General features: G+C 35.3%; 2 long non-coding RNA genes across 2 annotated transcripts; both read left to right on the top strand.

The window, feature by feature from the left end:
* Positions 1-15731: 15731 nt before the first annotated feature.
* LOC132054761 (uncharacterized) lies at positions 15732-16637 on the top strand. The gene is made up of 2 exons (XR_009414362.1): positions 15732-15779; positions 16210-16637. It is a non-coding gene; the product is annotated as an uncharacterized LOC132054761 (long non-coding RNA).
* Positions 16638-33347: 16710 nt separating this feature from the next.
* LOC132054760 (uncharacterized) lies at positions 33348-34391 on the top strand. The gene is made up of 2 exons (XR_009414361.1): positions 33348-34292; positions 34362-34391. It is a non-coding gene; the product is annotated as an uncharacterized LOC132054760 (long non-coding RNA).
* Positions 34392-64876: the final 30485 nt, after the last annotated feature.

Raw genomic sequence — 64876 nt, 5'->3', positions numbered from 1 at the left:
TGGGGTCCTCCCCTATGCTCAAGGGGCTGAAGGGCTAGGAAAGCCGGATGAGCACTTAGCCCGTTAAGAAACAGTCCGTAATAGTTAGGATGGAAATGTACCAAGCATGGCTTCGGATTCAGACTACCCTTAGGAGGGTGAAAAAGGCCAAGACAAGCCAGGCCTCGACATCAACCGCTGGAAGAGGACCTTGCTGATTTACTGCTTTATATTAAGCCCCTTGTCGGCTTCATCATCTTTGTAATCCATGCGGGGAAGGTATTTTTATTATTAACTAATGATGATTTTTTGGGTGGTTCATCTTCACAAATGGCACTTGCATGCTTCAATCGTTTAGGAGAGCCTTGATAAAAAAGGTCCAGGAACGCGAGTAGTATAAATATCTGCCAAAATTATATGAATGTGTGCTACGTGCCTCACATGCCTACTTGCTATTTTGTGCTATCGTGTATTAAGGCTTGAGTATATTTGATCCGTTGAACTAAAATCACTTACCAAAAGAAAAACCAAAAACTTAAAACTTATCCAAATTTATCTCCATTAAAAGGTTGACTTACCATGGAAAACCAAGGAGAACAAGAGACGCGGACTCTGGGAGAGACAGCAGAAATGTGTAGAGACAAGGTACTACAAAAATATAGAAGCACCTCTAAGAGATAGGGAGGAAAATTGAAGAAGTGGACCGATTGTTGGAGATGGTTGGGAACTCAAGAATGCCTACGGAATATCAGAAGAAGTAAGAGAGTTAGTATTGAACTATATACCTCTAGAGAAGAGGGCCCATAACTCCTACGGAATGTCCTCAGGAGGAAGAGTAAAGCCTGAGTTAGTATCAGACTATAGTACCACTCTAGGAAGAAGAGCCCAACAGGGAGGCACTGAACCACTAGGAGGGGAACCTGAAGAGGAGGGTCCCCAGAATATGGAGGAAGAAGATTTGGAGCCTATTGACATAGAAGTTGAGGGAGAAAAAGGACCATTTGGAATGTTTCCTGAGTTTAGTGAAGAGGAAAATGATGTCAATGAGGAGTCTGATTATTATGCCCCGACCAATGAGGGATCTGACTTCTATACGCCCTCACCCATATTGGTGGCAACATCTACCATGGCAGAGAATTGGACCCTTGGGAGCTGGGTGAATGACCTTAAAGTCCGCCCTCCCCATTCGAGGGCTCCGGCCCGTCAGTATATGAGAAGATGGCCCTTTCCCGCACCACTAGGGCTAGGGGAGTTGGTGTATGCATACAGGTTCCACCGGCTCCCCGTGCTTGGGGTTGAGAAAAAAATTTATGGAATGATAGGATCAGATTTGGAGCCTACTAGTTCATGATCCTATTAGAGGGAGTTGACGTAGATGCGGCGGTATGATTTAGAAATGATCCGTTTGGATATGTTCAACCCTAGCTAGTTTGAAGAAGATTAGACCCTAGTGAAGAGGGGCCCAAAATTTCTGTCAATGAGGAGCCATGAGGCATGACATGGAAGAGTGCCACACATTCAAGCTCGAGCTTGAACATAAGATCAATACAGGAGAGATTCTGGTCATCTTAACACTGCAGTACTGAGAAGGAAGGAGAATGAGAGAGAGCGAGTTCGAAAGGAAAGCGACTAGCGGGAAAAATTTTTTGGGTAGATAATAGGTGTCCCCATTTTTGCACATAGATGGTTACCCCCTTTCCCCCATAAATGCTGTAAGGAACTACGCCGACCTGACGTCCCTATGGAAGGATACGCGGGAAGCCCTAGTGGGGCCTAGGGATGTCTTTAACTAGGTTAAGTTTAAATGATATTTAGATATATATATATATATCCTTGTTTTGTAAAACGAACTAGGATAGGGCCTAATTTCCCTTGGGATACGTAGGTCATTTATGTAAGACTTCATACATAATATAAATTACAATCCCTCCCTCCATTTATTTAACCCTATGGCGGGAGGGTTTGCCAAAGTGACAAAGCTTGGACCAAGATCCCACTCAAAAGCCCATACACATCCGAGCCTTTGGGACGGAGCTTATTCAAGCTTAATACATGACCTTATTTGCTATGTGCGCTTTAAATATCAATATGTGATATCTTGCTTTTCACTTTTGTCACACCCCGACTTTACTAGGGTGTGATGGGCACCCGACCCCATGTTCGGAGCCGAGCGAACCCGCTGACTCTCATTACATTTGTAAACTCGTGAATCAATTAGGAATAAGATACATGGTATACTCTCCATTTTTTTTTTTTCATAAATAAAGACTATCATGTATGGGGCCCGTGACATAAAACATAATAACATATTAGATCGTCCGTCTACAAAGCTGACACTCTATACCCACGACTCTGTCTGCAAAGTCTCTAACTCCGAACAAATCATCATGGCACATATACTCTGACTCGGCAGCACTCCAGGACAAGTGGAGGCCTACCAACCCCGCTGGACATCTTCTATGCTAGCCTCAGCTCATCTGGGTTCACCTGCGCGGCATGAAACGCAGCCCCCGAAGAAGAGGGGTCAGTACGAGCAATGTACTGAGTATGCAAGGCATGGATGATAACATAGAAAGAGACGTAATCATGTGCAACAACAGTATGGAGATGTAGAGCATATCATGTGAGAGAGTATCCCGTACATATGAGACATATCACACCGTGCTTATGGAACATGTCATGTAAAGTCAGAATGATCGTATGGAACATATTATGTAAAGTCAGAACCGGTACATAGATCATATAATATAAAGTCAGAACTCGTGCATATGAGTGCCCCGAGGGCGGATGCCATGCATGCTTATCTGGTCATATGGTGTCATGGCGCCGAACAAGCGGCCGCCCACATCAATACTCCGCCGCCCATAATCTCGCGTCGGGCATCCCGCGTCCGGATGATACAACACTGTGTGGCAATGAAACAAGTATCCCTTCCCATTTCCCCCATGTATACATGTATCCCATCCCCCAACCCATGTACATATACGTATGGCATGCATGAGAGCCCAAAGAAAGTCATGTATTCATCTGAGGGACGTAAGGTCGAAACCCCCGATCACATTATGGAATAATCATGGTCGTCATGTCTCACCTTGGAGGAACGATAATCATAAGGCGAGACTATCAACGGAGAATAACATTAAGAAAACGTAGAACATGTCATATTGTATCGTATCATGTCATAGCACATCGTGTCATATCATAGCATATCGTGTCATGTCATAGCATATCGTATCATAGACATTTTCTCATATTTAGCATCATCTTTGTCATTGTAAAATCGGAGTCGTCGTTCTAGATATAGAAACTTCCAAAAGAATTGTAAAACTTAGATTTGGAGAAGAATAAAAATTTTGGAAAACATTTAGGAACTTTTATGAAGAAAATCATGCTTTTTGGAATCGAGGGATTAATTAAAACAACTATTATTTAGTAGTCGGAATGATGTCCAAAAGTTTCATCGTAATACGAAATAAACCAAATGGAGCCGTAGGAGGAAATTAAGGAATAGTGGCCCACCTCGAGTCAAATGAGGCGGCGTACACAATTTACGTATAATACGTTACATGGCATGACTTATGAGAGTTTTAGGGTAAACGGATTCTATTCGTACAAGTTCTAGGTGTTTAGACAATTCTTTCAACTATTCATAAGCATTTAATTCAATTCTACCAATAGTAGTCAAGTTCAAGCTAGATTTCTAGAATTAGAGTGGTCCCCGAGACACGTATTCAAGCCTATTACATCTAAGACATGCCAAAGGAAGACGAGTGAAGCCTTACATACCTTTTTCCGCTTCTTACGCTCCTCCAAATTCAAGTTCCAAGTTCGCCAGAATCTACAATTTGGTCACATTTACCAAAACTTAATTAGAGCATTTAGAAGTTGAATCCTTAAAGTAACACTTGCCTACTTGGAACTTCAGCCCCGTAAATACTCCATCCCGCCAAGTTCAACTTGGCCAATTTCAATCAACAACAACCCGGAATTCAACCCCGCCAAACCATCCACAATAATGCCAATAATCAACAATCATAATAACAATATCAATACTCAATTCACAACATGTTCAAGACATTCCAACCCAAATCTTCCAAATGCCATAAGAACACCAACAATACATTTATATCATAAACTATATCAACACTTCCATACGCTAACAACATCATTTTCATCAACTCAAGCGACTATATTAAAATCACATTATGTTCTAAATCAGCCCACAACAATTACGACTTCCATTTGAGTCATCAAACCTTCATTTTCATCACATAATCTACAACAATCAATAACCAAAATACTATATAAAATGAGTTCATTATATTCTACCACAAACAGCCCATACTCTCGGCTACAACATCAACATCCTTATTTCATGCATTTCATTTATTTCAATACATTACAACATGTTCCAACGTCCATAACACAACAATCCAAACATGCTAAATAAAGTAGTTCTTCACTCCCTATATACATCACATACACACGGTCACTACTTCCACACCACAACTTCATGAATTTTTATTCACTTCCGCACTCCACAACATATACAAACCATGCACAACACATATAAAGTAAGATTGAACCATACCTTTTTTTTTCCTCTCCCTTTCTCCACTCGGCTAGAGTTGCTCTTTGCAAGACGAATGATTTTCTTCTTCCAACAACTACTCCACGTCGACGAGGACCTTCCAATTAGTAGGAAGGCATGAAGAGAATTATTTTTCATGATCAACTCCCATGGGCTGTGTTCAAACATTACGTCAATGGCTTTCCTCCTTCTTTTCTCCATCTTTCTTGAAATTTCCAAGTGGTAGAGATGATGAATTGTGCCTTGTTTGTCATCACACACATATATATATTTATTCATGGCACATGGCTGATCATGTGCAGCCCCTTGGACGTTTTTCCCCTTTTTTTTTTTTTCTTTTCTCCACTTTTCTTCAATTTTCTAGAAATTTCATTAAGTCCTAAAAGATGAATAAGTCTTGCATGGTCCTCTAATATCCACATATATTTACATAAGTCCCTTACAAATACATGGTGTACACATGTGCCATTCCATGGCATGAAAATATTGGCCAACACGTGGGTGGGACCCACTCATAGCCACACGGCCACATTGGCCATTCTTGGCTACTTCATGAAATATTTTTTTCCAACTTTTAGCCCTTAATTTCTCCTTATTCCAAATTTATCCTTAACGCTCCACACCAATAGAAATGAATACGCAACTTATGCATTCTAGAAAAAAAATTATAACCTTGTCCTTAACTTCCCGCCATTAACTCGGAATATTCAAATGTACAAAATGCGAGGTGTAACAACTTTATGTCAAGTAACTAACACTGTCTACTGTTGAGTTATTCTTGTCTTATAGAACGAGGCCGATTAGCATAGTACTGAATACTGGCATACTTTATAAGATCCAGAGACAAAGGCAAAGAGAAGATGACTGGTACTCCCGAGAACGGAACTGAACTCGCTCTCCGTGACGGAGATGCCCAGGAAGATGTGATTGCGACGTTATTAACCGCCATTACGGCTCTATAAGAAAAAGTAGCCCGAAATGAGGCAATGAATATGGGCAAGGACGCCTCGACTAAGCTCCACTAAGCTCACCAATACTTGATCACTTCTCGATATACCCGCCAGGAGCCATCCCACCTCCACTAAGATCCACCAACCTGAATCATATTGGAAATTCTTACCGCACTCCTCCTCTAGAAAAATACACCCAAGTCCCAAGGACCACCCACTCAGTTCCTTCTTACCAGGTTCCTCATCCTGTTGGTCTGACAGGCCAGTTACGTGCTCTAGCTCCACCAACTGGGCAAACCGCCACTGCCCCGCACAACTTTACCGCCCACCAGGTCTCATTCTTCACTCCCAACATCCCCAGCGAATGCTCTTGGAGGCACAAGGAACTAGACCATGATGAAGAAATGGAAAGGGCCTGGAGAGCCGAACAGGATAAGCGGGAAAGAGATATGGAGAAAAAGATGGAGGAATTACTGGAGAAGTCCAACAGGTCTGCAAGAAAGGCTACGGGATTAAGTTATGACGATCTATGCATGCATCCAGATCTGGAACTACCGGAAGGATTCAAAATCCCAAAATTTGATATGTTCAATGGAGCAAGGAATCCTAAGGCACACCTCCGATCCTACTGTGACCAATTGGTTGGCGTAAAGAAAAATGAGCTTCTGATCATGCGACTATTCAGTCGTAGCCTGATTGGAGAAGCTGCTGAATGATTCGCAACTCAAGATATGCGCCAGTGGCACACCTGGGAGGACATGGCAGAATCCTTAATGGAACGGTTTCGCTTCAACGTCGAAACAGTGCCAGACCATTATTATCTTGAAAAGGTCAAACAGAAATCAACGAAAAACTACAGGGAATTTGCCAGCAGGTGAAGGGCCGAGGCAACCCGTGTGCAGCCTCTAATGTCTGAAGGAGAGCTAGTCTCTGTGTTCATCAGGTCCCAAGAACCTGATTTCTACAATAGTGTTGTACATAGCCGGAAGACCGTTCGCTGAATTAGTCAAAATGGGAGAGGCTATAGAAGATGGCTTCCTATCCGGAAAGATAGTTAGCGTCTTCCATAAAGCATCTGGAAAAGCTGCTGCAGGAATCTTTCTTAAGAAGAAAGAGGACGTGGTAAGTGTATCCCACACTCCAAATCCGAGCCCAAAAGAACCACAATCCACCCACATAGCTGCACCTCTCATAAATTATCCAACACCTGTGTACTACGCACAACCAAACTTTACCACCACTGTACCAGCTCACATGGCTCCGCCTAGTGTCTGTGTGTCCGCTCCTACTTACCAAGCACCACGCAATAGAATTATCGCCCAAATAACCCACCACGAGCATATCAACCACCCAAAACTACCAAAATCAACCGCCACCCGTAGCATACAATACTCTATGTCTTGCTTTCAAAAGGAGGCCAGTAAAGGAATTTACCACGATCCTCGAGCCTAGGGCTCGACTCTTCAAAAAGTTATTAGCCGTAGGCTTTATTCAGAAAGTCCTACCAAAACCAGCACAGCCGGGAAATAGATTTTACTGGACGGATCAGACCTGTGCCTATCATTCAGCAGAAAATGGGCACAGCACATAAGACTGTATAAATCTCAAGCACAAAATCCAAGATCTGATTGACAAGAGAGAAATCATCTTGGAAACTGCAGCTCCCAATGTGAACACAAATTTGTTGCCTAACCATGGAAACAACAGAGTCCACATGATTGAAAATAATGAGGACTGGGAAACTTGTAGAGAATTAATCAAGAGCGGTCGAATCCTTGGAGCACACGGTGGCCTCCCTCACACTCCAGGAGCGTCCAAATTTTGCAGTTCTGGTACTAGCACCGGGAGCCACGACAATGACATTAAGATTCAAAGCCTTGACTCCAGCACCTATGGTGGCTCAAGTGGCGCAACAAATCACTCCCGCAAAGCGAATCACTGCACAAGCAGCCATGGCCCAAGGCATGACATGTTCAAGGAGATGTTACACTCCTGAGGAGTTAGCTCAGAATGCTACAAGAAAGGAAAACACCAAAAAGGCAATAAGAAGAGAAGAGCGCGAGGATTTACGGCGGTGCATGCAGCCTAAAGATTACTCCGTTGTTGAACATTTGAAGAAAACACCTGCACAAATATTAGTGTTGTCATTGCTAGCCAGCTCCCCATCATGCAAGCAAGCTCTCATAAGAGTATTGAACGAAGCACACATACCTGCTGGTACAAGCAGCGAAGACCTGGCTGGACTGGTAGCCCATAGCATCGGAGAACACAAGATCTACTTCTCCAAAGAGGATTTGCCAGCAGAAGGGACCGCTCACAACAGAGCCCTTAACATCACCATAGAATGTCACGGTAAAACAATAGGGAGGGTGTTGGTAGACAATGGATCAGGCCTCAATATTTGCCCTGTCGCCACATTGACCCAGCTCGGCTGCGATGTAGGCAAGATTCACCAAAGTGGAACGAACGTCAGAGGGTTTGACGGATCTCTAAGTGATTCCCTTGGAGAGATAGACCTACAGATCCAGGTTGGACCTGCATTCTTCACAACAGAGTTTCAGGTCATGGCAATCACTGTCAGCTATAATAAGCTCTTATGAAGACCCTGGATACACTCCGCGGGTGCAATCCCGTCAACTCTGCATCAAGCCATAAAATTTGAATGGCAAGGACGGGAAATTATCGTGGCAGCTGAGAAGGATATTCAGAAGTATGCTTACAACATCGTTCTTATAATCGAAGGGAGCCCTCACTCGCCAAACTTTCATGTAATGGAATACGTTGGGGCCACTCATGTGGAAGAAGAGGTTTAGTAGGCCCATGCCGGCGATCTAGAATGATTGCCTCCCGCCGTCTTTGAAGAACTACTTGAAAACGAGGCAAAGGTCTAGGAAAAGACCTCGGAGGGATAACGAACTATGTCCCCGATCCCAAAATAAAATTACCACTTTGATGCAGGAGTATACTCACCCGCGAAGACAAGCTCGCAAGGACGATAAAGAGAGCCCAAAAAGGAACTTACCTCGTCCAATTTCGAGTCTGTACCACGGTCATTCCCCCCGAAAGATGTCGATCTTTGGACGAAGAAGAAATGGATGGGAATCTCATGTCGTTATTCCAAGAACAGGGATGCTATGCGGTTATTGAAGAAAACCAGGAGACACCCAGCGTATGCAATCTGAGGCTAGGGGAGCGCCTGAATAATTGGACATCCACCCCCTCTTGGCTCCTCAGTAGAGAGACGAATTTTCCTTAAAACCTTTTTGCTAAAAGCGGTAACCTCGGCTGAGGCCCGAATGGTCACCTTTTTCTAAATTACTTTGTAATATTTAAAAAAATGAAAATGGTCAGACGTTGTTCCGAACCAGGACCAGAGTTGTAGCCAATTGCTTTTGAATTAATGAAAAGCCTCGATTTACATGAAACTGCTATCTTTATCAGATATTAATGATAATGAAGATTTTTCTAACTAAATACACATAGAAGGTAGTAATAAACCTAACTTTACTCTGCCTCGCCTTTTCAATAGTAACCATAATAAAACAACCGAAAGTGTCATGACGTGTCGTGAAATGAGCGAGGAAAACGGACAACAGGAATACGAGGAGTACGATGAATCAATAATGATGCCAAAGGGACTGGTAGAAGAATTGGAAGAACTGGAAGAAAAGAAAAAACCAAATATGGATGAAACTGAGGTAATCTACCTCGGTGACGGAGATGATGTCAAGGAGATGCGAATTAGTGCCCATTTGGGAGCTTCATAGAAAGAAGAGCTCGTAGCTCTATTAAGGGAATATGTGGATGTCTTCGCCTAGTCATACGCAGATATGCCAGGTTTCAGCACTGAAATCGTAGCTCACATATTTCCTATTATGGAAGGCTTCACCCAAGTTAAGCAAAAGACCCGGATATTTAAGTCTAACGTGAGTATCAGGATAAAGAACGAAGTGGAGAAACGAATCTAGTTCGGAATAGTGGAAGTTTCATCCTACCCCACTTGGGTGGCCAACATAGTGCCAGTACCTAAAAAGCATGGGAAGATTTGAATCTGTATGGACTACTGAGATCTCAACCGGGCCAGTCCAAAAGACAACTTCCCACTTCCAAACATTCACATCCTGATAGACAACTGGGCCAAGCATGAGCTGCAGTCATTCGTGGATTGTTTCGCCGAATACCACCAGATACTCATGAGCGAAGAGGATGCCGAAAAGACAGCCTTCATCACCCCCTGGGGGGTCTAACACTACAGGGTAATGTCGTTCGGCCACAAAAATACCGGCGCCACGTACATGAGAGCTATGACTACCCTGTTCCATGATATGATGCATCGATAGATTGAGGTCTATGTGGATGATGTCATCATAAAATCAAGGGAAAGTTCGGAGCATACTGTGCATTTGCATAAGTTCTTCGATAGACTTCGCAAGTTCAATTTAAAGTTGAACCCTGCAAAGTGCGCGTTTGGAGTGAGTGCAGGTAAGTTGCTGGGATTGTGCTCTAAATGCTCAGTAACTACAATAATTTTAGTAATTACTGTGAAACCCTAGTTTATTCATATATAAGTACACTTACGGTGTATTACTAAGAAATACACGAGAGCTAGAACACTCGAAATTTTCACGCTCTCATCTCTCTACCGCATATTAGTAGGGTTTAGACTATGGTAAAGGAGTTTGCTCCGACTTACCGTAACAACAACCATCTACGGTCATTCCAGTCGAGGTTCATTCCAGCTTTCACTTTCGCTACAAAAAAGAACCTATTAGTTTTCGTTTTATGATTTAAAATGTATCTATTTCGTATTGATAAACATGTTATGTCTTCCTTCATTGGTATTAGGCATGTTTTTTGGTTCGAAAAAATATACAATAGTTCTAATTTTCTATTTTTACTATATGGGACTACACTGGGTATGTTGTTGTTGTTTTGTTTAGTTCTAATTTTCTAATTTTATATATATATATATATATAAAAAATTATGTCCTGTGTAGTTGGAAATTGTGAATCAGTTTTATGCGATTTGAAGTAGGTTTTAAAATCGATTGAGCATTTATTTGGATAACTTTTTAGGTCGGTATTTCTCAAATCTAATTATAAAAGAAAAAAAAGTTGAACCGCTTTGTTGCGCCTCGAACCACTTTGCGGCCACGGTCAAACGGAGGTGGAAACCGCATGGTGATTGCACTTGGTTACTATCTCGGACATGGTGGCCGAAGCCAAAATCTTTCACGAGAGTGCCACCAGTGAAGCTACAATTGTTGTAAAAGAAAATATGAAGCTTAGTGCTTCAATGGTGGCAACAATGAAGGAAGAGGAAGAAGACATGAAGGAACACATAGCATGTTAAATAATACGAAATAGATATTGCTTAATTCGTAAATGAGAACTTACATGTTCTTCGTATAGCGCAGGACTGGAATGAATACCGACTGGAATTACCAATCTGTGGTGGTTGTCACAGTATATCAGAGCAACCCCCTAATTCACAATATAAACCCTAATGATATGCGGCAGAGAAAAAGCATTGAGAGTCCTATCTCTTGTATATTTCTTAGTCCTAGACAGTAGGTGTACTTAGATGGAATAAATTTAGGGTATCACCGTAATTATTAAAATTACTGTATTTACCCTAGTGAGCCTTGAGAGCATCCCTTATGGTTGGACTCTATTTCCAGCATCTCCCACTCACCCATAATGGGAGTGCTCATCTAATATGAGATACATATTCTCATCTCCACAATTATTTTTACAGGGAAGTAGATTGTGTGACCAACATACTGTGAGAGCTAAGTGCTATACATCTGTTAGGACTATATAGTCTCTCTAGTGCAAACCTAGAAGTAAATCATAAAGCATGCGCCACCCTAAATCATATGAATCATATTTTGATATAATCTCCAAATATCTTACATCAATAAATCTTGTATTCACAATCATAGCTCATAAATTATAGCTGGTGCACCAGTGAACACAAATTAATGAGATGCCATCAATGATTTTTTCTTCTCACGATCCTCTTAACATTAGCTTAACTGCCTCTAGATATTCTCTGCTAGATTGAATCTGGTACATGGTCTTTTGGAAACACATTAAGATAGCTAACATCAACCTAAGTCTCAAGTATCGGAGCTTTCTTGGTCTCATACATCAATAAGTTAAGAATTGACTTATGTTAACTAAATTGGTTGACATTAGCACACATGGTATGAAACATGTGCTACAACATTTTCTCCTTTTATAGGGAGCGTTTTTCTTTATCTCATAAAGCATGATGCTGTACAGATAATACTTAGACACCATAAGTATCTAAATTTGAGCTCCTTGATCTGTAATACAATTTTAATTCAGATCTGGCTCACCAAGTAAACTAGCTGAACGTTTTTCACTTTAGCGACCTTGTGTCATTGTTTATGTGAAGATCTGATTTTAAGCTGATGGCTCTCAAATGATCCTTATGTTAATTTTGCTTAAAATTCTATTTCATCTCCTTTAATCACTAAGATAAGGAGGCGGTTGCCTGTGTGAGAAGGCCAACCTCTTGTGTACTCGACATATTTATCACAAACAAACAAATAAAGAATGTACATGACATTCAACAATAAAAATACGTGTATATGTAAATCAACTATATTCATAATTAGACACCATCAATTTAGTGAGCATGGAAAATAAAAAACAAGGAAAAAAAAAAAAAGGATCTGCAATTTCACCACGCATTTGGGAATGATTGATACCGTTATTTTCTTTTGAACATCTATGTATTCAAATTCTTCAGGAGGATATGCTGTATCAATGCAATTCCTTGAGCTTGATTTTTTCTACGGGCGTGATTATAAGGTCCTTAACATATAATGTGATTACACATGCAGGAAATGTGAAGATTGATTTTGAAAAATGTTTTTCCCCTCATGCAATGATGCCGAACTAGAGACAGGTTTTTTAAATTGACTATCCATACTTGTCATTGATAAATTACTGATTACACTGTAAATTCAGGGGTCATTTGGTTTGCCATTAGCGTAAAGGTGACTTAGATAATTTGAAACTTGAAGTTATCAAAAAAAGATTATAAACTTGAAGAGATTAACACGGAATAGTCTGAAGTATAGTCCCCTTAAAGTGGTATACTGGCATTTGGCTCACAAAGTTATGGCCATTTAAAAAGAATATCAAGATATCTATTCTATTAAAGTTCATTAAAAAATAGCAGGAGTAAAGGATGTGAGTTTTTATACTTTTCAGAACAAAAAGAAATGACTTCCGAAGAAGAAGGAATAGGGGAATTACAGCAATAGTTACGGTGTAAAAGAGTTTATTATTTAAAAAAAGGAGTTACTGTGTAACAGAGTACTAGAAGGGGGTTGAGGATTTATTCAAAACATTGGGAGGGTTGTAGCACCTGCTCGGTGATGGTGAAAAGGAAAGAATAAGAAGAAAGGAGGAAAGACGAAATGAAAAGAAGAGAAACAGAGTAATTGAGGAAGAATGTCTTGGGGCGAGGAGGTTCCATGGTGGCTGCGAAGAGCAAGCAGAACAAGACAAGGGAGGAAATTTAAAATAAAAGGAAAAGAGTGACTAGTTTTTCACTTCAAAAGTTTTTAAACAGACAGATGGATAGAAGTTAATGAAATGGAGATTGATGTTTGAATACCACAAAAGCTAGTCAGATGGGAAAGATTTCTAAAATAAAATGTAAAAGGATACTTGGGTTAATTTATTCATTATGATCTTTATATGGACAGACTAGGGTAGTTAGTATGGGTGTTCATGGTTCGATTTGGGTCGGTTATTGATTAAAACTATAACCAAACCAATTTAGTCGGTTTTTAAATGTCTAAAATCATAACCAAATCAAATAAAATAATAACCACCGATTTGGTTATTGTCGGTTTGGTTCGATTTTTTGGTTTATGATAGGCAGTAGCGAGAACATCGGTAAAATATTAAAAAGTTGAAAAAGACATGTCTTTTTTTTTTTTTTTTGTTCAAACGATAACTTTTATTTATAGTTTAAGGTGGAACATACATCATAGAAACATTTTCACTATTAGTGATAGTGTAGTACTCAAGTTACCCAAAGTTGCTAAACTATTACATATAGAGCTAAAAACTAACTTAGTAGTGGCTGCACCATTTTTGTCATCTTAATACACATACCTGGAAATAAAGTAGAGCATAGGAGCTTTTAGTTGTTGTTACAAACATACATATTAATTAAACATAAAGACTACCTAAAACTAAAATTAAAATATATGAAATAAAAAAACTTTGTGTAATGATCCCAAACTTTGAGGTAGTACTTGCATTTTGCCCTAAATTCTCCCATTTTATTAAAAAAAAACTTTGTGTAATGATCCCAAACTTCAGATGTTTTTCTATCATTATCCCCAAGGCTAGGGTCTCGACTATAAGGAGTTGTTCTTTTCTGCTTTTTAGGAAGATTACCCACGGAAGAAGTATTAGAGCGTTACCATGTGCTTGAGTTACAACAAATGCTAATGTTACTGAAGTATCTTCTATAGGAACCTCCAAATCTACAACCTCTGTCCTTTTCATATGAAAAATATTAAAAGTTTAGGACTCATTCAGATAAGAAAAAATAAAGGTATAAATTCGAAAAAAAAAGAAGAAGAAACAACCTAAAATTGAATGGCGGACAAAGAAAGGTTAAAAAATTTAAGTTAAAGACATTAGACTCTAACGTGAGCTTCTGTTAGTAGGTTTGCACTTAACACTTAAAGAGTTAAAAGACTTAAAGACATGAGCTTGGACATATTCTTAAAACCATGGGCCTTAAACAATCATGTGAAATAACTAGACCAAAAATCAAATTAATGATTAAAAGGTATAAAATATTTATAATTATTTATGAAAAACTAATATTATACATATAATTAATTATAAAATTTATGTATATAATTTATCGGTTTGGTTCGGTTATTTTTTAATAGAACCATAACCAAACCAAATATTATCGGTTTTTAAAATTTAAAACCAAACCAAACCAAATGTCGATTTTTTTATTCGGTTTGGTTAAATTTTCGATTTGGTTTTGGTTTTAACCAAAACCGTGAACAACCCTAGTAGTTAGGATGTTAGATTGTATTGTAAGTTTTCTATATTTTGTATTTGGTCAAGAAATACGGGGAAGGATTGACAACTGTGATTAATGTTAGCATCAAGAGTAGTTTTTGCCTAGTGATTGACATTCTCTTTATCCTAATATAATTTTATTTATTGAAGAAGCTGTGTGGAAGTATTACTATAAAGAAAATTATACATGAGTTTACTTTTTTTAGTTAACGATGGAGGTGAAGGTGGGCTTTCAAGCAACCACCCAATAGTAACAAGGAAGGCTATTGCAGTCCATTAATTTCAATTTTAATACCTGTATAATTTGATGCTAATATCACCTATCAAGCAACCTGTAAATGTTGAACGGATAAAAGGGGGGGAGTGTGTTTTAGTGCTTCTCAATGAGTAACATCACACGCTTTTGCAGATTGCGAAGTATTTTAGGCAATTGATTCCAGATATTAAAGTAAGTAATATGCGTCTTGCGGTTCTTAATTCACGTTGTTCTTGATGAATTAGTGCTAATTTCCTCATAATGCATGCAGAAAGGTACTATTACCAAAGATATCACAAAAGCAGTGAAAGATGCTAACCGAGGCGTACCTTTCAAAAAAAACAAAACTGCAATTGTGCATGTAGGAATTGGGAAGGTACACTTGCCTCCTCCTCACTTGCCTCCTCCTCTTATTCATGCAGAGATTTTTAAGCGTCCCTAGGGTTGTGTTTGGTATGACGGAATTTGTTTGGTTGCACTAAATATCTTGGAGAACGTTTTCCTCAAAATAGGAGAAAATGGAGGAAAATCTTTTCCTTAAAAATTTGAGGGAAAAGATTTTCTGGATCAATAAAAACACACCAATGCATCCCCAACCCACCTGGGGCTAAAACCCCCTGCCTACCCTCTCTTCCCTCCTATTTAGATTCATTTAGTTATCAGAAAAGTATGCAAAATTGTACTCCCTAAGTTATAAGGTATGAAAGTAAAGAAAAGGAATGTGACTTTCTGGCTGACCAAAAAACTTCTTTTTCTGTGTATGCGGAAGAATGCAACTTATCAGATCCAACTTCGGTGGTAGCAACTTCTTTGTCATCTCCATTTGTTGGTAACAATTTGCTTTTTCTGTAATGCAGGCTCAAAATATGCTGGTTATGTGAATACAGTCCATCTGTGCAGCACGGTAAGCTCCCAGACTTACATTCTTAGTAAAAGCTGGTGCCTTCATAGGAATCTTTCGAAGTACATATATAAACTGAAAAGTAAAAATCTGAGGTATTGGACAAGAACCTTTCAAATGTGGCTCTTGATAGATCCTCAAACACGATGTTTTGAGGGAGTTCCTGCTTTGCCTTTATGAATATCTTGATGTCGGTGTTCAAGCACTTTAATCATTGCGTTACATGAGTAAAGTATGGCTTGCAAAGGTCCCTCAATGGAGTTCACTATTTTGGTAGCCGTTTGCCATTTTCATATATGGGGTGTGCATTGCATTGTTGATATGCTTGAATATGTCTATCCTTTTGGTGCCTTATGTTCGTTTCATGTTTAGAATTTCTGGCATAATTCAGTGATCAAGATTCTAATTGCATAATGATTCTTGAAATTTGCAGATGGGTCCATCATTCCCGGTCCATCATTCCCTGTTACAATACAGTCGTTATCGATTGCAGCGGATCGCCATGCAAGGAAATATGTTCAATGATAGTATCTCATTAGATCCAAATTTAACTTGATACTCCCTTAGTAGATCCAATTTTAACTTGGTATTTTGTTGTACTCTTTTGTTTAGATTTCTTGATTTTCTCCATTTTAGAGAGGGAGATTTTTCCAAGTTAGTTTATTTCTGCCCTTGACTGTAATTATCTTTACCCTCTCTTCTTCAAACCAACTAACTCTAAAACTCAAGTTGTCTCACATTTTTGTTTTTGTCACAGAAATAAGCAAGTCTTCTGCTTTATGTGATAATGACTTGGTTTTTCGTGAATCCTAGTTTTGGTCATTTTCTACGCCCTCTGTTTATATCAAATCAATGAATGCACGGCATGTGTTTTTGCACACACATTTATCACTTAACCATTGTTAAGTTGTGCATTTTAAACTAAGGTTACTTGATCGATTTAGTGCAAACGTTTGGTGCTGGTAAGTTTTACAGTATGATTGTATAGGTACTGTGAAATGTACATGTACTATTCACTGTTGAAGACATTAAACAGTGACTGAAAATTTTGGAAAGCTAACATCCCTTTAAAAAGGTGTTTATTTGTAAATGTGGTTGCAGTTCTTTTTTTCGAATGAAATATCAAATAGGGTATGTTCTCTCTGTTCCCTTGAAATCCCATTCGACTAACTAGCATAACAGAGTTGAACAGTTGGTAAGAAAAAACTTGGTCCAATTATTAATAAGAACCCAATTAAAGATCGTATGGATTACTGAACTGGAAAAGCTATGGGCAAGGTTACCTCTATCATGGGTTGCCTATCAATTGTTGTATTCCTTCACCCCCACCTTAAAGAAAAAGAAATGTACGTCTCCTTTATGTCTGGTTGGGGGAGTTGAAGTTATCTTCCGGTCTGTCCACCTATTCGACTGTAAAAAACATAATACAATAACACATTCAGTTAAGTGCAAAAAAAATATAACGCAATGCAAATTGTAGGTATGTTTTGCCAGAAAAAAACCCGATATGGTTTAGTTAGTTGTTTGGTCATGAAAATCAAATATTTTTCACTTTATTTGGAATTTTGAAGTTGGAGTTGTGTTTGGCTATAGATTTTGCAAAGAATGTTTTGTTATTTGAATGTACTGAAAGTGAAAAACTTTTCCCAAAAAAATGAAAATTTCTCATGGCCAAATGGGTTTGATTGCTAGTAAAATGAGCGACGATTCTCCAACTGTTTTTACGTAACGATAAAAAAAGAAAGATATATTGTAGGAGTGTACATGGACCTAGTTGGTTTGGGTTTTTCAAATACCAAACCAAACCAATTGTGTCGGGTTTTTAAATCGATAAATCAAACCAAACCAATAAAAGCCAGGTTTTTCGACCTGGGCTTTTCAGTTTTCTCGGGGTTTTTTTTTCCAAAATTTTTTCATACAAAATATAACTTTTACTTCAAATATTTCTTTAGTCCTAGTAAGATACAACTATATAATTAAGGTGTTTCTTAAGAAAAGAACAAAAACGTGAAATGAGTGATGACATTGTAATAAAATATTCAATAAAAAAGATAATGAAATAGCATAAAATAAATTTAGTTAATCAATAAGATATAATGAAGATGATCATCCCCTAAAAAAATGAGCATCACCTAAACATACTAAATTATGCTAAAATAAGTGTGGCTAATAAGTATTAATTACAGGATAAAAAGAAATATTAAGTTATGTATTTTCATTGTTTGAACTAACAATGCAAAACTAAATAATAGATATCCAACATTATTATCATTCTTAGTGTTTGGCTTGAATTACTTTTGTTAGCATTAATATTGACTTGGTTTTGACTTTATTTGAGTTACTAACATCTATAAGCTATAAATCTTATTGGAACATTCAAAATTTTAAGTCCAAACTTGAAATAATATGTTAAAAGACAAATGTCACGACCCATTTTAGCCTAGGTGATGGGGCACCTACCATTCCCACCTCGGTAGGCGAACCCTTAGCTCAACGTTCACAATCAATAAATATAATAAAATAGCGGAAGAAATAAATGACGTAAGTCTCACAATTAATATAATATAGATAAGTGCGGAAGTAAATGAATCCACCCCAGTATCTGGTCTGGTCATACAAGAGCATCTATTTCCGAGTACTAAGGTCTTAATAATAATACATAAATTTCTCAAAGCATGTCTTGGAAGAAAAGTAAGACATAAGCAATAGAAGAGTCTTCGGGGTCAGCGGACGCCATGCTCACCCTGGAAAACTCAAGTAGAAGCCGAGGAGTCGATTAGCCACAACTCAGAAAGGTAGATCCGGCCTGATACTCTGCATTCATAAAAGAATGCAAAGAAGTGCGGAACAAGACAAACAACGATGCGGTAGGCATCATAGGCCTACCAAGCATAATTAACACAATTCAGAAAACAACGCAGATAAACAAGTAAACCAATCACGCATGGAACAATATAATCGTAATCGAGTATCCATCAACACCTGTGTAAGTATCTAACACCAATATAATAAGTCTGAGTATATCTAATCCTGGAACAATCAACACAATAGAATCAACACCACAATCGTCACAATACAATCATCACGACATCTCACTCAAGTCATAACGCAATGCAATAATGGCATGAATGTGATGCCATGCCATGCTATGCAAATGAGATGTACACATGCACTCCGGATAGAAATATCGACGTCTTGGCAGCACAACCCAGTGCGACTCGCGAAGTCTGAGTGCCACCTGTCCCGGATCTTTGCCAAACAGACAGACGGGACTCTGGCTAATTGCTCACAGAGGGAGTCTCACCGGCACCACTCTGAGGGACCCGCGGAGCCCATGCACTACAATCGAATCCGGGATAACATCGGAATCGGCCATGCAACAACGATGCCCGAATATAGCCATCGGACATCGGCCTCCTCACAATCACTCAAAAGAGTTGTCAAATATCAATGTCATAAATCAACGATTCCTGAATTCAACCTCGGACATCGGCCTCCTCACAATCACTCAAGTAAAAGAGTTTATCAACTGTCAGTTTCATATAAACAACGATTCCGGAATGGATCTTCGGACATCGGCCTTTTTCAAATCACTCAAGTAAAAGAGTTTATCAAATATCAGTTTCAGTCAATCAACGATATCAGATCATCACCGGATATCGGCCATGCATGATAATTATGAGACAATGCGTGCAATGCATATGTCAATCATCAACAAGCAAGCTCAATATCACAAGTACCTCAACGGGGTACGCCGACAATGCATCACATCACAATACCAACAGTGGGTATGCCAACATATATAATCAAGTACCAACAGCGGATACGCCAATAATATATCAATAATCTCAAGTACCAACAACGGGTACGCCAATAATATATCAAGTACAAATACCACCAACGGGTATGTCAACCCTATCCAAATCAGGACAACAAGCGACCTTCGTTATCTACCAACTAAACATGGCATCAAGCCAACACAATTAAACAATCAAACACGCATAACAGGGTGGCTAGTCTCAACACACATCAGGGCCCAACCTAAGTCAATGTCCATCCCAACTTCACACCCGAAGGTTCACATGCTGTCTCCGACATCATAATCTAAATATGTGATTCACTATACTAAGTCTCACCAAAGGTAAACCATAACCTACCTGAACTGCCGAACTCCAACACCAACAAGTCACTCTATCGCCTTGCACCTTCTCTGAAGCTCAGAACCAAAGTAGTCTAAGCATAATCGAATTCTAAGTTAGAAATCATGAATAATGATACTAATATTGCTATGATATCAATTAGGTCCATTTTAACCCTTGAAATTGGGGGAGACGGGCCCATAATGGCTAAACGGGAAATTCACGGGTAGAATACCAAATTGAATCCTAGGTAATCATAACCCCATCATTAATTGTTGATTTAGCTCAAGAATTATCCCCGAATCGATTCTAGTAAAAAACCCCCAAATTGGGTATGAATTCAACCTTAAAAGTGAAAGGTATATGATTACTAACCTTAGATTCATCACATTTTAACATTGACATCATCAATTTATCAAGTATACACTTAGAGAAAAATCTCCCAAAACCTTCCTTCAAATTCCATTTCTAAGGGATTGAAAAGGGAAGGGGAAAGTCTAAGATGATTGTGATTAAAGAGAAGTAAAGAATTAGACAAGGTTTTACCGCCAAGATTTCCTTCAATTTATCTCCAAGAACAGCCTTCCCAAGCCCCAAATTCGAGATATGAAATAATGAGGGTCTAAGACTCATTTAAGACTTATTAAATGCACGATCCGCCGTCACCGTCGTAGTGGTAATCGGGATCGGTCCAAAGGCGCGCCGCCCCGGCGGCCACCCGATCGCTTCGGCCGGTCAAGCCAAAGTGGGCCGGCACCGCTTCGCCGGGGCTACCGCCCAATCGTGCCGATGCGCTGCCAAAGCGGGCACCAGACACCAGAAACTTGGCCCAATATTTTTCTTTTGATCTGATTTTTTGACTAACTCCCGAGGCCATCTGCTCACATACCAGATACCTAGTCTCACATAAAAATGGCTCGAAATTCCTAACGGAGGTCTCGTTGACCGAGTCAACTACCGATGCCTTAATTCCCATTTCCCATCCAATGTCCCGAAATCCATCCGAATGCATTGGGAACCAAATCAAACGCACACACAAGTTCTAAACGACTATCCGGACCTCTCAGAATTGACGAAATTTTGAAAAAGGTTCGTTTGCCCAAAAGTCAACTTCGGGTCAACCACTTTCACTTTTAAGCCTATATTTTCACCAAAGTTACCCGAATCCAATCTAGACACCACGGGAAGCGTGTCAACAGTCCCCTTAGGTCAAAAGGAAGCTAATCAACGCTCGGGAGCGGGCGAAAGTGCCAAAATAACTATAATGACCAAATGGGTCGTTACATCAGATACCAATTAGACCGTTGCTTGTTCCCGAGCAAGTAAAGAAGGAAAATAGGTAAATACCTGAATCAGTGAACAACTGGGGATATCGGCTACGCATGTCGGATCCAGTCTCCCAAGTAGCCTCTTCCACAGGGCGGTGCTTCCATTGCACCTTCACAGAAGCAATCTCTTTAGACCTCAATTTTCGAACCTGCCTATCTCGGATTGTGTTAGGATCCTTCTCATAAGTCAAATTCTCATCAAGCAACATAGAATCCCAACAGACAATATAGGTACCATCGGCGTGGTATTTCTTCAGCATCGAGACATGAAAAATCGGATGGACTCCCGCCAAGCCTGGCGGCAATGCTAACTCATAAACTACATCGCCTACACAATCCACTATCTCAAACGGGCCAATGTATCTGGGCCTTAACTTGCCCCTCTTACCAAACCTCATAACACCCTTCATGGGTGAAACCTTCAATAGAACCTGATCACCCATAGCAAACTTCAAATCCCGAACCTTCCGGTCCGCATACATCTTCTGCCAGCTCTGAGCCGCCACAAGTCTGGCCTAAATAACTCTCACTCTCTCAAGGGACTCTCTCAATAGATTCGTGCTCCCGGGTAGAGCCTCGAATCCATCGAACTAACCAATCGGAGATCTACACCTCCTACCATATAAGGCCTAAAAAGGCGCCATACCAATACTTGAATGATAACTATTGGTGTACGCAAACTCTACCAAGGGCAAGTGCTGATCCCAATGACCGCCAAAGTCAATAACACACGCCCTCAACGTGTCCTCGAGCACCTGAATGGTCCACTAGGATTGGCCATCGGTCTGGGGACGGAAAGCTGTATTAAAGTCCAATCGGGTACCCAACTATTCATGAAATACTCTCCAGAATCGGGAAGTGAAGATAGCACCCCGATCAGATACAACAGAAATAGGGATCCCATGTAATCTCAAAATATCTCGAATATACATCTTGGCTAACTTCTCCACGGTATAAGAACCCTGAACCAGGACAAAGTGAGCAGACTTAGTCAATCGATCCACTATCACCCAAATAGAATCAAACTTGCAAGGGTCTTCGGAAGACCTGTGACAAAGTCCATGGTAATCCTCTCCCACTTCCACTCGGGAATGGGCATCCTCTGAAACACTTCACGGGGTCGCTGGTGCTCATACTTTACTTGTGACAATTCCCACACTTAGCCATAAAATCAACTATATCCCTCTTCATACGGCACCACCAATAGCGCTGTCTCAAGTCACGATACACCTTAGTCACTTTCGGATGAATGGAATAGCGAGAGCTGTGGGCCTCAGATAAGATCAACTGAATCAAATCACCAACAAGAGGAACGCATACGCATCCCCTAATCCTCAGAATGCCCTCAGAATCAATCACAGCCTCCTTGGCCAGAGTCTGAACCTCCATGGCCAACGGTCTGAACCTCCATGGCCAACGGCAGGGCTACCGCCCCAGCGGTGTTGATGCCGCCAAAGCGGGCACCAAACACCAGAAACTTGGCCCAATATTTTCTTTCGATCTGATTTTTTGACTAACTCCCGAGGCCATCTGCTCATATACTAGATACTTAGTCTCACATAAAAACGCGCTACGAACTCGTCTGTGGCCTCGAAATTCCTAACGGAGGTCTCATTGACCGAGTCAACTACCGATGCCTTAATTCCCATTTCCTATCCAATGTCTCGAAATGCATCCGAATGCATTGGGAACCGAATCAAATGCACACACAAGTATTAAACAACTATCCGGACCTCTCGGAATTGACGGAATTTCGAAAAAGGTTCATTTGCTCAAAAGTCAACTTCGGGTCAACCACTTTCACTTTTAAGCCGATATTTTCACCAAAGTTACCCGAATCCAGTCTAGACACCTCGAGAAGCGTGTCAGCGGTCCCTTCGGGTCAAAAGGAAGCTATTTAACGCTCGGGAGCAGGCGAAAGTGCCAAAAGAACTATAACGACCAAACGGGTCGTTACAACAAAAATTATGAAAAAACTTAAGAAATATTAATAAATTACATTATAAGTAAATCTTTTATGTATAAAATGTTTTAAAAATTTATATACATGTAATGTCGGGTTGTTATAGTGTTTTTGACCCTTTTGCCTCCGTCGACCCTTTCCTGAGCCCTATTAGTATGATTTTGACCCGTGAGGATGGGTGGCACGGTTGCCGAGTTCATCGGGTGAGTTTTAGTGAGACTTTTGAGAATCTGAGTCTTTAAGCGAAAAATGTTTGACCCAAAGTTGATTTTTAGGTAAACAGACTTTTTTCGAAATTTCGTCGATTCTAAGAGGTCCGGATGGTCGTTTGTGACCTGGTGGGATGTTCGGTTTGGTTCCCAAGGCACTTAGGAGTGTTTTGGGCTGTTGGGACTAATTACCCATTGATTAGATGATAGAAATCAGTAAATCTCCCAATAAAACTCAATTAGATCCAAAAAAAAATTATAATAATCATCCTAGGGTTTATGACCCCATCTTCCCAGCTAGTTGATGAAACTACCACGGAATCTAAACTTAAGCCATAGACAAACATAAAAGATGGTATAAAGAACTTACCCCAAGAAGAATCACCCACAAGCTTCCACAAATCGCCCCAAAATCTCCTCTAAGTTTCAACTTTGTGAATGGAAAAGAAATGGTTCGAATTTGGGAAATATCACGACCCAAAATCACTTAGTCGTGCGGGCACCTACCATTTCCTACCTTGGTAGGCGAACCCTTCCCTTACCTAACATGCAATCTATCAATCCGGAAGAACAATGGAATAATAATAAATCTCAATATCAATTAAAAGAGAATAAGTGTGAAATACATCTTCTACCTAAGGCATCTGGTCTAAGTCAGCCCAAGAGCCACTAATAAACACATATGTCTGAATATATAACAAGAACTATCTGAATGTTGCCATACAAGGTTCATAATATCAAAAGGAATACTGTCTGGAAATAGATTACAAGTATACGAATGATATGAACAGACCATATCAAATCAGACGTGAAGAGCCATATGATGATGCAGAATAAAATGCAATGTTGTGCAATGCAATGCACTGGCCAAATACCTCAAACCTGTACACATATGCTAAAGGCATTGTTCGCTCAATAGTCATGACCCATAGGGGACCCGCGAAGTTCATGTACCCCTCGCTCCTGAATATACCTCGGATCACGAGTCCACTCGCTCCGGAACAAATCCGGATCACGAGTTCACAAATAGGCCACATCCTCACCCCTTGTCAAATATATATATATATATATATATATATATATATATATATATATATATATATATATATATATATATATATATATATATATATATATATCACAAGATAGGCCACATCCTCACCCCATGTTAGATGTGCCTTATATACATATATTGTATGCAAGATGAGTATTCAAAATATGGTTCAAGTCAAAAGTAAGCATGATAAATCAATGAAATCAAATGCCAATGAAAGTACGGGTCACTTAGATAAATCAGCTCAACCATGGAATGAATCATACAACCATCTCAATCAACATAACGAGTCTATGACACCCTTTACTTAAAAATATAACAAGTACACCTCATAACTAAGTCTTGTGTCACCAAAGTGCTCTATTTTCTCATGTATCATCATTAATACCAAGTCACTATTCAATGTCAATATACATGTGAAATGAGAATGTATGCCATGCATGATATCATCATAATTATACAACCCGATTCAGGCCTAATCTCATTATCCTTTCTTTCTCCGATGATAAATGACACAACAAGAGAGAAATGAGTGCAACATGTATCACAACACAACAATTAAGGCAACAAGACTAATCACAATAACAGGGCAACAAGCCACAATCAACCAACCTGATAGAATCCCATCTCAAATCACCACAGTATGAATACAAATACACCATCACAATGCGTAAATAATGGCGACAAACCCACATAGTCAGAAGTCATAGCAACCTAGGTAATATCCAACCAGACATCATGTCCGAAGACCTAATCATGCTTTCTCCCATCAATTCTACACAATATATATGTTTCGCTAATCAAAGTCTAACTAAGGTAAGCCATAACCTACCTCAAAAGCAGAACAAGAGCCACGAACTACTCCACACGAGCCTTCTATTTCCAAAGCGCCTCAGAACGATGGTAGTCTAGTAAATAACACCGCAAGTAAGTAAATAACCACGACAACCAACTAATCGAATGAGAAATTAATTCGGGAAAGGTTACTCAAAATACCCCTAATGAGTCACGAGGAAAAAAACGGGAAATTAAGGATGAAATTACTTTACCCATAGTCCCAACAATCATAATCCTTAAATTCATGGGTTTCTAATCACATTAGACCCTTCAATTTCATCAATTAGTAAAAACCCCCAAATTTGGGTGAAACCCTAAGTCTCATAATTAGATTCTTGGACTATCAAGCAATTCAGCCCTAGAATGTATTAATCTACACTTCTAGATGATATAAACAGTAAGCTAATCAACAATAATCAATTTATACCGAGGATTTCATGATTAGGAGCCTAGATCTCAACACCCACCTTTGTTTGGCTTTAGCTATACTTGAAGCTAATGACTTTGCTTAATTTAATCAGTTATTTATCTTTTTCTATGTTAGTTGGAGACTCTTCGTTCTTCTGTTCCTATCTATATTCCCTTCTATCTCGAACTTTTTCATGGCCCTTCAAATATTCGAAAAGAAAAAGAAAACAAGAAAAAAGAAAAAAAGGTTTCACTTTATACGTTAATTAATGATGTTGGATAGTTATCATAGACCAATTCTGATTAGAAGTTTCTGGGTGTCTACATTGATCTTAAGTTAATACTATAATAATAACGAACTAGGTTTACCGTCAAATATTTATAGTTGTTTAATACGTTTTTAATAAATACATAAAATTTTGACAAAAACTCTTGAGTTCAAAAACTCGGCACAAATGAAGACATGCCTTCAACATCACCCATGATAAAATTGGTGTTTGAGGAGCAAACATTCCAAACTTCTACTTCGTTGTGACTATAAATTTTACTGTTGGACCATAAATTTTACTATATGATAGTTGTCAAATCCACCATCCACAAACTTTTGCTCAAGCTATGTAGTAATACAATTTTAAAATATAGTATTTATTTATTTATTTTAAATTCACACTGCTAGTGGCACTCTGCATTTATTTCTCTAGGGCATGTTTGGAAAGCCACCCAGGTAATTGGAATTGAGTGTAATTACACAGTTTGGCCTGTTTGTTTGACCAGGTAATTACACAGTTAGGTGGGAATTGGGTGTAATTGAGAGGGTGTAATTACACTCTCCATTCTCTCAAGAAAGTGAGAATTGGGTGTAATTACACACCCTGTAATTCTGAGTTACCTTTTCGTTTATTTCTTTTTTGATTTTATTTTAATTTTAATTTCTTTCTTTTTTAATTTATTTTTATTTCTATTATTTAATTTATTTTTTATTTTATTTTAATTTCTTTTCTAATTTATTTTTTATGTCTATTATTTAATGTCTTTTCTATTTTTACTTTTTAATTATTTTTATTTTTTATAAATATATTTTTCTTTTTATAGTATATTATTTCATTTCCTTTCTTCTCATTCCCAACTTTACTTCTCGTGGTTCCATGTAATTGCTCGTATTTTTTTTATTTTTTTATTTTATCATTTAGCATAACCGTGTTAATATTCTAATTTTTGAAACTACATCTCTTAATATTAGAAAGAATGAGTCATTAACAAACTTGGCATATAATGAGTGACGTTATTAAAGTAAAATTTCGTTGTGAATGAGGTTATAGACTTACATTTTCCCTTTCTTTTGTATGATAGGAGTATTTACTTATGTTACGTTGAAACTTACTTATGTAAAGTAGGAATTTGACATAAGAATATTATGTTAAATTTTTTTTTCTTTTGGATTTTGAATTTGGGTTATATTTTCGATTTTAAAAATATTTGCTTTAGTACTATTGACTTGTTATTTCACATTACATGCTGTTTATTTTTCACTTACAGTTGATAGAATTATTGTCAAACATTTGAATAATGTTATGGCATTATATTTATAAATATTCTTTTTTTTGTCAAACATCCAATCTCATGATGTTCTCACAAAAAAGATATGCTTTTAAGTTTTATAATCAATTAAAATATTATTAATTTGAAATTATATATCAATTATTTGTTATAATATTAGTTACAAATATATGATTATTAATTAACATATTTTCAAGAAACAATGTATTATTAAATAAATAATTTAATATCATTTATAAAGGCACATATTTTTTAAATATTAATTTTAAATTTTGTATAATTAAATATTAATTTTAAATTTTGTATAATCAAATTTTATTTTTAAATTAAACTAACTGTGTAATTACACTATGACAAACAAACAGGTCATTATAATTACAATATTATGTAATTACTAGACTGTGTAATTACTAGGGTAGTAATTACACCAATTCCAATTACCACGTGGCTTTCCAAACAGGCTCCTAAAGAATTCAAATTTGCCTTCAGTGTTGAGTTGAAAACGGTGTCAAAAGATATAAATCAGCAACTACAACTTTTAAAAGAAACTCTAACATGCGGTATATTTATTTGTATAGTTATAGTAATTAAGTCATTTTTTGTTGCACGTACTTCTATTATATATAAGTGCCAAAGGAGGAGCAACATAGCATTAAGAAATTGTACATAGAGCATTTCATGTTGTACACATCTATTTCTATTATATTATGTTATATCTAAATTTCTAATAATAATAATAAATATATATAAGTGTGAAGAGAGGATTAACATAGCAATACAAATTTGTACCACAAGCTATTATAAATTTTACATTTTAACCAACTACTTTTTTATCCCAAGTGGACATATGTCATAGTAATGAATATTTATCTCTTCCCATGTATACATGTACGTATTTCAAATTTAATTCTCCGACACATTTATTTCCTCCGTGCACTTATACTTGTTGACTTTTGACTTTTCAAGTTCTTTAAGAATTAATAAATAAATGAAATATAAGTGTGAAGAGAGGACTAACACAGCAATACAAATTTGTACCACAAGCTACATAAATCGTATAATTTAACCAACTACTTTTTTATCCCACGTGAACATATGTCATAATACTGAATATTTATCTCTTCTCATGTATACACGTATGCACTTCAAATTTAATTCTCTGACACATTTATTTCCTCCGTGCACTTATACTTGACTTTTGACTTTCACGTTCTTTAAAAATTAATAAGTGCAGTACTCTCTCCGTCCCATATTACTTGGCCACATTATTAAAAATATGTCCAAATTACTTGTTCATTTACAAAATCAAGAAAAAATTAATTAAAATCTTTCCCATCTTATCCTCTCCGTCCCATATTACTTGGCCATATGTCCAAATTACTTGTTCATTGACAAAATCAAGATAAAATTAATTAAATCTTTCCCATCTTACCCTTAGTAATAAATGTTCTTGAAAATAGTCAATTTTGATTAGAATGTATTTATTGGAGAGAGATAGGGTAAGATAGTAAAATACATCTTTTATTTAATTTTGTAAGTAAAATAAAGTGGCAAGTGATATGGGACTTTTATATATTTTACCATGATTTCTTTATTAGTGTAAGTCTCAATAGCCTTAGAAAATGATTTGAAAATGGTAATTAATGTGAAGGATAAAATGAATAATAAGAACACAAATTTCTTTCTCTCGATACGCTAACATAGACAAGTAAAAGTGAATGGAGGGGGGGGGGGGGGGGGTATATATAATTATTTTAACCAACTACTTTTTATCCCACTTCATATGTTATTAGTGTAAGTCTTCAATTTTAGCTTGTCCACTTTTGACTTTTTACGTTCTTTAGCAATTAATAAATTGATATATATTTTATTATAATATCCATATTTATTGGTGTATAGTCTCAATAGCCTCGAAAATAATTTGAAAATGAGTAATTAATGTGAAGGGTAAAATAAGAAGAAGAATTTTTTTCTTGATATGTTAACATAGACAAGTAAAAGTGAAGGGAGTGACTTTTATTCCTATTTTCCTTCTTTGTCAATACTTTACTTATTTACTCTTTTCTAGTCTCCGATTATTGTTTCTTTACATTTATAAAATGTATTACTTTATATTTTCATTTTAATTAAAATTTGGTGATTTACGATATAACATATATCTTTCTAATTTTAATTCTTTGTAACAATTTTTTTATCTATAATTTTTAATATAAAAAATTATAATATATTTTTTAATTAATTTAATAAAAATATTTTATTAGCTTTGCTTTTAAAAAATCCAATATATACAACAATGGTTCTTATGTGTGGATTTGAGCAGTTTTTTGAAATGGATATCAACTTGCAATTATACATATAAGATATTAAAGAATTTAAAAGAAAAAAATTAGAATCAAATTATTAATTTTCCCTCATTCTTAGTAATTTTATTTTTCACATCGATGAACAACTTTTATTGTCATGACAATGAGAAAAAAGTCCAACTCTTTTCATCTCAAAGACTTAATGCCATCATATATTTTTCATTTTTAAACTCCATTTTTTTAATTATAACTAAAGTGATGGTACATAAAATACATTTTATACATGTTGCTATATATAATAACAATTAGAATATTTTCAAAAATTATTTTCAAAATACAAACCTTAAAGACTGACTAATTAAAGTGAGTAGACATGATACACGGGCATATATTGCTAGTATTATTATAAACCCCAATAAGAAGCATGCAAGTAGGTGACCAAATTGTGAAAAATACAAAACGTGAAACCTGGATGAAATGATTTTCCAACAAAAAATTAGGAAAGAAAATAAATATTGTTTCCTCAAAAGCTACTCTTAAAATCAATCATATTTCTACTATTAAGAAGCATGGGTTGGGGGCGTCGTCCGTCAGGGGGCCTCTCCATGAAAAAAAAAATATATTTTGGCTCCATATTAAACAACCCATAATTAAAAAAAAAAAAAAAACAAAATTGTACCAAAAAAAAAAAATATTAAAAAAATTGTGGGCCCCATATTAAACAAAAAAGTATTAAAAAAAAAAATTGGAACACACCACATCCAAACTCACGGAAAAAAAAAGTGAACCCCATATTAACAAAATTAAGCAATATTAAAAAAAAAGTGAATCTCATAATTAAAAAACAAACAATATTAAAAAAAATGTTGTATTAAACACCATGCGTATTGTATTATCTTATAATAAAAGTTTTAAATATGGAAAACTACAATGTTATATTAATCTTTTTGAACATATTTCCCATATTGACAAAATCCCAAGCAATATATAAACAAAAAAAAAAAAAAATTAAAATTTAAAAAAAAAAAAAAAAGTGATTTGTACGATATAAAACACCAATATCTAAAGTTTTTAGATAATTTTAAAATCTGTTATATCAATCATGTTTTTTTGAATATAGTATATATATATATAATATAAAAAAAATAATATAATATATTTTTTAATTAATTTATAAAAAAAAAAAAAAAAAATATAAAATGTTTAGACCCATGCTTCATATTAGTTACTAAATAACACCAATTTAAAAAAAGGAAGAAAAAAGTCTCACATATATACACGGAACAAAAAAGTGGTTCATAACCAAGCAATATTAGAACAAAAAAGATCTCACATATTAATAAAACAAACAATGTTAATAAACAAATGCTTATAAAATCAAACAATTAAATAATAATCAATAATGATTAACGCGTATCAACCCATAAGATATTAAAAAATTTAAAAAACATACTTAAAATAATATAGAAAATAAGATAGAATTTAATTACTTTTTCATTTTTCCTAAACAAATGAAAAAATTGTGGCTATTAAACACATATGTAGTAGCAATTTTAATAAAATTTTAAATATGAAGGAAACTACAATGTTATATTAATCGTGTTTTGAACATAGTATCATATTGACAAAATCAAGCAATATATTAAAAAAAAGTTAATCCCATATTTAAAAAAATCAATGTAAAAAAAAGTGCAGACTTTGTATTCTCAAGTAACTTTAATATAATAAAGCCAGATATGGAGACAAATTATATTTTATCAATTTTTAAACTCCATGTATATATATATATATATTATATATAAGTGCTAAAATGATGGTACATATACTAAACAACAAAAGCAATAAAAAAAAGAAAGAAAAAAAACAACTCTTTATCCAAACATGGACCTTTATATTTGCTATCAAGAATATAAAAAAAATAATAGAATATTAATGAAACAAACAATGTTAAAAAAACAAATGTTTAGAAAACCAAACAATTAAATCAATAATGATACAACATGATCAACCCATTTTTATAGAAGAAAAATTATCAGACAAAGAACATCTTAAAATACTAAATGGAAAAAATGGACCCATATTAAGAAAAAAGGCAACGCAAAAAAAAAAAAAAAAAAGGTAACCTGCTAAAAAAACCAAACAATATTATAAACCCAAAGATTCCATCAAGTCAATAATAGTGGATTCATTGCATATTAACCCAGGTGAGAGCAAATGAAATTATTCACAACAAAATATAACCTTATATTACTTTTCTTCAAAATATTTAATCTCTCGTTATTCCTGTCATTTATTTATTATGTTTATAAAATAAATATCCAATTTAATTACTTTTTTATTTTTATTCTTACTCTAATAAATAGGAAATATCAAATGAAGATCAAATAATGAATAAGATAAATTAGTCAAATTATAATCCTTAAAGCTTCCTTAAAAAGTCAATCAAAATATTTACTAAAAATGTAAAATTATAATAAGAATTAAAATTATCAAATAAAAAATAATAAGTATTTTACTTTTAAAATCGCTTGCTAATGTGACATCAAACGGTATTAATAAATTTATTAAACGAATAAATAAAGTTTAGATAACAAGTAAACTATTTTATTATATTAATTGTATTTATATATATATATATATATATATATATATATATATATATATATTATTTAAACACAACTATATATCGCAAATTTATTGAGGGTACGAAAAAAATCTAGTTATTTATGTGATCATGCAGCAGAAAAATTATTTATCTTATAGATTTTTGAGGGGAAAAAAACATTTTTACAGCCTTAAAAAAAACAATCCCCCAAAATAGGCACGCCGTTTCGCCCATTGCACCCCACAAATTTCTGCAACGATTACAAAAGTGATTCTTTACCATGAAACTTCATTATTTCTGCGTTATTCTTTCCCTCCACTCTCTCTGAAATGTTCTTGCGTCTCGATCTTTTTTTCTTCTATTGTTCTCTTACTTCACTTTTTCCCAATTTCTTGAATTACTGTATAGTCTTTCCTCATTACCATCTACATTATATTTTTCATGTTCCAGTTACTTGCCTTTGATTTATTTAATTCTGTGTGTTTCCATTAAAGCAGTGAAGAGGAACTATGTCACCAATGGTACCCTACTTAACTGTGAGAAAAAAAAAAAAAAAGGGCTGCTTTTTTTGACGACTATAAACCGTTTGAGAAAATGCCGTACACAGAGACTACAGCTTGAGAGAAGAGTGTTTTTTTCTCAACAAATGCAGCTCACTAATTCCTTTAAAGCAATCTTTACCTCATATACGTTACTCTAAATTTGACCCAAAAAAAAAAAAAATTATGGTGTACTCAAGTTTTGGTTTATTGTTTGTCTTGAGTTTGTGATTTATATCAAGATAAAACACCGCTTCACATATTTTTGCAAAAGCTACGATGCTACAAAACAACCTTTACCAAATATTCATCTACACCGAATTCTGACTTTGAATTCATCTTTGCGGCGCACAAAAACCCTCCAGGCCACCCAGGTATGCTATTTTCCCACTTTGTTTTACTTCTGGCGCTTTAGAATATTAATGGAGATTGTGAGGGAACAAGGATAAGGAAGGGGCCTCTGTTCTGTCTCTGCCGCTGCTAAGTAGATAATCCATCTTGTATTTAAAGGAATCAGTGAAGAATGGCAAAATCTGAGCATTTAATGACACAACAAGAGCATGTAGATTTATATACATACTGTGAAATCTGATTTTTTTTTTTACACACACACACACACACAGATATATATATATTCAGTTTTTACTGTTTATGAATACGTAGAGTTTAATCAGAGGCTTCGAATTAGAGGTATTAAGTTGTTTTCGTTAGGAAGTATTTCACCTCTAATACTGAATTATCCGGCACAAATTCGAATTTTGTACGTCCCAATGCGAATATCGAATACCGGAATTTTCTTTTGGCATCAGGTGTGATCACATTATTTCACTGCTTTATTTTGTTATGGCGGAGGTTTCTGCTATACTCCGCCATCGACCTTTGTGGAGAAGCATTTTCAATTTGTCCGTCACCGAAGAATTTTACCTACAACTGTCAAATTAATAGATTTCCTATTACAAAAGAAGTAGTAGGAAATCTATATGGAAAAGATTGATAACAAAACAGTTATTGGCCAAATCCTATTTGTTACGATACTCCGTCTGATTTGTTATGACTGAATTTCTCATTTTCTAACTCTTAATATTTGCCAACTGAATTGTTTTATTTCAACTAAACGTTTCCTTTATTGTTTACTCTGTCTTATTTTCCCCATTTTTTATGTGACTTCTGATGTCTATAGCCCCATCATCGCACCTCTTTAAATGGGTTAAATCTACTTCTTAGCTTCTACTACCCTTGAACCCTTTAAGATATTTTCAGAGAATAATTTCTAATATGCGTAAACCCCTGACTTGGAGGTTCTACAGTTCCTGGTATATTTTGGAGGGTAGCTACAACTCACCAGGTAACACAAAGCTCTTTGAAATGTAATTTTATTACAATTACCATTTAAACTAAATTTCATCACATTTACCACCGTTATTGCCTATATTACTCGCCCAAAAGAGGTTATGGCTAATATTGCGTAAAGGCCAAACTTTAACAAGGTTTTACTTTACCTAATTCAATAGAGATTGGTTATGAAGTTTGATGGAGGCAGGATAATGGAGAAGGCAAACCAATGACTATGACAAGTAAGCATTCTTTTATGGTTGACAAACTCTTTTTAAAAAAAAAAAAAAATTAATAATGGTGATGTCCAGGTTACTTATAAATAAACCTGAAGGAGGTGCTTCGGATCTGATTTTGGTTTTAACACCGACAATGTTGCACTACATATTTATGCAAGTCTGTTCACATATTTAAGACGGTCTATTTTTGAGGTAAACATCTGAACTATCACTATTTTGATGGAAATTTCAACTTCCACTGTCATGTTTGTTGTTGTGGTATGCGGAACTTTCTTGTCATGTTTCTGATGGTATCCTATCTGGTTAGCTCTTTAAACCTTCAAGATTGCATTTGTTTTCAAAATTGTGTATGTTAATTATTTTTTAGATTTAATCATTGATTATAGGCGTGTTAGTTTGGTTTGAATACAGTTTTTGTACCATTTGACGTCATATGAATTATCAAACTCAGTGTGTGCAAGTGATGGAACGAGCGTGTTTTACGTTTATCTTGCAGTTGAAGATTTGGATTTTGTATTCTTGAAAAAGTTACTCCCTCCGTCCCAAAAAGATTGTCTTAGTTTGATTTGGCACTGAGTTTAAGAAGTTGAGGAAGACTTTTGAAATGTGTGGTCCAAACCAAGCCTTAGATATTTGTATGACTGTAAATCAATACCGTCAAAGTTAAATTGTTTCTAAATATATAAATGTATACATCTTTTTTTAGGACAAACTAATAAGGAAAGTAAGACAATCTTTTTGGGACGAAGGGAGTACTATTTTTACTGTGAAATTACAGTTTTGCTGATTATACATGGGTCGCATTGTAAATATCTGCTAAAGTTTTAAAGGGTTGATTTGGTTGTACCTGAAATCGGGGGTATTTGCGTTGTAGTTTGGAATTTGCTTCTTTTCTTGGTCTTCATCGTTAATGTTATGAGAAAGCTTATGGAAAGTTTTTGTCAAGCATTTGTCGTCTGAGAAGAATTTCTTGTATAGTGATTGATGATAAAAACTTTTGATTTTCTGGACTTTGACTCTCTTAGAAGTAGATAAATTTGTTTATTGTTGGCCTATACAATTGTGAAATCTGGTGAACCACCATCATCTACCTCTCACCATGTACATTTTTAATATAAATAATGTGTAAAAAGTTTCAGATTTTATATACTGCTAAAGTTTTAAATTGGTAATTTTTATAAAAAAGTTATTTTTAGTTCTGCAATATCTTTTATCGCTTGATCTTTCATAAGCCAGTGCTCTTATTTATCTATCTCCTCAATCTTTTGCACTTTTCTCATACTTCATGTCTAAAGAAAGTTGCAGACCATCAAATACTCATTCGGTCATTCTTATCATTTTTCACTTAGATGACAAATTTATTTTGTGAACTTACTGACTAATTCTTGGATATGCATATCCAACACTTGAGTATTTCACAAATGTCGAGAAGAACAACTGAGATTGAAGAGTTCAGCTTATGGTGCAGATATTGTTCGATCATATATTCGACAAGATTGCATAAACTTTCTTGTAATATGCCTGTGGTGTGGACAGAGTGTTTCTACTCTTAAGAATACATAACGCGATTCAAAAACTACATAATGTTTACATGTGTAAGTGGTGTATGAAGAAAAAGAAGAACATATATGTATTCTCTTTTCTCAATACTTGTGTTTTTTCATTTATCGTTTCTTGAGTATTATTATCTTTGTTTTGATAGGTAATTGAATGCTAGAAAGTGTAAGCGGTAAAGTCCTCACTTGCAAATTATGGTGAAATTGATAAAATATTTTCAAAAACTGAGTCAAATATGATGACTCAACATTAGTTTAGATCTCCAATTTATATACACATACTCACTATTGATCTAAACATATCATGATTGATTCTAAAAAGTCTTAATAGCAATTAATTCTTGAGAATAAGTATGGTGTATATTGTACATGAAGTCGAAGGTTCTATACTGTTAATGACCAAAAAAAAAGGAAAAGAAAATGATCCTTGATTATCATTCCTTCAAGTTCCTGTCGACAATACCAAATCTTATATACTTTATATTTGTGAGTCAAACAAATATTATTAACACATAGGATGGACATTAATATTTTTCCATTTTATACTAAATCTCTTTCACTATTTGGGTGTTATGGTCCTATTATTGTTGGAACTGTTCTCCATATTTCTGTTATTATGTGAGTTTGTTCGTTGTTATTTTAAATACCTGAACATTAGGAAAAGATCATTTGATTAGTTTAATGAGTTTTTCCTTGCCGCACGAAGCGCGGGTAAATTTTCTAGTATATATAATAAAGCTAGGAGTAAAAAAGGTGACGTTAGCTTCTCTTTGGCCAAGGATCCTATTTATCTATTCTTCTCCCTTTTTTGACACTTTCTCTCATTTTTTTCATTTTTTTATATTAAAAAATTATTTCCATTACTCACATTTCTTCATCATAATATACGAAAAATTTTACACAAAAATATGATATTCATAACATATCTTACAAAGACCATAACCCCAGAGGATAAATAAATAAAATAAAGGAAAATGGGCCAAAGCCCAAAAGAAAGGACAAGGACCCCTCGATACTTTGGGTTCAAAAGGGAGTATTTTACATTATTAGTAGCCACCAACAGTGAAACCAACAAAACAAAGGAAAACCTTTTCCTGAAAGGAAAATTATGGAAGAAGAAGAACAAGGTGAATGCCAACATTTATGCCACCTCATCAATTATCTTTCCTTCCTTACTTCTCCCAGCCTATCATCTCCTATTCACAAGTAATAGAAAATTAGCACCAATTTTTCCTTCTCGGTGTAGTGCAATCCCTGAATTTGCTACAAAATTAGTGATCTCAAAACATTAAGGAGAAGTTCTATAAAAAGTAGCATAAGATTATCATCTTTTTTTTTTCAACTTTTCTACCATTTAGAGATTGGAGTATCAATTTAAGAATAAACGTCCAATCATGACCACCTTCCATAATCAAGATACTCTTACGTGGATTTATAAGGAATCATTGGTCCATTAACCAGAGATAGATGATCTAATTTTGACGATTAATTAATAGGATGAGATATATGTGTGTGTAACTTATGAAGACCGATACCTGACTAAATATCCTCAAGAACAGTGGTAGTTGAAGAAGTCCTATACGATATCAACGGAAGGAGAAAGAGGTTTGGTTTGAATGGAATTATTGCATAGTAATCTTACCACAATTTGTATTTTCATAACCTTCATGGTTTATACATGATTTTGAAGATAAAATGTGACATTGTTTTGAAATTGCATGTGGAACAAGTCCTTTTCTTGATATGGCTATAACGGTGGAGGTTTGAGATGTTTCTTGGTTATTCTAAATGTTTTCACCGTTGTTAGATAGATTCTTTGTGGGAGAAATGGTTAAGAGAGGGGTAAAATGTTCTCCTGAGGTATGCCATGTTTTATTGTCCACTTGAGATATGATTACATGCCGAAATGAAATTACATGATTTGATAAGAATAAAATGCCACGTATATGTTTTGAAAATAACTTTCATTTGAGGAGTATATTTGAAAGAAAAGTATTAATGGGAGGATATTTGAAGGATCCCGTTCCAATAGTTCGTTAAACACGGTGCACCTTGATTATTTAATGTACAAATTGATCTTTGTTACCTCGCAATTTAATGGTATGAATATATACATACAGGTTTTCCCTCGAGTGGGACCTACGTTATTTGATTTTTTTAAACACCAAACCAAACCAATTGTGTAAATTTTAAATCCTTTCTTAAAACCAAACCAATAAAAGAGTTTTATGACATTATTTTCTCGGGTTATTCGGTTTTCTCGTTATGATTTTTTTTGGAATAGTCTTGATACAAAACATATACTTTTTACTTCAAATATTTCTTTAGTCCTAGTAAGATATAACTATGTAATTAAGGTGTTTCATAAGAAAATAACACAAAATGTGAGAAGAGTGATGACATTGTATTAAAATATTCAACAAAAGATAATAAAATGGTTAAAATAAATATTGCTAATTAGCCATAAAGAAAATGACTATAATCTAAAAATACTAAGTCATGCTAAAATAAGTTTGTTATGCTCTTTTATTAATTAACTCTGACAAGAAAAAAACTTAAGTTATGATTTTCATTCCAAACCAATTATTTAAAATTAAAGACTAGATATCCAACATTATTGTCATTCCTAGTGTAAATTGAATTTTTTTGTTAGTATTAGTGTTGAGTTGGTTTTTGTTTGGACTTTATATGCATTTACTAATATCCATAGGATATAAAACTTATGACATTCAAAATTTTAAGTTTGAGCTTGAATAATATGATAATAGATAAAAAAAACTACGAAAAATTTAAGAAATATTTATAAATTACATTACAAATAAATATTTTTATGTATAAAATATTTTTAAAATTGAATACGTGACATTTTTATATTGGTTATTTCCATTACTTTTTCTTCATCAAAACCTAATTAAACCAAACCAATTATGATCGATTTTTTTTTTCAACTCCAAACCACTAGTCGGGTTTTTTTTTTTCGGTTTGACTTATTTAATCGGTTTGATCTTTGTTACACCTCTGCAACAATTTAATGGCATGAATATAACCATTACAAGGATCTAAGATTATGATATCATCATTTTGGTTACAAACATTACGACACCCAATTAAAATTCCTGCAAGCAGTCCTTGATGTATTTACCATTCCTTCTCACGCCAAGTTAATCTTCTTTAATCCTCTTAATTACACCTCCCTCTTTACTCTTATTTATTTCCATTTCTTTTTCCGTTTATATAGGAAGCCCAAAAGTCCATCATTAATTGCCTAAATAATTCCACTTGAATGATTACTAATTACTATATAGATTAAACCTCACCGAAAGTGGTTAGAGATCATAGTCTTTTTCCCACAAGCATCTTCATCCATGTATGGTGAGAATTGTCTTCATCTTTTTCTCCTATTTTTTTGTCTCATTATTCTTTAGAATTGAGTTACTTTCTTACCAATGACTTACTGACTTGGCTATAATTTTTACAAATGGCTGCTAATTGTATAGATTAAACCTCAACGGAAGGAGGTTAAAGATCGTAATCTTTTAGCCTGGCCTACAAGCATCTTCATTCATGTATGGTGAGAATTTTCTTTACTTTACTGTCCCAATATTTTTTGTCCGATCGTTCTTTAAAATTGAATTAATTTTTCTTATCCATCATTACTAACTTTGTTACAATTTTCACAAATCCTGATTTGTTTGAATATTATATTTTTGAAGCTTTTTCCTTCTTCTTTTTTTTTTTTTTGTGTGTGTGTTGGTTTGTTAATTGTGAGGGTGATATTGATGAAGTCAACATTGGAGTAGCAAAATGGATAAAGAAATACTAGAGTAGTATGTGTTTTTCATCTATTAACTTTATGATCTTTTCTTTTATATTAATTTAGTTTATTTTGTTTTATTTTTTATGGAGTTCGGGAAATATTATTCAGTATAATCTGAAGTGTTAGTTTTTTCTTTTTGAATGATCGTGAAGGTGTGACTGAAGTTTACATGGAAGAACTAAATAGGAAATGCAAGTTTTCGATAAATGATCACAATGCCATGCTTAATATCATAAAGAAATGACAGGATTAATTGGGAAAGAATTGACCTGAATTGGTAATTTACGTACTTTCTTTTATTATACTCCCTCCGTTCGCTTTTACTTATCACGTTCCGCTTCTCGAGAGTCAAACTATGTGGACTTTGACCAAAATTTTAAGATATTTTTTTTCGCCATATTATTATGGAAGAACTGCAATTTCTATCATTTTTTGTATAGTTTTTGAATATCTAAATTTTAATTTTCAAAACTTTTAAACTAATCTAGCTCTGAAGATTAGTTAAATTAACTCTAGAGAAGCGAAACGTGACAAGTAAAAGTGAACGGAGGAAGTACATGCTTTTGCTAATATATTTAGCGCATAAATTTACGTGACTTCTTGATAATGAGGACTACAGATTCCTACAAAATTGACATCTATAAAAAGTTCTGAACTGAAAGAAAATAAAAGGAGATGAGAGTGGTTTGTGCTGTTAAAAATGAGTTTTTTTCCTATACCTATATTCAGTCAGGATCCTCGTACATTTCCTCTCCAATTTTGTTACAATTTTTCGACTTCATAAATTCTTATTCATTTACTTTATTTAAGAGTGTTTACTAGAAAAGAAAAAATGGAGGGTACGGTTTACACCGTCAATTAACAAACTATGAAAGAAAAAAGTGTCCTCCCAAGTTATGTCAAAGGGAAAAGAAAGTTCTACCGTATGTGCTAACACGCCTTAGTTGTTTAAAAGAAAGAAAGTTGAATACTTTTATACATATATTAGAAGTATAAAGGAAAATGATATTTAAAATTATATTGCACATAAAGACACCAATTAGTTTTTGAAAAAAATCTTTACACGTTATAATTAAAAGAATAAAAAATTATATTTACACCTATATGGGTTATACAAAAGTACTCACGTGTCTTTTTAACATAGAAACCTCTTAGATGATGAACAATTTGAAAAAATTACAACATGAAGTGTTAATAATAAAACAAATTAAGATTTAAATTCTAATCTATACAGATTTGTAGACTAAAATTAATTTTTAAAATATTTTTAATATTTAGATATCAAAAAATAATGCATAAATTGACGTTTTCTTCGATCGCGCGAAGCGCGAGCAAATTCACTAGTTAAATACTAAGTTGGGTGGATTCCACTCACATCTGCAGGGGATAAGAAAAGAGGTTGATCATAGTCAATCTCAGTTGTGCCATTTCCGTTTGTACCAGTTCCAGTGCTTGTTTCAACACCATTAACCACTCCATTAGTACCAAGATTTCCAGTCATCTTGATCAAATTTATCAAGGTTTAAAGATTTTATCTAAATTTGCAGAATTAGAAATTGGGAATAGAGATTGGGAATTTTAGAAATTGAGAATCGAAATAGGGCTAGAAATTCTAGCTCCAAAACTCTGATACCATGTAATTGTAGAAGAATTAATGGGTATTAAAACCTAAGAGAAAGAAAGATACGCAGTAGAGTAAGAGAGAAGATGATCCATTTCACTATCGAGTATAAACGAATGAGTACAAATATCTGTTAGCTTCCCTTATATACTTCTAACTAACTAATGACCCTTTAACTAATTAACTGCAATTAGGACTTCCTAACAGTAATTGTGAAAAGACTCTTTTGCCCCTTTACTTCATGTGACACCTTTCTCTACAGATAGGATCTCCAACTTGGACAACTTTAATGGAGAGGGGTATATTTGAACCAAATAGTATAACGGCGGGAGTATATTTGGACCCAAAGTATAACAAGGGTATATTTGGCCCTTTTCCTATAGTACAGGATGTATTTGGGCCTTTTCCGTAAATTAAAATATCAACCAATTGAAAATATTACTTTTATATGTGAAATTTCATATGCTTTCACGTCATTTAGAAGTCCACGACTCTATTTAATAACCATTAAAAAAGACATATGAGCGATACATAAAGAGAAGCTTCTATCTTTCGAAAGATCTGTTGCAATAACAGATACAAAATTGGTGCCAAAATCAGCTAACAAAGCAAGCCATTGCAACTTCTAATTAGAGAATTTAGCAATATGACCAGATATTAAATAGCTAAAAATGCTCAAACTTACGACAACTAAATGTTGTGGAGCCAATGAATCTTATCCACTAATTGCCCATCCATTATCTGCCCCATTTCTGAACACACTGAGAAGTAATCCGAAGAAACCATAGGTCTAGAAGTAAGTTTCTTTTCTTTCTCGCATGGTTACAGAGAGAACACTTTTCTTCATTTCTAGTAGGTCTGTGAAGTAAATAAAAATATTACCTTGCAAATAGCAATCAAATCATCATAGGTGTCCTTAATCAAATTGAGAACGTAACAAATCAGCTGACTGAATTGAAGCTAAATTGAAGATGATTTTTACAGGAAAGGAACACTTAAGGCAAGGGATAAAAAGAACTTAAGAACAATGTAAAACATTCCACAATTATAACTGGCATGTCAAAAGATATAACCGGTATCTAGTTGCCTTCTGTTGAACCATCTAGTCTAGCTCGAATTGGAGCAAAAAACTAATATCAAATAAAACCATCTCCTCCAGCTCGAGTTGGAGCAAAACAAAGAAATGCTGTGAATAACAAATGTCAAAATTTGATCCATACAACAAGGCAAACAGCTAACGCTCAGGGTAAAACCCAAATAAAACCATCTACATAAACTAATGTCAAATAAAACCATCTGCATAAAACCAAGCATAAAGTAGAAAAAGAGGACGTAGATGACTTATTGCCAAAGGTTCAAAGTGAATATGCCCTGGCCTTGTTTCAACGGGTCCAATGGCATAGTCAATATCACTGTGTTGACTGGTTTATCAAGAAAAGATGAGGGGCTATGCAACCGTGAAACGACTAGAGCTTACCTTGAAAGTTTAGCAGCAGGAATACCAACAAACAACCAAAGATATCACTGCGTTTAAGAAGTCTAATCTATCACAGATGTTTGATTTAAAACAAACAATTGCAAAAACTAACCTGTAGTTATGTTTTCACACTCTGGCTTAGTGCAAGCGTTTATAAAATCTTTGATAACTTGTTGAAAAAAAAAAAATAACCTGGTAATTCTTTACGCATTATTTCTATTTGACCCTTGGTAACTTCCGAGAGAAATGCAAAGTTTCCAGTAGCGGTTGGAGAACAAGTGAAGATATCAAATAAAGGTCTTTGCTCCATATTTTCTTTTTGAGGTCACTTAACCTGCATATTTTATACAAAGAAATAATTGAAAAGATTTAACTTTCTGTTAGTTACTCTGCATCAAATTGTTGAAGAATTCCCTTTGTCATTATCTCTATACTTAAAGTAGTTTTGATTATTTTTAAAGTGCTGCATCTACCTTCTGACCTTTAAGCTTCAACAATACACAAAAGGCATTCCAAGAATCAACTGGAGTTCTTACATATTAAGCAAAACTTTATATCCAAAATCAAGTCCAAAAACTCTAAATGGCATTAAGCAGTACAATGTCTTTTGATAACCTTCCCAGCAAAAGGAAATTCCGTACCGTAGTTGAAATTTGACCTTTCTTGTAATAAATTTTTACTTGTTACTCAGAAATTGGAATCAAAAGTTTTTCCAAAGATTACACATTCTAAGGCACATTATGGAAGCCTCAGAACCCCAAATTCCACCATAAGTACTTCAAGTCCTATATCAGGTTTATAAAAGCTAACACATCATCACTTCTCAAATTTGGACAACAGAAAATTTCTACAAGCTTCCCAAATTCGTATGTCTTAATCCTTATCATCCCTAAAAACAAGTACCATGTAGTTATAGGCAAATAGACCACAAATAAACTACATGCAGCCAAGAATGGCCAACTTGAATAACAGAGAAAAGGCCATAAATAGTCCCTTATCTATGGGGTAGGTCCTAAATATTCTTTTCACAAGTCAATATTTCCTTAACTATACACTTACGGTTTTTGTGAAAGAATAGCCCATAGAAGGATTGAAGAATAACTATCCAAAAACTTATCAAATTTATGTGAAGCGTATCATTTGCCTTCAATATATTTTTTCCAATCATATACAAACAACAAAAGACAAACTCATAAACCTTCGTGAGATTAATCGTTAAATCATTCCTCAGCACCTTCCATTGGTCACAAAATTCACAATTCATTTATGCTATAATGTTCGCAGTATATTAGATGATTTAGTGGATTTTAATCTATATACATAATCTGGATCAAATTTATTGAATTATGTCGAACTCATAACATACATACATATGACATACCATAAATACACTACCAGCTGCAGTAATGCTTATCAAAACAATCATACAAGAAATTCATTGATGTATAGGATACAGTGTATTGGTATAAAAGAAGGTGAAACGAAGAGGCAACCTGGGATTGTCGAGGTAATGCTAATTTCATGTTGTGTAAATATTACTGTACTTAATAAATAAAGTTTTTATCTACCAACAAAAAAAATGCATCTTTAATTTTGTAATTTTAAACACTTATAAAAGAAGTGTCATTAGTAGTGGAGTCAGTTTTTTATTACAAGAATCAAAATTGGAGTGACTAATAAATTCATAACTAGTTGAACCAATAAAAACTCAAATTTACGGAACATATGCATTTAACATTATTTGAAAATTTAATTATTTCAGGTTTGACATAAGAATTTTACAATTGTAAGTTGTTTCATAAATTTCAATCTCTTAGTAATAAGAGCCAATTAGATACAAATAATGAATCGTAATAGAAATAGAAAATAAAGTTCAGGTTGATTCTAAGAAAATGTAGAATCAAACCATTTGTCCTTATTCAACAAAAGAAGCACGGGCTTCTTCCAAGAAGAACTTTTTTTTTTTTTTTGTCTTAATTCCAATTCAATACTAAACAAGTTCGAACTAATTGAATACTTGTATCAGAAATTCGTCGAATCGGTTTGCCATTTCCATAAAGGATATAATTGACGATTCGAAGTTGCACATTATCCCTTTCCTGCAATGGATCCACTATAACGCTTGAATTGACGAAGATTTTTGTTCAAACTTTCAGCAAAAAAGAATACAATAGCTTTCCCTTGATGATTATCATAAATATTTTAATATTTTGTTTTTATACATAATATATTTTTCACAAAATATTATTACACAATATTTGAGTATGACTATTATAGAGGTAATTTTACAAAGAGTGGCTGTTATAGAGAGGTAATTTTACAAAGAGTGGTCACATAGAGGTAGGATGTTATAATGAATGTTATAATTTTACAAAGAGTCTACCGCTATAATGAATGTCACTGCTATTATAGGTAGGATGTTGTTATGGAGAAGTAAAATATAACATTAAAAATCAGTTTCAGAAAAAATCAAATCATTATAGTGAAATGTTGGTATAATGGTGATTATAGAGAGGTTTGACTGAAATCCATTGACTTCAGCATTCAATTTTGGTTCAACACGTGGACCTCCGATGGAGAAGTGCAAAAGGGAGTTTGTCGCAATGACAACCTAACCAGAGTCCGTAACTTTTTAACTCAAAAAGTGTCAAAAGGCACCAAAATACCCTACTGAAAAAAAATGTGACCGAAGTAACCTTTGCGACTAAATTATTGCGCAGTATAGGTTCAATAAAATCCCCCCAGCTTCATTTTCCAAGCTACTCTTCTTCACTTCCTCCATTTTCACTCTTTCAACATACTTTAGCCCCCTCCTAAATCATGTCTCAAAGCTCTGAAACGTCAAACTTTTCTATAGAACCAGATATTTGTGAATGTGGTCGTTATTGTAAGCTAAAAACATCAATGACTGAAGATAATGCGGGCGTCATTTTTAGCGTTGTAAAGTGCCCGAAGTAAGTGTTTTTACATTTTTTTAGAGTTTAAATTTTTTTCACATTATCTACATATTATACGTTTAAAAACTAATTTTCTTGTAATGTTTATAGGACATGGGCGGTTACAAACATTTTCGGTGGCGGCGAAGATTAAAAAGCCTCTTGTTGATAGAGATACCGTAACTTGACTTGTAATTTAAGCTTATGGAAGCTAAAGAAAAGATTGACCTTTTGGAGGTGTTGCTAAAAAAATCCAAAGAAAAACAAAGTTTTCTCAAGTCCAACCTTAGAGAAACTCAACACGAGAAAATGCTTTGAAAGAAAAATTGAAATTTTGGAAGACTATTTATGCTATGTTGTTGTTGTTTATTATTTCTATGTATTTTGTTTATTAAGTTTAATATTTCTATGTAAGTTGTTTTTCTATGTATTTTCAATTTATTTTGTTATTTTTATGTACTTTGTTTCTGTTGTTTATTATTTTTCTTTGTTTTAAGAAGATTATTTAAATTAATAATAGACTATAACAATCAAAGAAAATTAAAAACATACTAAAAATATTCAAATTGGTGACTTCCTCATAAACTAAAAATACAAATTAACCGCACGAGTCCGAAACTTAAATTACCCAAAATCTAAGAGAGTGAACCAAAATAACTCCTAATCATCATCAGAATAGAAGTCCTCAATATTGTCCTCAGAACAACATTTTGGATTTCTTAAGACATATCTTTATTCTATAGATGCTAATTCTCTACTTGTTGATAATGCTTGTTCTTCGGTCAACTTTATCATGTAAAATTTTGTTTATTAAGTTTAATATTTCTATGTAATTTGTTTTTCTATGTATTTTCAATTTATTTTGTTATTTTTATGTACTTTGTTTCTGTTGTTTATTATTTTTCTTTGTTTTAAGAAGATTATTTAAATTAATAATAGACTATAACAATCAAAGCAAATTAAAAACATACTAAAAATATTCAAATTGGTGACTTCCTCATAAACTAAAAATACAAATTAACCGCACGAAACTTAAATTACCCAAAATCTAAGAGAGTGAACCAAAATAACTCCTAATCATCATCAGAATAGAAGTCCTCAATATTGTCCTCAGAACAACATTTTGGAGTTCTTAAGACATATCTTTTTTCTTAGATGCTAATTCTCTCATAATGCTTGTTCACTAACTTTATCATGTAAAATCTACAACGTCTTGCGATTCGACCTTTATGCATGCTCGCAAGTTTCGGACCTACTAAACATGTTATTGCCCATTTTTCAAATCCGTCTTTCGAACATGCCGATATGCAAAAATATTCTCGTGGATCTGAATATTTCACGCTACAAAAATCATCATTACGCTCTATAAGAAGGTGGGGTTTCATATCATCTAGTTTGAAATCATTGTTATTAAGAAAACTTGATTCACTGGAATAGCTGCTATGATTTGAACTATCATCACCACTGCTATTCGAATTTTTTCGAAGGAATAAAGACTAATCTATATTTCTACTACTCGACATAGAAAATGTTGTAGTCTAATAACAAATGAAAGGCTACTTATATAGATGGAAACCCCCAAGTCGGGGGGTGGTCATTATGACCCTACCTACTTACTTTATTATAAAATAAAAAAAATTAATCTTCATCGGACATCTCGCAGTCCGAATCCCATTTGGATCTAAATCTTACGTAACCATCTTGACCATATTCTACCTTTAGGCAACGTATTTTCATCCGATTGTTCTCTTTGCGAAAATAGTTAAGAGCAAAATTCAACTCTTGTAGAGTATCACGAGGCATTGACATAGCACTTGTTTTGGGCGTTTAAGCCCTAATGACCTCAAGTTTTGTTCAAGTACTGCAGTCTTCCTGACACGCCAATCCCACTCCTCTCTCATTGCGTTATTGTATTGTTGATTGAATCTGTTGTTCGGGTTACATCATTAAATTATCATTGCTAAGTGTTGTTTGTTTAAACTTATGCAGAATCCCCATCAAAGATTGCATTAGAAACGTTAAGATGGTATATTAAAAAACAATAAGCAAGAGAAAGGGATATCTTGGGCGTAGGCGTGCATTTGAGATGATTTATGAAAATTGGGAGGGCTCTTTCAAGACGTTATCGAGGTATATGGCAGCTCTACAAAAATTCAATGCAGGAACTGTTGTAGAGTGGAGGCTTCTAGGCGGTAAAATTTTCAACTATGTGTTTTGGGCATTCAAACCATCTATTGATGGTTTTAGTCAACATTCGATATATCCATAGATGGCATGCATGTATATGGTGCATATGACATCAAGCCATCGATTGCATTAGGAATGGATGCCAATGAGTCGATATTCCCTCTTGCTTTCGTAATTGCCGCTAACGAGATCAACGACACATGGGGTTGTTTTTGACACATTTGAGGCAGTATATTATTAAGGATCGTATGGGTATATGTGTGCTATCTGATAGACATCAAGGCATAATGCACTGTATTTCTACTTTGGAGGGGTGGCAGCCTCCCTTTGCTTACCATCGCTATATTCTAAGGCACATCAAGGCAAATTTTCAAACAAAGTTTGGAAACGGCACACTCAACAAATTGATGTGGGAGGCTGCGATGGAGCATCAACAAAAAAAATGGCTTGCGAGGATGGAGACGATCAAGGCAGTGAGTCCAGAAGCATATACTTGGTTGAAGAAAATCGAAGTGGAAAAATGGACATTACATGCTGATGAAGGCAGGAGATGGGGGATGCTCACAACAAATAGCTCGGAGTCATTCAATGGTTTGCTAAAATTTGCTCGGGGACTACTCGTTAATGCAATGGTAAGAATGACTTTCATGCAAGTTGTGGAGTGGTTTGTGACAAGAACCAAGCAAGCCAGAGCCATATTAGCAGAGGATGGGAGATGGATGCCAAAACCTTTCAAAATGATAGAGCATTACAAGCAAAAAAGTCAGCTGCACAAGATGATCGAGTATAGCCTGACTGAACGTGTGTATGAAGTCAGAACAGGTTATTACCAGGGTAGGAAAGGAAACATACATACTGTTTATGAGGGCACGAGAACGTGCAGTTGTGGTAAGTGGCAAACATACCACATGCCGTGTTCTCATGCCGTCAAGTGTTTCGAGGCAATGGGAAAAACGGTAACAAGTTATGTGGCATAGGAATACAACGTCAAAAAGTTACACTAAAGCATATGCCGGTCGCTTCTACCCATTTGGTGATCAAGCTTATTGGCTAAACAAGCCATTTTCAATGGTTGCTAACAAGGAGTATATCCGTAAAATTTGGGTTAACGCACGAACTCGGATTCCCAATCAAATGGATGTTCCGGATAGGACATACTTCCGGATAGGACATACTCTCGAAGGTGCTCGACATGTAAGGAGTTTGCCCATGATAAGCGTTTGTGTAGCCTACGAGGCCGTGGTGGTGCAACTACGTCTCGTAGTAGAAAAGTCTCCTATACTTTATGTATTATTTTAAATATTTTGTTATTGTAAATAATGGTGTAACCATTTGGTTATTGCAATGAATTATTTTGAACCACTCGTATTGGATGAATTATTTTTTAATACAATATTTTTATTTGTACATCGAAAAAAAGTAATGCCTTGACTAAAAAATAAAACACTTAAAACAAAACCTCATAAAATAAAAGACTTAAACCTAAACATAACAAGATTCAAACAAACAAAACTTACTTCGGGGCACTTTACAACCCCTAAAACGATTATCCAAACGTTTAGGTAAACTTCATGTAATGAGTCAACATTATTGTCCACAAAAAAAGATATCAAGTTGTATATAAAATATTAATATTTCGGAGTTTGAAACATGACTAATCTTGCGTCAAATTATGAAAAAAAACGTGAATTTGAGAGCTTTAAAATTGTGTGAAAAAAAAAGACTAGCCTTTGCGCACTAAATTAGTGCGCAATAGGGCTAAAATGTAAAATTGCAGTTTGGTCCTATTGCGCACTAATTTAGTGCGCAAAAGGTACTTCAGTCACTTTTTTTAAGTAGGGTATTTTGGTGCCTTTTGACACTTTTTGGGTTAAAAAAGTTGCGGACTCACCTGACCAAGATACCATAAAAAGAGATTGTTTGCGATAAACTTGGATTTAAATAGATAAATCTGCATTCACAAAACAAATAAATAACAGAAATGATTTTATTAATCGATTTGTGAGTACAACTCCGTTGTTATCCCTTGATTCTAATCTCTAAGTAGTTCTCCGTGATTCGAGGGCCTTTGTAGCATTTCTCTCGAACTAAGAAGACGTTGACCTCCTTGAGATGTGTTGATCTCCAAGAACGTCGAGTAGCCGTTGGATTGATCTCCGGGAAGGAACTCCGACGACCGTTCCGAGTAGTAGAAGCCTTTGAAGAAGATGTTGTAGATGCTTTTTTTTCTCTCTTCTTCCAATAGCCAAAAGATGTCTTGAAATGGGATGTGTGACACCTTATATACTTGTGAGCTAGAGCTTGGGGGTATTTTGGTCTCCAAGTAGATCTAGCGAACCTTGGGCTGGAAGAATCGTGGGTTGAGCTCATTTTGTCAATTTAATGGACTGGCCCAAAATGCGGTTGGACTTCATTTAAGTCATATAATTTTAACTTAAATATTAATCCAATTTTATTAACCAAAATTTGACTTGGTTAACTTAGAATTTAATCCAAATTTCGTATGGATTAATTCAATTAAAATTTCGATGTCTACAGATGCCCCCTACTTCAAGACTTGTCGAGCTGTAGGCTTGCCGAAACTTGATGGCGAGACTTGAAGTATAGTCGAGGGTAGGCTTGCCGAAACTTAATGGCTAGACTTGAAGTCTAGCCTTTGATTTTTTATTTTTTATTTTTGGTTGTGTGTGTCTCTTGCTCATATGGACGTCTTTGTCATCACCCCCCCCCACCCCGCGCCCCCCGCCCCCTTTTTTTTTTTTTTTTTTGTGAACAAAGAAGCCGTGTTTCTTTAATTATTTCCCAAAAATTGTATTTGAGTAATAATTCCATGATATAAGCAAGGTCCTTCCATGCATCACTAAATTATAGGAACTTGAATCCTTGTTGTACATGGATTTGCCTCTTTTATCAATTTTCTTCCTCGCAGGAGTATGACACTTCAACCGTGATGACTTTTTTTTGTTTGGCGTATTCACGTGATCAAACAAACGCTGAAGCGAAAGCCTAACTATGCGTGAGTTCTTTTTTTTTTTTTTTTTTTGAACCAACCATTTTCCTTTCCCGTAAAAGGAAATTTCTTGTGTGTAAGGAAGAAAAGATTTTCTTACCCATTCACCATGGTGACTCGTGTCTAATTGACAACTTTGATTCTTTCCTTCTCCAATGGATGAAAATCTCCTTGTGAAGTTGGAATATCTTGAGAATACCATTGATAGATCAAACTTAAGATGGAGGGAAAACCTAGGGCAATCTTCAAAATTCTATATAAGCACTTCTTTGGTGAAGGCCTATTCCATACAAATTTCAGTTGCAAACCAAAGGTGCTCCTGGAATCAACTAAGTCGCAGGTCTGTAGCGATTTTACGTCTCTACGCTTACAGCCGCCTTAATTGATTTAAGCTTTTCTCTATGCTTAGTGTTGTCTTGACTGTTTTGTGTGTTTGCAGGAAAATATTCGTATCTTGCCACAAGAGTGGCGGAAGCAAGAGGCACTTGGTTCTTTTCAGTCTAGATACGTAGCCCTCCATTATATCAAGAAACCAGAGCAAAATACACTTCGTACTTTCTGAGGTAACTCTTCAAAGTTCGTTTAGCAGTCTACGATTTTCAATATTTCAGATTCGTTCGTCTGTAGTATAAGATTCATATCTCGCTGTAGAAAAATCGAAATCGCAAGCCGCTTGATTGTTATGAACCTAGACTCATAAGACTATAACGTATCAAAGAATGAGGGCAAAATGCGCGCTGAATCTTTTCAGGCGACACCCTAAAGTTCGTCTTGGGTTCTTTTTTTTTTTTTTTTTTTTTTTTTTTTTTTTAAGTTCAGCAGATTCGCGCCTTCGTAGTGAAAAATTCATATCTCACTGTAGAAAATTGAAATAGCGAGCCACTTGATTGTTATGAACCTAGACTCATAAGACTATAACTCGTCAAAAAATGAGAGCAAATGCTCTCTGAATCTTCTCAGGTGACATCTTAAATTTGATCTCACGTTCTGGATTTTTTTTTTCAGTTCAGCAGATTCGCGCCTTTGTTGTGTAAAATTCATATCTCATTGTAAAAAAAGCGAAATCGCAAGCTGTTTGATTTTTTTCAGAAACTAGAAAAGGGAAACTATAACATAGCAAAGATTTGAAGCTAAATTCCTCATGTATGGCTACAGTTTATTTTTCTTAGAACTTGCTTCAGATTTTGCCCTTTTTTTGATTCCTGAAGTTGTTTCTTCACCAAAGTAACTTTTTTTCTTTTTGGTGATTTTCAGAACAGCAGTGTGAGATCTTTATTCCTCGCAATGACAATGTATTTCAGTGACCGTGAGACGCCATACCTTGCCGTGAGATCGTGGAGAAGAAGCAGAACTCGCATGCCAAAGTTCTAACCTTAAAAGTTCATCCTCCGGTGATTGGTGCCTTCCAGCTTGTTAGAAAGATGCTGGACACTCCCCTCCATCTCCTAGAATGGTCGACAACTGAAACGAAGGACGTCATGGATAGCTTTTTGGGCAAAGTCTTGACTGCTAAGGTTCCCCTCTTGCAGTCTTCCACTTATTAAAATGTTGTCGTTGCTAGTTCTCCTCGCCATGATGAAAGTTTCAGCAGTTGGCGTGTTCCTTTTTCCGGCTTTGGTGAGGTTCGATATACGTCTGGCTACTGGGAGTGGTTCGAAGATGTGCTTGCCCGCAGCAAGGAGACTCTGGACCACATCAAGATTTATGATGCTATTTTTGCGTCGTTGTTCACCTACGACCATAATGAGAACGTGCTTCAGGCTTTTTGCGAGAATTGGCGTCCATCCACTAACACAGTTTCTACTTTCATTGGAGAGTTATCGATATCTTTGTGGGACTTGAGAACCATTGGAGGCCTTCCTGTTCATGGGTCCTTCTTGATGGAATACAGGCATACGCAATGAAGCAAATAGCCAGGATCGAACTTGCATATTTAATATAGTACAACACATAATCAAAGATATTGATCAAACATAAAATTTATACTTATCTCTTGAAGCGTGAATGCAACCTCGAATCTAGCCTTCAAGCACGAAAGAAAAACCCATCCACGCGTTCATCCTCCGCCTCCACGGTCTTCACTCGTGTATCCCGAAGTTCTATGAACGTAATACTTGAGTGGCAGGTATTCGGCTAAAGAACAATCATCACTTAGGGTTCAATGACTTTCTATATACACACGTTTTTTTTAAGGGCAAACCCTAGCCAAAAACGTGTAGCCCTTTCCTAACCCACCAAGGATCTTATTTTCCTTTTATTTTCCTTGTTCTAGAATATTTAGGCACAATAGGGACCCGATTTAATAACGAGGCTTCCTATTGTGGTATTAATTCGGAATATGAATGAATTAATCCTACCACAATAAATTACAATTTATTCCACTAGAAAACCGTAATTGCACTCTCGTTTAATTTTGAAATCCTTCATTAAAAAACTTATTTAACTCCACATGTTAAGATTACGTACACAATCAAATAAATTAAATTCTTGACAATTTAATTCATCGACTAATTTAATCCTTTATATTTAAGCAACTTACATCATGTAGCTGACGGATACAAAATCCACTGCATGGTTTTTCACATGAGACTTATAAGCATCCATAAAGAGGTATCATCAATCTCAAAGTCGAGACACGGATTCTATCAACTAATTATTATTTCACAAATGTAATTTGCCATTATCCAATTTACCAGGAATACATAGACCCGCAATTGAGTCGTACCTTTTAATAAATCAAAATAATGAACAAATCACATTGATCATAATAATTATATCAAGATTAAGAGTATAAGTACATTTAATGAACTAGAGAATTTGTTTTATATATTCGAGCACAAAAACACTTATCTCTACTTGGTCCGTTCAATACATACAAAATGTACTAGCATAAGAAGACTAACTACACCGTTCCCATAACGAAGATACATTATATTAATCTTGTGCTACAATCATACCAATGGCTTTGTCAATTTCCATCTTCGATTGTGAACATAAATTTTATACTTATAAGAACCGACGATTTAATCTTCCGTGTATAAGCTAAACTCTATACACTAAATCATCTACTATACAAGTAAGTGACACACATACTGGTACATGATCTATTTAATTCTTTATTAAACAATGAATAAATAATTGTTCTATAATAAATATTATATCCAAACACATGGTTAATAGTATATATCCCAACAATCTCCCACTTAGACTTTTAACCATGACAATTGTTAGAATATACCATGTCTAAACGCATGGTTAATGGTATATGCCCCAACAATCTCCCACTTAGACTTTTAACCATGCATTTACAACTTTCACATGTATTCCTTTTGCACGACTACCAAAAGTCTTAGCGACTAAGCTCTTTGCAAAAATTAACTTACCAAGTTGTTTTCTGATGCAACTTCGTCTAGTAGTGCTTCGTCGTAACTGACCGGTTCTGTACTAAGATCTTCAGGGATCCTATCATGAAACTCTCCAAAAAAATGTATTTCTTTTCAGGAATCCTATCATGAAATTCTCCCAAGAGTATACACCGAACCGATCTTGGTTATTATTCTCCCACTACGACTAAGTACTACTACTATTATAGTCACACTATCATATTCCTGCGTCTTAATATTATCTTCATTGTCTTTCGGTATTGAAATATTAACGACTTCATATAGCATTATTTGCTCAACATCACTCCCATTACTTAAAAGTAGTGAATTTCCTTACGCCTATTAACATTTCTCCCACTACTTAAATGCAATAGAACGTCAACCCTGACTTGTCGGTTAGATGTTCTTGAACTTCTGAATTTTTTAGATGACTCATTTGCTATTTCTTTGCTCAGTTCCTATAAAACTAGTTTACTTTTAGGAACTTGGTTTATTAAAAAGTCTTTTTCTAAAAATCTGGCATTTGTATTAACAATTACCTTATTTTCTTTTAGGACAATAAATAAACCTCCTTTCGTTCCCTTTGGATATCTAATAAACATGCATACATCCGTTCTTGATTTCCACTTATCTCGTTTTCCCTTTGAACACACGTGCTAGACAACCTCATATCCGAACATGTCGCAGGGATTTTGACTTACATCCATTCCACTGTTCTATGGGTATCAAAGGTACTAACTTAGAGGGAATTAAATTAAGAATGTAACTAGCAGTTTCTAAGACATATCCCAAAACAAAAAAGAAAAATATAAATAAGTCAATCATTAATCTTACCACCTTCAAAAGATTCATATTTCTTTTCTCTTCCACACCAATCTATTATAAAATACTTGATGTAGACAATTGAAAATTCAATCCCTTTATCTAATAAGTAACTAATGAACTCTACAAAGAGGTACTCGCTACGGTTTATCAAATCGCGGTGACTTAATATATTTTCCCGACGCTTTTCATTTTCGCCTTAAATACCTTGAAATTTTCAAAGCATTCGACCTATAGAGCATCAAATAGATATATTCATATCATGAGTAATCTTCTTTGAATGTCACAAAATACTCAAAATCACCTCTTGCCTTGAAGTTCATTATACCACATAAATCAGAATGGATTGGCTTAACTTATCATTAACTTTATTTCCTTCTAAGAGAAAAGGTCTCTTAGTCATTTTTCCTTCTAAATAGGACTCACAAGTTGGTAGTGCCTCTACTTTCAATGAACATCAAAAGTTCATCATTTGACCAACTTCGAAATTCTATTTAGATTAAATGACCTAGACACAAGCATCACAGATAAGTTCATTCAATTGACGAAAGAAAAAAAAATTATTCTCTGAGGAGACAGATTAACATTATTCAGTTCAGAAGAGTTATTAATTTAAAGGGTCAAGCATCAATGTACCGCACGAGATAAAATATTTATCAAACTCAATAACACAAGAGTTACAAGAAAAATAAACTAACTATCCATCTCTTGTTTGGTTAGAAACTGAAAATAAATTCTTTCTAATAGAAGTTACATATAATGCATCCTTTAAATTAATGTCTTATTTCTACCAGAAGAAATTCCTGACTAGTAGTAAGTGGGCTACATAAAATCTATTGAGAATTTGAGATATAATCATTAAATAGATCATTAGTTATGCTGAATGAATAATAAAATCCAAACCACACATCACACATATAACCATGCTTACCGAACAGTTAGATTCGATAGGGAAACTTAACAATTCATGCAAAATATATGAGTCATGCCAGATATATCACCTATAAAGAAACAGAACCAACTCAGATGGAGAGTAAACTGCTAATTTATATTAGGTAATCACCCATTTAATTATCCCTAATTCCATTGAACCAACGTGTAACTCAGTTGGAGAGTCAAGACAAGTTATCAATTAACTAGGGACTAGAACACAGTAATCAACCATAATGAATCTATCCGATGGGGAGGAAGACCTATGTCAACACATAAACTCATTATATCACTGCTATATATGATGGAGACCATAGAGAATGAACCCTAACACCATTATTTGTTAAAATAAAAAAAATTAGTTAACAAAATTTTTCCAGAAATAAAAACACCCAAAAACCCATCTACACGACTCTAAATGGCCAAAAAAGCCCCTCGGTCACAGCATAGCTGTGAGTATTGCTCAGTGGGTCGTTTCCGATGAACCTACCAGATTTCGAGTCAATCGGAGTTCGTCAAAAATCAGAATTTCTAAACGATGACCAATTCGGATTTTTTGTTTTTGCTTTTGTTTTTGTTTTCGCCAAAATAGAATTTAAGAACGTATACATTTTTTTGTTAGTTCTTATCACATATCATCATTAGCATACTAATATACATGAATCAAGAACAACGAACAAATTTTCAAAAATGTTTATATAATTTTCGTGTTGCTTTCTCGAAATTAGCATGTTTACGTAATCATTGAATATAAAATTCAAAACACACGACATAGATATCCATGCATCTTGACCAACAAATTTCAATACATGAGAACAATTCACGCAACATATACATGTGATGCAAGATATTCACTCCATAAATTTAAAACCAGAGCTAACTCAAACGAAGAGTATGCTGCTAATTTAAGCCAAGTGAATACCATTATCATTATCTCTAGTTCCATTGACCCAACATGTAACTCAGATGGAGAGTTAATACAAGTTATCAATAACTAGTGAATATACCTAGTGACAACCCATAATAAATCTATCCGATGGGGAGGAAGACCTAAAGTCAACACATAAATTTATTATTTCACTAGTATTTAGTCATGAAAACCATAAGGAAGAATCTCTATCACCATTAGATCATAGCCAAGTAATTTTTTTTAAAAAAATTAATTTTTCAGAAAACGAAAATTGCCCAAAACACCATCTAAACAACCCCGAATCACCGAAAAACAACATGATTCACTGCAAAGCAAAGGAGTATTTGCTCACTGGGTCGTTTCCGATGAACCTACCGAATTTTAGACCAATCGCAGTTTGTAATATTCCCAATCTCTAAATTTATGACCAAATTCGATAAATAACTTATTCAGGCGATTCAAGAAAAAAAAATCTGATCTATATCCTTATCATATAAGAACATATACATTGTGTCCTTTCTACGGTATTGTGTCCTTTCTACGGGTAAGATACACGAATTCCGCACAACAAATTATCCTCTCGATTAATGTACCTGAGAATCCAAGATATTGCATTTTTTCCCTTTGGGTGAAAACCTCAATATCTCTTCTCATGAATTAATTAAGCGTTACTAGTCTCTAAAAGTAAATTTCCTTTCAAGTAAATAAACATTCATCACCAAGCAGTACGCTTATCCAGACAATTTATACATGACACATTGAGCACATTCTAATGACTCAAATAAATAGCCCACTTTCGTAGATCCTATTTATTAATCATAATTCTCAATCCATGTATTGATATAATCCCACATGTATAAAGCTATTAAGAATTCTCAATGATTTCAAATAAATAAAGCACTTTAATTATAATTAATCACAAAATTCTCAATAAGATATGATATACATATTTGAAAAATTAAAGTCCCGTATAATCATAACCTTTAATGCAGATATTCACTTTGAAGCATACAAGTCACAGACTTAACATTGAGAAAAAATAATTTGGTTATGGTGGGCCACATCTTGAAAGAAAATTAACAGAGGAGACCATCAAAAAATGTGCTATGGTGACAAAAAGTAATAGCCACGCATAAACTAATTTGTTTATGTTCAGCTATGCCTAAAACCAAAAGAATTCTTTGTCTCCAAACTCCTCTTCTGTTATTTTTATTTCAACCAATAAAACCAGGGATATAGGAATCTTTGACTCCATTCCAATACCCCTCCTATTATTCTTGACCACACCGCTACCAAATCCTAATCTCCTTATTGTTTTATTTTTCTTCCTTTTGTTCATCAAAGAATATACAAGCCACATGTTTAGTACATAAAGGATCAACACATTGGAGTTTTTGACTCTTAGGCAAAACCTAGTTTGCGGCTTATCTATGTCACAGCCGCCACCGTTTCGTGTTTTTTTTTTTTTTCTTTTCTCTCTCTATAGTCTTTTAACATTGCTGCAATACAATGAGTAATGACCCATCATGCAATAACAGAGAACTAAAATTAAAATTGCTAAGATTTTTTTTTTTTTTTTTTTTTCACAGTAAAGAATCAGCTTCTATACCACCGTTGTCAACAATCGAATTAAACATATCTCGGCTTAAAAACAAACTGGTCAAGAACTGCATATTCATGTATATATATCAAACATACATACATATAAATCATGTTATCTAGTTAGATGCAAGGAGGCTCTTGATGCCAATTGATGGAATACGAAGCATACGCAATGAAGCAAATAGCCAGGATCGAACTTGCATGTAATATAGACAACACATAATCAAAGATATTGATCAAACATAAAATTTATACTTATCTCTTGAAGCGTGAATGCAACCTCGAATCTAGCCTTCAAGCACGAGCAAAACCCATCCACGCGTTCATCCTCCAGTTCCACGGTCTTCTACTGTGTATCCTGAAGTTCTATGAACGTAATACTTGAGTGGCAAGTATTCGGCTAAAGAACAATCATCACTTAGGGTTCAATGGCTTTCTTTATATACACACGTTTTTAGGGTAAACCCTAGCCAAAAACGTGTAGCCCTTTCCTAACCCACCAAGGATCTTATTTTTCCTTTTATTTTCCTTGTTCTAGAATATTTAGGCACAGCAGGGACCACAGATTTAATAACGAGGCTTCCTATTGTGGTATTAGTTCGGAATATGAATGAATTAATCCTACCACAATAAATTACAATTTATTCCACTAGAAAACTGTAATTGCACTCCTCTGTTTAATTTCGAAATCCTTCATTAAAAAACTTATTTAACTCCACATGTTAAGATTACGTACACCAATCAAATAAATTAAATTACCGACAATTTAATTCATCGACTAATTTAATCCTTTATATTTCTCGCTTAACTTACATCATGTGACTGATCGATACAAAATCCACTTCGTTGTGGTTTTCACATGAGACTTATAAGCATCCATAAAAGTATCATCAATCTCAAAGTCGAGACACGGATTCTATCAACTAATTATTATTTCACAAATGTAATTTGCCATTATCCAATTTACCAGGAATACATAGACCCGCAATTGAGTCGTACCTTTTAATAAATCAAAATAATGAACAAATCACATTGATCATAATAATTATATCAAGATTAAGAGTATAAGTACATTTAATGAACTAGAGAATTTGTTTTATATATTCAAGACAAAACACTTATCTCTACTTGGTCCGTTCAATACATACAAAATGTACTAGCATAAGAAGACGAACTACACCGTTCCCATAATGAAGATACATTATATTAATCTTGTGCTACAATCATACCAATGGTTTTGTCCAATTTCCATCTTCGATTGTGAACATAAATTTTATACTTATAAGAACCGACGATTTAATCTTCCGTGTATAAGCTAAACTCTATACACTAAATCATCTACTATACAAGTAAGTTGACACACATACCTACATGATCTATTTAATTCTTTATTAAACAATGAATAAATAATTGTTCTATAATAAATATTATATCCAAACACATGGTTAATAGTATATATCCCAACACTTCTACGATGAAGTCATCCCCTCGGCTAAGGAGTTGACACATGTAGATGATCAAGGAAAGCCTTTTCTTCCTGGAAGCTGCTCGTACCTGTTTTCAACGCTCTACCAACTTACCAAAGGTGTTATCGACGAAATCCCAATCCGTGATTGGATAATGTTCTGGTTTCGAGGACCGAAAAAATACGTCGAGCCTTCACCAAAGGTGTCTAAGAATCGGTCCAAGCCAAGAATGAATCATTATCCTTCAGGAAACATTGACATGAGTTTTCTGCAGCGCATCGAAGAGGAGAATGCCCCATTTATTGAGCTAGGTGTAGAAGAATCACTCAGAGAGGAGACTTATTTGGCGGCCTTCCTTTCATGTTGGCTCTGCAAATTCGTGCTTCCAAACAAGAAGGTTGATTGTGTCCGTGCCAGTGTTTTCAAAGTTGCAAGCTTGATGGCTCGTGGAGAGAAATTTTCTTTGGCGGTCCCAATTCTTGCAAGTATCTATCGTGGCCTTAGGGAGATCTCCACTTCTTCAGACTTGGGTGCCTGCAACATACTTCTTCCCATTCATTATGTATATGGATGGATAGGTGAGTATTTTGAAACTTATTTCCACTTTACTCGTCCGCAACGAGGTGTGCAAATGTGGCAGATTTCTGGAGAAAAGATGGCGAAGCATTTTGAACTTGTTAATGCTCGCAAGTTATTTCAACAAGTAAATGTGCAATACCTTCATCATCTTGCCTTGCTACAAGGAAAAGAGCTGCGTTTTGATGATAATGGAAAACTTTCCAACTCATGGAGTGATTTTCTCATAAGTCTTCGTTCAAGTTTCGTCACCTTGAGGCATGATGAAAATCTGATCGTGGAACCTTATAGCCCTCACAGGTTTAGTCGACAATTCGGGTTTTGTCAAGATGTTCCTGGAGTTCTCATAGAGCAACATTATGATGGTTCCCTACTAGCTTTGGTGCAGCTTTGGGATTCTTGCATTCGTCTTGGAAGCTCATCGAAAGTCATTATACCAATGCGTCCATCGAACGAGGGGCTTTTTATGACTCGTGAATATTCAGACTGGTGGCCATCCCATCGAGAGAGTGTGTTGAGACGAAGTACCCACATTATTTTGAGAGGTACGAAGAAAAATGATGTTTCTTCGTCAACCAAAGGTGACCAACGTCAGTTGGATATTCAGGTAAAGTCTTCCCATCCTTCCAAGTCCAAGGTGACATTGAACCATACTCCACAAACTGCCAAGGCTGCTTCCAAGGGTAAAACTTTGACGGTCAAGGACAGACAATTGGATAAAGGATTTAAGCGTCCATCATTGACCCTCAAGGCAGTTGCCACCTCTTTTGAGACAATCGACGTCTCTCATAAGAGAAAACAGCCTTCCAGGTCGTCGGACAAAACTAAACCATCTGTTTCACCCAATGAAGTTGGGATCATAAGTGCAGCCTCTAGTTCAAATGAGAGTAATGTTAGTCAAGAACAACATTGGAAGCGTCTGAAGAAAAAGCCTAAGGATGTAGGCGATCAAAATAACGAATTTGTTGATTTGGACTCCATTAGTATTGATACCGCTATTTTTGGAGATGGTGCTGCTGGTTCAACAATGCCATTGAATGAATATGCACAGTGAGTAAAGTTTATTTCTTTTAGATTCCCCTTTTCTTGCTTCTTTACTTGGACACTAACTCTATTCCTTTTTTCAGTTGGGTTTCGGGGACATGTCCGGTGATATCTTTGGTGATGATATGTTCGAGGATTGCATCACAAGCCCGAATTATTCCAACACAGTGAAGAGTTCTCACCCTTTGCTTGATAACATCAAGGCTCAAGTTACAAATGAAGGTCCATCGACAAAGTTGAACCTCCCTCTTTCGAAAAAAGTTGATCTTTCCCAACCGGCTTTAACTAATGAAGCGAAGGCTGGAGTGAATCAAGTTAAGTATCCTAATGTCTCCAAGAAAGTTGCTCGCCCTTTGCAGCATGTTGCTTCGAATTCTAAACCGCAAGAGGTTATTCCCGACTTCAAACTCTCTTGTCTCTGGAATGTGGCGTACCTTATGTGAATGGGTTACACATTTTCTGTGGAATCTTTGGACAGCGTCAAAGAGTTGGAAAAAGGTGTTGCCTTGATTCTTAAAGAGATTCAGGAAGTCGACGCCATCGACATTACCCCACTGGAGGTTCTGTTTGCAAATTTTTTCAAGAAATATGGAGATTATGATGTCGTGAAGTCGTCTACATCTCAGAAGATGACTAGAGATTCTTATCAAGAGCTACTTTCTGCTGCGCAGCAATGACTTCATACTGCAACCAAAGAAAAGATTAAGATGAACAAGCGTCTAGGAGAGCTGCAAGTTTTCCTTGCAAAAACTGAGAAAGAGCTAGAGGTCTTGACTGCTAAGAAGAAGAAGACCACATTGTTTATCGATGAGCAGCAAAAGAAATTGTCCTGGAATCAAGAGAGTATCACTGCCACTGAAGACGAGATTCACGCCATTGAAGAAACCAGTCCATTGTCCGAAGAAGAGGTAGAAGAGCTAGCTAAGCTAAAGGAGGAAGTTGAGACGAGTCGCCAACAAATCCTTACCTTTAAGCCTCTTCCATAATTTTGATTTCTGCATATGAATGTTCCCTTTCTTGTTCTTCTTCTTTTTTTTTTTTTTTTTGGTTTGGATCGTGATTATGATGAACGGTACTTCTCCCTGGAGCAATAAAGTGATACTTTTCCATCGACATTCCGCTTGGATACACCAAAATTATGTGCATTTCTTTTAGTTGATGCATGTTGACTTTGGAGTGTGGTCGAAAAAAAAAAAAACTTATATCTTATTGCACCAACATTCAACTTGGAAGCCGTTTGCCAAAAAAAAAAAAAAAAACTTGGAAGCCACTTAATTTATATAAAAACAGATGCTAAGACCTGCAACATATAAAAAATTTAGCTTTAAATGCCTTCCGTGCAGCTCGTAAGTAATTTTTGAATCCGACATGCCAGCCTGCCGTTTTAGCACCACAATTCTGCGAACTTTTGAGAAAAATTCATAACTCGAAGTAGGAGCGCTAAAATGACGAGATTCTTGTTCCATTAGAAAGATAACTTCCCCAAACTATAACCTGTATAAAAATCACGACCAAAAGCTTTCTAGATTTGTACAGATAATTCTTGAAAGTTAGTTCAAATTCTATCTGGCTCAACTCTCTTCAGCTTTGCGCTTTGATGGTAGAAAATTCATAACTCAGAGTAGGAACGTTGAAATAATGTGATTCAAGTTTCGTTGGAAAGAAAACTCCCAAGACTATAATCTGCAAGAAAATCACGGCCAAGAGCTTTCTGTATTAGTACAGATAATTCTTGAAAGGTAGTTCAAATTCTGTCTGGCTCAACTCTCTTCAGCTTTGCACTTCGGAATTAGAAAATTCACAACTCGGAGTACGAGCGCTGAAATGGCGAGAATCCTATTCTGTTAGAAAGATAACTCTCAAAAATATAATCTGTATAAAATTCATGGCCAAAAGTTTTATGGATTTGTACAGATATCTCTTGAAAGTTAGCTCGAATCCTGCCTCGCTCAACTTTTCAGCTTTGCGCTTTGATGGTAGAAAATTCATAACTCGGAGTAGGAGCTTTCAATTCATCCACTATCTGATCTTAGTGATACAGTAGCGCCAAAGATAGAGGCATAATTCACGTTGGATTCATCTACACCATTTTTTTTTAAGTGGCGTTATCATTGGAAGAAATAACATGACTTGATGGATGCGTTTAAGACAAGCTGCAACAATCATTGGTTTCAACTGCCTTTGTGACTTAGATTCTTTGTATAGGATGATGTGTAGATATTTTCATCAGTTTCTCTTCGAATCATCGATGTAACGTGATTTGAAGATTTTTTTTTTTAACTCATGTGATTGAATATTCTAAGCTCCCTACGTACCTCGGTGAAGAGGATCAAGTCATACCGTAGTTCAAAAAATGAGTTTTTTTTTTTATCCTAACTTTTTCCTAGGCCGCCTCTTTCGAGGTTTTCAACCTAGCGGACTTTTTCTTTATTTTTTTTTTATGTCCTAACATTTAATTAGGCCGCCTCTTTCGAGGTTTTTCAACCTAACGGACTTTTTTTTTTAATCCTAACTTTTCCTAGGCCGCCTCTTTGGAGGTTTTCAACCTAGTGGACCTTTTCTTTATTTTTTTTGTGTCCTAACTTTTGCCTAGGCCGCCTCTTTCGAGGTTTTCAACCTAGCGGACTCTTTTTTTTTTTGGAGCCGTACACAGTTTATACTCATGCGAGCCAGGATTGTTGGGACGTGTAGTTTAAGCTCGGGCGAAAAGAAGCATAACAACTTGCAGTTTAGGCTCGTGGGTTGAGGAGCATTTCATTTTTTCAAGGGAAGTATTGCTTTAGGAACTTCCCATTGATTGGACCGGTCCTTACACCTTCATTGTCTACGATCTTGTACGCCCCATTTGAGTATGTTTCTTGGACGACGTATGGACCATCCCATTTTGAAGTAAACTTGTCACCCATGCGTCGATTGAGGATTATGGGTCTTCAAACAGCTAGGACGAGGTCTCCCACTTGGAATGACCTTGGTCGCACTCTCTTATTGAAGGCTCTAGCTAGGCGAGCTTGATAGCACTCCAACTTTTGTTGTGCATCTAATCTCTTCTCGTCCAATGCTTTCAACTCTGTAAGACGAAGTTGAGCATTTTCTTCTGTTGTGAGTCCTCCTTGAATGGCCATGCGTAATGATGGAATTTGTTGTTCGAGTGGAAGAACTGCTTCGACGCCATACACCAATGAGTGCGGAGTTGCTTGTGTAGCTGTCCGAAATGTAGTTCAGTAAGCCCACAAGGCTTCCCCGATCTTTT

The sequence above is a fragment of the Lycium ferocissimum genome, chromosome 4, assembly GCF_029784015.1.
Source record: "Lycium ferocissimum isolate CSIRO_LF1 chromosome 4, AGI_CSIRO_Lferr_CH_V1, whole genome shotgun sequence".
NCBI lineage: Eukaryota > Viridiplantae > Streptophyta > Magnoliopsida > Solanales > Solanaceae > Lycium > Lycium ferocissimum.
This window is presented reverse-complemented; position numbering and strand designations above follow the sequence as displayed.